The 72,089-nt window shown below is 39.0% G+C and overlaps 1 protein-coding gene across 2 annotated transcripts; it reads right to left on the reverse strand.

Annotated features, from left to right (window-relative positions):
* Nucleotides 1–6,978: 6,978 nt before the first annotated feature.
* Nucleotides 6,979–52,082, reverse strand: SLC36A4 (solute carrier family 36 member 4). Of its 2 annotated transcripts, XM_043451819.1 has the most exons (11): nt 51,924–52,082; nt 45,300–45,423; nt 43,746–43,836; nt 42,446–42,534; nt 41,346–41,441; nt 38,913–38,997; nt 33,862–34,089; nt 31,674–31,772; nt 27,323–27,492; nt 16,523–16,692; nt 6,979–11,018 (listed from the first exon to the last, which is right to left on the reverse strand). In XM_043451819.1, exons 1-11 carry the CDS (start codon nt 51,973–51,975, stop codon nt 10,711–10,713), a joined length of 1,512 nt encoding a protein of 503 aa, XP_043307754.1. In that variant the 5' UTR covers nt 51,976–52,082; the 3' UTR covers nt 6,979–10,710. The 2 variants fall into 2 exon arrangements, with proteins under 2 accessions (XP_043307754.1, XP_043307755.1); XM_043451820.1 differs by lacking the exons at nt 43,746–43,836; nt 45,300–45,423; nt 51,924–52,082 and having other exon boundaries at nt 42,475–42,534.
* Between the last annotated feature and the right edge of the window lie 20,007 nt (nt 52,083–72,089).

Here is a 72,089-nt window from a genome sequence, read left to right on the forward strand (position 1 = left end):
ATGTCCAGAATACCACACAAGATGTAAGGGAGGGAGGTGGGAGGGGGGATCGGGATGGGGAATACATGTAACTCCATGGCTGATTCATGTCAATGTATGACAAAACCCACTGCAATGTTGTGAAGTAATTAGCCTCCAACTAATAAAAATTTAAAAAATTAAAAAAAAAAAGATGTAAAGGCCTATTCTATACCGCACAGAATACCGTACAAGGGGCTAATTGGGTTGAAATTTTGGCAAATGAATCTTCTTGTCAGGAGGAAAAATTGTTCACATCATTTGGTAGATTTAAAGGGTTTCTGATCTACTGTCATTCTATCAGTGTATGTCAATTTTTATTGAAAAATGGTGACTAATGATGCAATCAGTTTACACCAATGTGATCATTTCCATCACTTGTATTTTAAGAATTTCAAAAGACTCCGTTATTCCCATATTAACTGTCTTCATCAAATGCGAATCTCAGGATTTGCACCAGTTTTCAGCTGTGCTACGCTGTACTACATGCTTCAGTTGGGTCCGGCTCTTTGGGACCCCGTGGACCACAGCCCGCCAGGCTCCTCTGTCCGTGGGATTTTCTAGGCAAGAATACTGCAGCGGGTCGCCATTTCCTGCTGCACCAGTTTTCAGCACTTATCCCCAATTTTCCATGGTCACACCCAGGACACGGCACTTAGGAGTGTACTTTCATTAGCGTCAGCTCTTGAGCAGCCTACAGAGCTCCCTCAGCCATTCGTTCCATAGCTATCTCTCACCAGCATTTCTCAGATGTTTGTTATTCCCAAACCACCCTGTGGTTTGCTCTTTGTTCTCAGGGACCATTATTTTAAGTGAATAGAAAGAAACACAATAAGTACTTAAGTTATAAAAATGGAACATAATATTAATGGCAAAAATAATTGTTTCATGTCTGTGGAAGAGACATGATCTCATTGCTAACCTTTTCACTTCTGTCTCAATAATTCAAGCATTAGGTTCTACAAGCATTATGCTTCTTTCCTGTCTCTTACTGTTACTAAATTAGAGGCTAAAATGACAGTTATAGATGGTTGGGAGTGTAAGTGCTTGATGACTCCACCTGATAAATCTGGATATTCAAGTCAAATACTGTTTGTTGTTTAGTCACTCAGTTGTGTCTGACTCTTTTGCGACCGCTAGGCTCCTCTCTCTGTGGGATTTCCCAGGCAAAAATACTGGAGTGGATTGCCATTTCCTTCTCTAGGGATCTTCCCTACCCAGGGATAGAACCCGTATCTCCTGAATTGGCAGGCGGATTCTTTACTGCTGAGCTGCTGGGGAAGCCCACTCAAGTCAAACATGGACCCGAAATTAATGGAAGGATTTAATAAGTAGTACCTTGAAAACTCTTAAGTCCACAATTAAATCGAAATGTGGCAGTTTGAATTTACTTGAGGATAGTGACAAATGAATTCTCAATCTACCCTGGTTAAATTTCATTCTGTCAAGCAATTGTTTCCATTTTATTGCTGCATCTTGATGTGGCTTTTAAGCATAGCCAAGATTTCACTGTCTTGTTTTCTCTAGTGAGAAAGAAAATCATCAAATATCGGGACTGAATCAATTTCCTAGTGACTGGAGCATTTTTACCCTAGCTTGTTTTGTTTTGTCTTGTTTTGTTTTAATTCTGACACCTTATCCTCACTGTGGAAAACTGGCAAAAGTTTATTTCTCCTGTGCTGAGTTCAGGATTGCTAAGATAACTGAAGACACTGCTGAGATGCACTGTGCATTTGAAATGATAGAAATGGTGTTATTGACATTATTAATTTCATGAAGGAATGTCACATCCCTGATTTTACAGCTCCTAGGAGCACATTTCTCTCTGCCAGCCAGCATTCCTCAGTGATGAAAAGCAGTGTTTTACAATTCACTGCCCATTTCTTGGCAGAATGTGCTCGAAAAGTGGATATTCAATAGCTGCAATTTGATGGTAGTTATAATTTTCACTATTTCCTTAAACATAAAATTGCAATCAGGAGGCTCTGTTACCACAGATTGTTAATTAACCTCTGAAAACCAAGCAGTACATGGATTTGCATTTAGGGATCAGTATTCTATTCTTGTGAGAATCTGGGCCCTTGTCAGAATTGAGCACAACACATCACCAGTCTCTATATTGGCTCCAAAATAAACTTTAAATTAAAACATCTCTTCTCCTGTGCTTTGGATTTTCTGTATTACAGCATCACTAAGTCATCAAGTACTTCCTTCATGTAAATACTCCACTGCAGTGGCTGAAAAGTGAAATGCTGAGGCATACCGTTTGATGAGATCTTCAACCACTGACACTATGCCATTTCCAGCAGTGATCTTTTTGTAAATTCTTAAATTTGTAATTTGTATTGAAGTATAGTTGATGAACAATATTGTATACTTTAAAGATATACAATATAATGATTCACAATTTTTAGAACTTATACTCCATTTACAGTTGATTACAAAATATTGGCTATATTCCCCCGTGTTGTACACTATACCCTTGTAGCGTATTTTATACCTAATAGTTAGTACCTCTTACTCCCCTATCCCTATATTGCCCCGACCCCTTCCCTCTCCCCACTGGGAACCACTAGTTTGGTCTCCAGTTGCTGCAAGTGGCAGGATTTCCTTCTTTTTTAAGGCTGAACAACATTCCATTATATATATATACACCACGTCTTTTTCCATTCATCTGTTGATGGACACTTAGGTTCATAGCAGCACTGTAAATAATGATGCTATGAACAATGTGGTACATGTGTCTTTTTGAATTAGTGTTTTCATTTTTTTCAGATATAGATCCAGGAGTGGAATTGCTGGCTCATAATGGTAGTTCAGTTTTTAGTTTTTGTGGAGAAACCTCCATACTGTTTTCCAGCAGTGTTTTTTGATATAGATTTTGACATTAACATTTGATTATTAACATTGGGTGGCCAGAGTTAGCAGTATATAGGAAAAAGATAACCCAGATCCATTTTTTTCCAAGAGGAGTATAATTTGATGTCTCTTGTATTTTTCCAGTGGCAAAATTCATATGTTTTATGCTGAAAGGTATGACTATGGTCACTCATTGCCAGAGAGCACTCTCTGCTTTATGTGCTAATAATACACTTGGGCAAAGCCTCATTAAACAAAGTGTACTGGAGCAAGTGATTTTTCAGTTAAACTAATTCCAATTTCCAGATATAATTTCTATTCTTCTTAATTTCATTTTCATTTCTAGCTATTCTTACACAATAATCATCTAGGCAGTCACTTTTCCCACGTGGATAGGTTCTCATTCTTCCCTGCACTGAGGTTCATTTCTGTCATATAGAGTGATGCACTTTGACAAGAGGTAGCTTCTCAGAAAGGACTTCCCAGGAGGTGCTAGTGGTAAAGAATCCACCTGCCAATGCAGGAGATGCAAGAGCTGTGGGTTCTATCCCTGGGTCGGGAAGATCCTCTAGAGTAGGAAGTGGCAATCCTCTCCAGTGTTCTTGCCTAAAAAATTCTATGAACAGAGGAGCCCAGCGGGCTACCATTCACGGGATCGCAAAGAGTCAGGTGTGACCGAGCACAGAGCACAGACAGAGCTGCTCAGAACAGCCAGAGAGTATTCACCCCTGCAAGAAGATTCCAAACATCTAGATGTGTGACTCTTACCAGCAGGGATCCCCTGAGCATCAAAAGTTCAGGAAAATACCCTCAGATATCACGACTAGACATTACACTTTAGACACATACTTCTTTTTAGGCAGAAACGGACATTTGCATTCTAGGTCATATATAATTTTTATATGATAAATAAAAAGTATCATCAGTTCTAATGAGATGGATGAAACTGGAGCCCATTATACAGAGTGAAGTAAGCCAGAAAGATAAAGAACATTACAGCATACTAACACATATATATGGAACTTAGAAAGATGGTAATGATAACCCTATATGCAAAACAGAAAAAGAGACACAGATGTACAGAACAGACTTTTGGACTCTGTGGGAGAAGGCGAGGGTGGGATGTTTCGAGAGAACAGCATCAAAACATGTATATTATCTATAGTGAAACAGATCACCAGCCCAGGTTGGATGCATGAGACAAGTGCTCGGGCCTGGTGCACTGGGAAGACCCAGAGGGATCGGGTAGAGAAGGAGGTAGGAGAGGGGATCGGGATGGGGAATACATGTAACTCCATGGCTGATTCATGTCAATGTATGACAAAACCCACTACAATACTGCAAAGTAATTAGCCTCCAACTAATAAAAATAAATGAAAAAAAAAGTATAACCTTTGATTTTTTTTCTACAAAACAATTTGCTTATATAAAGCATGAAAACATAAATGTTTGCAAAGGAGGGTTTTCAGTCTTTTCCTTCTTAAGGACTTTACATTAATTACCAGAATTTCCTGAATACGTGTTTAAGGCCTGACTCATTCAGAGGATGTTCTGTAAGACACCTGCTGAGCTCACATACAAAGTGAAAAAGAGAGTTGGCCACAGTCATTCAATAAATACACACGGGGCTGGAAGTCAGTACAAAAATATGACTTGGCCCCCCTGCACTCAAAGATTTTATTAAATGCTAGAACTCTAATATGGGCTTTTCCTTTTTATCCTATTAAATGAATGATTTTCCTTATCATTTATTTAACAAATTTTTTTTAGCATCTCCAGTGTGCCTGATGACAGGCTTCTAGTACTGAACACAGTTGACAAAATCGCCTACACACACACACACACACACACACACACACGGCATGCTCATAGAACTCCCAATTTAATGGAGAGACTGACCCAGAAGCTGAATTACCCCAGTGTGCAAAATGAGATAGTAAACCTAAGATCGCTTTCTAGTGTGAAGGAAAGAGTGAACAGCTCGTTCTGGGTGGAGGAGAGGATAAATGGGAAGGCTTCCTGGTAGAAGACACGCCTAAATTGAATTTTAAGAATAACCAGGTCTTGGCCAGCAAACAGTGGAGGAGGAAGTAGAAAGTATTTCAGCATGAAGGCGTGATGGTCATGTCGATGAAAACCAGCTGGTGTGTGATGTGGTGCTGGTGCATCTGGTCCTGCTGGAACCTGGAGGCTGAGATAGGGAGGGAGGCCTTGGTCCTCACACAGCTGAGGTTGGGGAAGGAGAAAAGATTTACGACAGGGGAGTCACAAGCTCAGTGTTTTGAGCACCTACTCTGTGCCCTAGAGGAGTGTTACGAGCTGCTAAAGCTATAAAAATACGTAAGGCACTGTAGGCCCGTGATCCGAAGAAGCTTGCTTCTGCACTGCTCACTTTTTCCAGCACTTTCTTGTTCTACTCAAGACCTGCTCAGCCTTGATCCACACCCAGCACACTGTTCCTCTCCACACAGTCCTGGTTGGATGGTCAGCGTCCAGTCCTCGTCCTGTAGGCCAGATCGAAATCCAGGACGGAGGATGGGGAAGTTACTCCCAAATTCCTTGGCAAGATTAATACGTTTAGGTCTCATTTGAGAAGCATTGTATTGTCTCCTACCGTGTCAACCTGTACTTCACGGCTTCAGGAAATGGTGACGACCAAAGACCTCCATACCATTGCAAACAAATCCACCACCATGGGGGAACTTTGAACCAAACCCATACTTCAAAAACCAATGTACCTCTTCCAAGAATTCTTTCCCCTTGGGTCTGAGGACCCCTTGAAATGCAAGCTCTATCCATCTGGACGTAAAATTTTGAGAGAATGTGCTTATCTGTTAAGAACAAACACTAAACTTTTTATATTTTAAAAAAAACCCTAAAGTTAATTTTACAAAGTGATCATAGCTTTTTTCCTTCAACAAGTATTCCATAGAGCTTTTCATTGAATTTACATCTCTCTTATGTACCCACTCCTATCCACATCCTGTAATTTTTGTTTGGTTCGTTTTTTTTTTTTTGGTCTTTATGTTCTGCCTGTTTTTTTTAACAAAAGCATGTACTACCACTAAAGCTTTATAAATTCCCTGTTCCTCTCAAAATCCTATTTCTCTCACTGCCTTCTTTTAACTACTCACTTAAAAGCAGTAAAATGTAAAACCCATCTCTTTCTCCGCACCATGGTTTACGTCCTGCTCATCTTCCTGTCTTGGTCCTAAAGCATGTTTTTATAGAGCTGCAGTTAAAAAATTAACTCTTTGTACTTATTCTTTACCAAATTACCAATCTTCAGTACAACATTAGTAGAATAACGTGATCTCTATTGTACTGTAGGCTAAAACATCACAATTTATGACTTCCTTAGTGTTGAATACTTAGGTTGTTTTCAGCTGTTCACTATTACACATGAGGCTCCCAATGCACCTTTGGGTATAGAGTCTTTCTCATCTGATGAACTATGAGATGCCCTTTTCTTTTTTTTTTTTTTCATTTATTTTTATTAGTTGGAGGCTAATTACTTGACAATATTATAGTGGTTTTTGTCATACATTGACTTGAATTAGCCATGGATTTACATGTATTCCCCATCCCGATCCCCCCTCCCACCTCCCTCTCTACCTGATCCCTCTGGGTCTTCCCAGTGCACCAGGCCCGAGCACTTGTCTCATGCATCCAACCTGGGCTGAGATGCCCTTTTCTTAAGTTCACAAGAGCAGAATTACTGCTGTCAAGGTGTAAATACCTTTATGGTCTTTGATTTGGGATTGGCATACTGCAAGGAAAACGTGTGACTGGTACAGTCTTGACCTTGAGAGAATGGAAATGATGGTCTGGCTGCAGCGCTGGCAGACTGCCCTCCCAGCATCTACTTTGCAGGAAGTTCAGGTCACTGTTTCGAGTATGACCTTTCATTTTCAGTCAACCTCGGTTTTTATATCTCAGAGGGGCATAACAGCAGCTCCCATTGTGGAAGGTCATATGACAAGGAATTAACCTCAAAGACTGATTAAAATGTTACAGTAGAATACACTAGTGCCCTTTGTAGTTTATGACATTTGTGTCATTTAACCTTCTAAAAGACAAATCTATTTTAAAAAGGCAATATTTTGCAAGCAAAATAATATTTTATTGAAAATTCAGAAGTTACAGTACTTTTTAAGACATTTTTTCATACTATAAAGAAAAATAAGTTAAAAGAAATAGAATTGACTCAAGTGCACTGATATGTAGTTTTCACTCAAACAAACAACATCATTTTGAGAAACAAAACTCCACAGCTTAATTTATTCACGGTACAAGCATGTGTTTTCCTATTTGTTATCAAGAAAACTCTAAAGGAATCATTTTCAGGGTGATCTTTCAACACACATCTTTCTGGATCCAATTTAAATGGCAAATTTATATTAGTATAAAACACAGACTACTGGAATGTATATATGTGGATACATCAGAACTAGGTAACCTTGATATATAATTTTAAGGATGAGAGTGATTTGTCATTTCATTTTATAATAGGGCAATAATAACACTTCTAAAGCATGTTTTCTTATCTCCTAGGTCAGAACCAGCAACTTTGAGAACGGTGTTTAGCCTAGTGAGCACCAGTTGCGTGAATAAGATTAATTATGGCTAACCATACTGCCAAAGTGTTAATTATTACAGTCAGCCATTTAACGTTAGGAAGTATCTTGTTATACCTTTTAGATCAAAGTCTCTCAAACTGTTTTATGAAGGGGAGCTAACTGAGGCAAAAAGATTAAAATACTCATTCTAAAAAACTCATTTTATAGCATTGCCTTTGTTTTTACCAAGTTATTTTCTCAACAGAAAATATTCATTAAGCCACTGGTATCAGTTAAATAATTTTATTTATTACTTCTATTAGCTCTGTCATGTATCTTCTCCCTTTCAAATGAAGAAATGAGGGGATACATATCATCAGTAAACAAATGCACTTCTCAGCTGCTGTTCTGACCTCTTTGGCATGCCAGCCCCAGAGGAGATGAACAGGTAAGCTAGAGTAAAACATGCCCACAGCTGGACCTGTCACTGATGTAGAATGCCAATTAATACCCCAATTAGTATCTGTATAGCACTTTACAGCTGGAGAGCTTTTCTACAACTACTACAAAAATACTGAATGAAATCAGGCCACGTTAGGACATTTACAACATGCATATTGCATAAAACACTTACAAAAATGTTAAGTGCATCACACAGATAAGAGGCAGAAATCATTTCAACAGAGGAGAATCCAGAGGACAGAATTAAAACATAATGTGGCATTTGCTAACATAGTACATTTTTCATTTGGTAACACTATACAAACTGGTCTTTAAGAAAAACTAGGTCTTACTTCTTCACTTGTGGAGAAACCATGCCATTCAGGGAAAAGCAGATCCTTTGATAAAAAAGAAAGAAAGGTCTGAGAGTCAGTGTTTTGATAAGCTGACTCTGAAACTGGAGAAACCCTTTTGGCTGGAAAGGAACAGAGGTTAACTCTGTTAAGAGAGACTTAGCTCTGAGGTTTTCAGAGGTGAATACAGTTTTCCTTTCTCTTCCCCATTCCAGTAGTAAAGTTCATAAGACACCTGGTTGGCTTTCCGAAGGTGTTTTACTGTGGTGGCAGATGAAACGCTGAAGTCATTTTATCCAGAATGCAATGGACCAAAGATACTGGATAAAAAATTTGATAGGTGCAATCACTCTCATTTTTCCAGGTCCCCAAATAAAATCAATTGCTGGTTTGATCAAAGTATCTTCTCTAATAACATTCAGAAAATGTTATGACTCATTAAAAATAATTTTCAAAGGAAAAATGTTGCCTGATTTTTTTTTTGCAAATGAAATAAATCATCAAAATTCCTTATATAGAGTGCATTTACATCTACATAGTGTTTCTTGTTAGGAACTAAAACTATTCTCCTGCTCTTCCTTTCTGCATTTCAACTTTACTCTGAAAATATACTCAACATTTGTTCACTGAAATTAAAATTTATATATTGCTATGATCAACCATTTGATATTTCACTAAAATTGATAAATTTTATAAAGAAAATAAAAAAGGCAAAACTACAAAAATAAAATATCACACAGACTAGAAATATTATCTGAGACAGCTGACAAAAAAAATCTAATAGTGCTTTGAATTAAATAATAGTTTTCAAGTCACTTTATACCAAGTTACGTATGTTAAAAAAAATACCTAATTTACTCTTATGTTCAAGATTATATAACATTAGCTTCAATGGCAATTACTTTTCCTACAATTTCTTCCACATTTTCCCAACATGACTAAAGGTTCAACATAACAGATTTGACATAAAAGTGTCATAAACAATTATTGGTGATTCTTGATGCAAATTGTTTTTTAAAGTTTGATGATGAATTTGTACCAAAACAAAGTTTCTGATATACCTTTAGGATTATGCTTGACTCTATGATGTAAGCAAAAAATACTTGAACTGACATTTACATACAAAAATAGAGAAAATATACACTGCAGTGGTCTTGGTGGTATCTTTCACCAACCTGACTAAAAAATTCAATGAGTTTTAAATTATGATTAAAAAAAAAATCAAGATTCTCAATTTTAAATTTAACCATTTTCATCTTCCATGACCACTGAGATTCTTTGTTTTGGTTAATAACTGGGCTTGAAAAATACGGAGGAATAGAAAAGAATGCATTTCTCTGGAGGAAGCCTGGAGCTGTCAGTATTTAAAAGCTTATCATTGTCTCGATTTTTCCTAGGCTTGACGCTTTCTTTTATTTTGCCCCTGCAGAGCAATAGAAGGCTCTGATGAGGAAGGCCACAGGGCCAGAAAGAGGGCACAGGTCCTGGATCACGCCAGGTTATCTATTTTTTTGTCATTAGGAAAGATGGTACCTACAAACCTAGGAAGGAAGAAACAATGAGGAGAGCTAAAGCCCCACTCAGGACAGCTGGGGCTGTCTACCTGCCAGAAGCTAGCCAGCAGGGGGTTTCTGCTGGTTCATTAAAGCGCTGCTTCTGCCCCACGGCTGCGCTGCAGGCTTCTCGGAGCTCCCCGACTGTCTGCGCAGGTCACATGCACTTGGCAAACAGCATACTAAACCGACTTAACACTAAAGCTGAATTGAACATAATTTATTCTTTTTCTAGGATGTGACGTGAAAGATTAAAAAATCCTGGACCAGGGATCCGAAGATCAGGTTCTCTCGATCTCAAGCTGAGTGGTCTTGACCAAGTTAACTTTAACCATCCTGAGTATCTATTTCCGCAGGTTAAAAAAACAAGCGAATTTGTACTCCACAACCTTTAAAGTCTCCTTCAAATCTGGTTGAAACACTAAGTCAGACTCTTGCACAGGCCCTCTTGATTTTTTTGTTTGGGGGGTTTTCTGATGCTTACATCATGGCTAATGAGGGTTTTCTAAACTTTAAAGGGGTAAACCTAAGTATCTGGCTCTCTAATAAAAACACAATTGAGATATTTCTATACTAACATGAAGTATACTTTGAAATTCATCAGGGTGGTCAGATTTTAGTTACCTATACCTTCTTCTTTAATTCTCTTAATGTTGAAACCCTGTTCTCTCCTCAACCAGGTGACAAGAGAGTAGCATGGAGGTAAAAGACAGAATCTTGGTTGAATCATTTCTGACTGAAAGACAAGTAATAGAGTATTCCTTTAATTCTTTAACATTTTAATTTTTTCAATTTTCAAAACTAAAACTTTTGAAATTGCTGCTAATACTTAAAACCAAGAAATATGTTGTAGCTTATCAGTACTGCCAACGTGTCCTAGTGGTTCTTAAATCATTTCCAAACTGGAGACTCATATCTCTGCTCCTACTACTTCAAACCTGATATAAAACATGTCGAATTCAAATTTAAAGAGGGGCTGTGTGGAGTGCTAGTGATAGCTTTGGGAGTAGGATAAATAATTTCTTCAACAGTTACATATGTCCCTAATAAGAAACCAACAACTCCAGTGAACACAATGGAAACGTTCTTCAGGACCATCCATATGCTGTAGTGCTCCTTAGAGAAGGTGAGAATTTCAACCAGAGGCGGCAGGATCAGGGCCAATGTGCTGCTGCTCACAGCGCCAACGAAGGAGATCACAATGTCTAAACGAGGAATGAGGATCGCACCGGCACCTAGAAAATTGAAAATACAAATTTTCCTTGTGTAAATATCTAATACTTATGTAAATACTAACTGCAGATACTTTCAATACATTAAGATTAATTGATGCAAGTAGGCACTACGAGACTATTGCTTGTGGAAGCATCTGTCATGTTTTGTTCTCAGCTAAAAATGAAAACAAAGAAAGAAGCCAAAACATTGAGTGATGTTTCTCAGACATTGACTTATCAATAGGGTTTCTTACGTAAACAACTTTTAATTTTTGCTATGAAGTTTTGGGTAAAGAATGCCTTTTCATTATTCTTCCATATAGCTCATTCTACAAAGCACAAAATCTTGGCTGGTATGGTATAAACAAATGGTTAAATCAAAGAGAAGAGATAAGTATTTCTTACATTAGAATTCCAATTAACCAAAATAGAAGAAACCATAGAAACAGAAAATTATTACGTAAACACCACAGTAATAACTGTTGCAGGAAAAGTCAATGAAGGATCCTAAAATTAATGGGCAAAAGGTTCAGACGACAAAGAATCTGCCTGCAATGCCGGAGACCTGGGTTGGATCCCTGGGTCAGAAAATCCCCTGGAGAAGGAAATGGCAACTCACTCCAGTATTCTTGCCTGGAAAATCCAATGGATGGAGGAGCCTGGCAGGCTATAGTCTATGGGGCTGCAAAGAGTTGAACACGACTGAGCGACTAACACTTTACACTTTATAACACTAACCGTATAAGAACAGGAAATACCCCTATAAAAAACTCATAAAGGGAAAAAAAAGAGTACCTTTACTGTGGAGATATCTGACAGACACCACCTTAACCAAGTGATCAAAGTTAACATCACCAGTCCTAAGCCGTAATGTGATGGACTGAGAAGGGCAAAGCATCACCTGTGGAGTTCTTGTTAAAGATGCTTGACTTCAACCTAGTCATAAGAAAGCATCACACAAATCTACACGGAAGGAAATTCTACAAAATCACTGACACTTCAAAGATGTCAAGGTAAATGAAGACAAAAAAGATAACTCAAGACTGGGGAAGACCAAGTAGACTTGACAACTAAATTCAAGTGGGACCTTGAATTGGTTCCTGGATCAGAAAAAGGGTAACAGTGGAAAAACTGTGAAATAAAAATGAGGTCTATAAATGAGTTAGTAGCATTTTATCGATGTTAATTTCCTGGCTTTAACAGTTGTATTGTGGTATGTAAGCTGTTAACATTAGAGGAAACAGTAAAGGGTTTATGGTAATTCTACTTTCTTATACAGCTTCTCTAAGCTATTTCAAAATGAAAAGTTAAAAAAAAATTATGCACCATGATTGTCAGCAGGATTTTATGCCAAGCTATTGACAAGTTTTCTGCAAGTTTTGATCCTGCACTTCTTTGATCTTATCTTTATCTTACCAAAAGGTATCAACAGAAGGTTTGCAAAAATCGAGACATAGTCATTCTCTGAATTGTCCTTAAGTAGTTCAGTGAATGATTTGTGAAGAGTTGGAGCTGCCACCAGAAATAACAGCTAAGTTTGCTGGCATGCAAGCTGTGACAACTCTATCACCACCGCCTCCAAAGACGACTACGTAACCACAGTGCCGGCTCTGAGGACTCTGATTACCCATGTGTTGGCGTTCCTTTCGTCTTCAAAAACTATCAGTCGTCTCACTAATCTTCATCATCCTTCTATTTCTGAGGTTACTTTCCTTTGCTTTTCTTTTTCCTGTGTGTTTGTTTCTTACTGAACTTTCTGTGGGGTGTGTGTGTATAAATTTAACTCACGCTCTTTGTAATTAAGTTTCGAGTTTCTGGTCTACTGGTTTCTTTACTTCTTAATTGTTAGTTTATGGTTTTTTCCCTCCATGTATTCTCTTTGTACCTCTCGATGTTTTCCAGGAGGATGTGGCATTAATTTGGAACCACCACATTTCTCAGAACCACACACTACTATTTACCACTTTTTATTTTCATTATTATGAAAACCAAAATCCTAAAAAAATTATTTTGAAATCATAAACATAGCTGCATTTCTCCAAGACTAAAGTACAATAAATCTTCCTAAGTAAAATAACTGAATGTGAAGCTGGAACTCTAAACTAGAAATACTTTATAAAGTGAATCCTTGTTTAATGGATGTGTGCTACACCATTTTAACATTTCTCTCAAGGGAAGTATAAAGCATAACTCTCAATCACAACAGAACATTTCAAAACCCACTGGCTTTTATCCATTTTGTGATAAAACACTTACAGTAGATGGCAGTATTTAAAAGGACAACCAGACCAACATGACTACCATCTTGTCATCTAAAGAGCCTTTCATTTTGGAGTCTATTTTTTGTTATTAATGTTTTCCAATAGGCCAAGTTGTTATGAGTAAATCAAGTGAAGTATTGTTGGAAAAACATCTGGAGAAGCACTATAGTATTTTAGAATGTATTCATTCAGACTAAAATTCCGTCTACCAAATGCTTTTAAATCATGAAATTTATCAATTAGATAGTCATTCTTTACATGTTATATAACCAATATATATTTGCTAGTAAAAATGGCTTGAAATGTTATTTGATGTTAGTAGAGAGGAAAGTGAAACATATATACTTTAGGCAAATCTGACATAGAAGAACTCAAAAATCACAAAAATAGTAAGTCAAAGGATAGCTTAGATAAGGATAGTTTATTCACTACAAATTACAAATATTCACTACAGGATTACTATAAATAGGCTGCCCTTTGTCATTTACAGACAGTTATTATGAATATATCTAGTAAGTACTAATTAATCTTATTCAGTATTTCCAAAAACTGTATTATAGAGGAAAAGAGTGTAGCCTTACGGTACAAAGTTGCCCCTGATGTGGAAAAAAAAGCCATGGAAAAAAGGTCCATTTTCTTGCATCTTAATGGTAAAAGATATATCAGAGAAAAAATAAAATGCTTGACATTATAACATCAACAACACTCTAGTAGGTAAATCTTTTTTAAAACTTATTTTAGTTTTGGTTCACTGGGTCTTCATTGCTGCACCCAGGCTTTCACTAGTTGCAGCACACAAATTTAAATTGCACAGTGAATGATCCTCTCCATATACCTACTGACTCTAAGACAGAATACTAGGGCACAGAATGGTACTTATTTTCAGCTACTGTGACAACTAACTTAAATGATTCTGGTATATCTTCTTAGTATTCTACAAACTACCAAAGATTTATGCTTTATGTAGTCATAGTTTACTAAAGAAGAAAGCATACTCTCAAATCCAAGGGCTTTTCCAACTAGAAACAGTAAAAGGATCAATGAACTAAACAATAACAGAAATAAGTCGTATTTAACATATTTTGCAGGTTCAATTCAAACAGGGAATCAAAATACTGGTCTGAAATCAAAATCTAGCAGCTTTTTACAGGTTTGCCGTTAAAATAAAAGGCATTTATTGCAGTCCAAGGTGGCCTCTGCCAGTTTCCAGTCACTCTTCTGTCTTACCTGTGGAATGCCTACCTAGCAGGTAAGGGTCTACAGGGAATGTGCAGGAAGAGCCTGACCCATCCTTTCAAGCTTTTGATTCCATGAAAAGATGCTGTGAAACGGCGATTCAATGCTAAATGGAGACCTGGACATAACTAATATAACCCGAGCTGATGAGCCCCATACTTTGCAGATCTGTCCTGCAGATGTGGACTCCGCACCTGGAAAGGACGATGGGGCCTGAAACGCGCAAACCCAGCTGGGCCTCCACTACCCCTGCTGGTGCCGCACAACCTGCTCTACAGACAGGACAAGGTCCCCCCAGCTCTCCACACGCCCATCAGTAGAGTCCGCCCCAGGACATTTTCCAGTGCTTTGGATAACTGACACAAAACAGGCCTGTCATGAACACCGGTTGACTCTAACTTGGAAGGACCTGCCAGAGACTTAAATGAAGGTCAGTGTCCAGCGATGTGTCTCAGTGAAGTAAAGAAGGGAATATGACAGTCTGTGTTCTCTGTGTCCAAAGCATGCTGTAAATATAGCCCTCACATATGGTTAAACAGGCTTCTCCATTTGTAACTAAAAGAAAGAAGCGACGTCCTCAGCCCTTGAAGAAAAGCCCTGGCTTCTGGGAATAAACTCCTGGTGGCAAAGGTGCAGTCTGGTCTGGACCGCAGCAGACAGAAAGCTCAACATGACAGCAGCCAATGTGCAGAAATGGGTGAAGTTATTAAAATTCAGTAGCTAACCTTAAAAGGAGATATGCATTCAGAATAGAACTGCCTTACATCTCCTGATAAAAGGACTTTGCCTGAAATAAGTCTTTTTATTTAGTACAGCTGTCAAAATGTCAATAAAAGTAATGTGTAAAGAATATTCTAAAACGTTTTAAAATAATTTTTTCCTCCTGGGTGTTTCATTAGTCATTGGAGTATGGGTTTACTGACTTCATTCTTCAATGTGATTTCCCTTATATAGTTGACATATTTCATTTAAATAATTGCTTTGAAAAGTAAGTCTTATCTACTTTATCTACTTTGCTCAGCTTTGCTGTTTCTTTGAACAAAATATAATACACCCAATTCTTTAAATCTAGGCATAAGCTCCACCCCAAGGTGCTCAATGCAATTGACAGAGTTGCCCAGAATTTCTAATTCTACCATTCTCTAACCTCAAATGGGCTAAGATAGTTACTTAAATCTTCTCTAGAATTTCCAAAGCTGCTTGTCCCCCAGTCACCAGTCATCTCGTCCTTGGTATCATCCTAGGCAATCCCATTAGATAGGTCAATGTGGCAATCATCTTTCTGTTTGCAATTATAATAAAAGTGGTGACAATAATGATAGTTATTAACAGCAACTTCTAACCACTTTGTTCATATTTTTAAATGTCTTATCTTAATTTCATAGTTGAGGAAAGAAGGACTCAAAGATGGTTTGTAACTTAACTAAAGACCCAGCAAGGAAGTGGGAGGCCTGAGTTTTGAACCGTCAGGTCACCGTGATAGTACTACACCAAACTAAAGGCCCCTCTCCATGAGTCTCCATGATTAATTCTACCTTGTGGGGGCATTTTATAATATGAAACGATAAGAAGAGATTATACACACTCCTTCAAATAATAAGTAAAATAAGCCACTGAAATTGTTAAAGACCAAAACAGAACAAAACCCATTTGCACAGGTAGTCATGGAGAGTTGAACTGTTAAACACACAAAAGTTAGCAGATATAAAAAACCTCAGGAAAACTAGAAAGCCAAAGCAAAATGTTGTCAATGATATAAAGGGTCACTTATGCATCTGATTTAAATATACTCATATTTTGATCATGAGTGATATTATTTTGATAATAAAAATTTGGTTACTTGTTTTAAGTGTGATAGGATCTGATTTATGATTTTCTTCTATATCAGTAGAATAACAGAATTTTACACCAAAATGTATCCAGTTAGGTGAACAAAATTATTTCAAAAATATAAAAAATATACTTTAAGTAGCTTCATTAGAAGAAATTCAACAATAAAAATCATTATAAGTATGCAGTGGTACTTACAAGTAATAGTAACCAAGAAGGACCTTATTACAAATTCATAGATTTGCTTCCATTTAGGATGAAATCTGGATGTGATCACAGGGATGATTATCTCTGCTGGAACATAGAACTGAATTGAATATGTCACAAAGATGCCGAAGGAATACAGAATTTTCACTGATTGATATAACCTGTTAAAAATTTTCAAAATTTAGTCAATCTTTTATTTCCAGCTTTACTGACATTTAACTAACCAGTGAAATTATAAGACATTTAAAGTCTACAACATGATGATTTGATATACACATACACTGTGAAAGAATCCCCACATATGGAACTAATTAACAAACACATCCATCACCTCATGTATTTGCCTATTTTTTCCTGTTTTGGTGAGAACACTGATTCTACTCTCTCAGCATATTTCAACCACACAATACAGTAATATCAACTACAGTTACCACATGATACATTAGATGCTTAGACCTTGTTCATCTTTTAACTGAAAGCTTGTACCCTTTTACCAAAACTCTTCTCTTTTCCCCCATCTACCAGCCCCTGGCAAACACCAATCTATTCTCTGTTTATCTAAGTCACAATAAAAATAAAAGAAATAAAATGAAAATAACCAAAATAAAAGAAAGTTAGATTTATATTACAACAACGTGCATGAGCAAAAACAAGACAGCATGCGTGAACGTGGCAGGCATTTTGCTAAGTGAGTAAGCCAGGCAGAAAAAGACAAATACTGTGACATCCTATCAGTGATATCCTATCACTGATATGTCAAGATTATAAACAGTTTTCCTAAACAGCTGCCAAGCAAGAAGGAATTCGATTAAGTCTCCTTCTATAATGTATTCATCCTAGGAGTGAAGGAGGAAGGAAGAAAGCTGAGCGGAAACGGATTTGAAAATACTACAAACAGCAAAATTAAGGAAAGAAGGAAGACCTTAGGGCTAGGAACAATACAAACTTACTATTAAAAAAGACCTCAAGATTTATTTCTCACCTTAATGTTTAAAGTTTAGACATAAATAGTCAAGCTATTTGAATGTACAAAATAACAAAAGACTCCTGCTTCATATACTTTGATACATAATTGTGGAGAATTGAATATTCTTATCAGTTTATTACTACAGTCCTTTTTCTAATTATCTTTTAACTTACATGTTTTTAAAATATGATTAACAATATATCTAAAAATATATCATTACACATATAGGTATAATAACTTTTCTAATTGGTATAAAACAAATTATATAGGTTAAGAATCTGGTTATTATTAACACCACTCAGTAATATTAATTATACGTAAGTACTATCATTTGATGCTACCCAAAGTAAAAATGGGAAATAAAATGGTCAGTATCTTTTTAGAAGCTGGTATATTTGCTAAGAATCCATCAGAGAGTAATACAGAAATCAGAGTGTTAAAGAGAAACACTACATACAGTCTTTTATTTTTTTTTAAATTTTTTTATACAGTCATCAACTATTCCATTTTTATTTTTGTTTCAAGAACCCCCTAATTTCTATGTTTCATATCTATAATTTCAAGCACTCTATTTTTCTATACTCAACTTTCCTACATGTTTATCAACTTTTGTTCTCATTTTGGTTTTATGCATGTATCTGTGGTAATTGTCCATATGTACTAATATTGGCCATATATACTAATAGTTTTAGAAATGAAAAGTAAACTGTCTCTCAAAAGGATAAAAAAACTTGCTTAAAGTGACAGGGATTTGTCTTGAGGATATACAACAACATAAACCCTTTATTTTTCATTTATTTTTTTAATTGAAGGATAATTGCTTTACATATTTTTTTTTTCTTTCTGTTAAATAGCAACATGAATTAGCCATAGGTGTACATATGTCCCCTCCCTCTTGAAGCTCCCTCCCATCTCCCTTCCCATCACACCCCTCTAGGTTAACACAGAGCCTGTTTGAGTTTCCTGAGACACAGAGCAAATTCCCATAGGCTATCTATTTTGCAGACGATAATGTAAGTTTCCATGTTACTCTCCATTCATCTTACCCTCTCCTCCCCTCTCCCCGCGTCCATAGTCTGTTCTCTATGTTTGTTTCTCCACTGCTGCCTTGCAAAAAAATTCATTGGTACCATCGTTCTAGATTCCATATAAATGTGTTAGTATACAATATTTATCTTTCTCTTTCTGACTTACTCCACTCTGTATAATAGGCTCTAGGTTCATCCACCTCATTAGAACGGACTCAAATGCGTTTCCTTTTTATGGCTGAGTAATATTCCATTGTGTATGCATACCACAACTTCTTTATCTATTCATCTGTTGATGGATATCTAGGTTGCTTCCACATTCTAACTACTGTACATAGTGCTGCAATGAACATTGGGGTACATGTGTCTCTTTCAATTTTGGTTTCCTCAGGGTTTATGCCTAGGAGTGGGATTGCTGGGTCATACGGTGGTTTTATTCCTAGTTTTTTAAGGAATCTCCATACCGTCTTCCACATTGACTGTATCAATTTACATTCCCACCAACAGTGCAACAGAGTTCCCTTTCCTCCACACCTTCTCCAGCATTTATTGTTTGTAGACTTTTTGATGAGGGCCATTCTGACTGGTGTGAGGTGATATCTCATTGTAGTTTTGATTTGCATTTCTCTAATAATGAGTGATGTTGAGCAGCTTTTCACATGTTTGTTAGCCATCTGTAAGTCTTTGGAGAAATGTCTGTTTAGGTCTTTTTCCCACTTTTTGATTGGGTTGTTTGTTTTCCTGGTATTGAGTTGTATGAGCCACTTGTATATTTTGGAAATTAATCCTTTGTCAGTTGTTTCATTTGCTATTATTTTCTCCCATTCTGAGGGCTGTCTTTTCACCTTGTTTATACTTTCCTTTGCTGTGAAAAAGCTTTTAAGTTTAATCAGCTCCCACTTGTTTACTTTTGTTTTTATTTCCATTACTCTAGGAGGTGGGTCATAGGGCATCTTGCTTTGATTTATGTCATCGAGTGTTCTGCCTATGTTTTCCTCTAAGAGTTTTATAGTTTCTGGTCTTACATTTAGATCTTTAATCCATTTTGAGTTTATCTTTGTATACGGTGCTAGGAAGTGTTCTAATTTCATTCTTTTACATGTAGCTGTCCAGTTTTCCCAGCACCATTTATTGAAGAGGCTATCTTTGCCCCATTGTATATTCTTGCCTCCTTTGTCAAAAAAATAAGGTACCCATAGGTGCATGGGTTTATTTCTGGGCTTTCTGTCTTGTTCCATTGGTCTATATTTCTGTTTTTGAGCCAGTACCATACTGTCTTGATGACTGTAGCTTTGTAGTATAATCTGAAGTCAGGAAGGCTGATTCCTCCAGCTCCATTCTTCTTTCTCAAGATGGCTTTGGCTCTTCGGGGTCTTTTGTGCTTTCATATGAATTGTGAAATTTTTTGTTCTAGTTCTGTGAAAAATGCCATTGGTAATTTGATAGGTATTGCACTGAATCTGTAGATTCTATTTGGCAGTATAGTCATTTTCACAATATTGATTCTTCCTACCCAGGAACATGAAATATCTGTTTATGCTGTCTTTGACTTTTTTCATCAGTGTCTTATAATTCTCTGTGTACAGTTCATTTGTCTTCTTAGGTAAGTTTATTCCTAGATATTTTATTCTTTTTGTTGCAATGGTGAATGAAGGGATTGACTCCTTAATTTCTCTGATTTTTCATTGGTAGTATATAGAAATTCAAGCAATTTCTGTATATTGATTTTATATCCTGAAACTTTGCTAAATTCACTGATTAGCTCTAGAAATTTTCTGATACCATCTTTAGGGTTTTCTATGTATGTATCATGTCATCTGCAACAGTGAGAGCTTTACTTCTTTTCTGATCTGGATTCCTTTTATTTCTTTTTCTTTTCCAATTGCTATAGCTAGGACTTCAGAACTATGTTGAATAACAGTGGTGAAAGTGGACACCCTTGTCTTGTTCCTGATCTTACGGGAATGATTTCAGCTTTTCACCACTGAAAATGTTTGCTGTGGGCTTATCATATATGGCCTTTACTATGTTGAGGTATGTTCCTTCCATGCCCATTTTTTAAAGACTTTTAATCATAAATGGGTGCTGAATTTTGTCAAAGGATTTTTCTGCATCTATTGAGATTATCATATGGTTTTTATCTTTCAATTTGTTAATATGGTGTATCACACTGATTGATTTGCATATATTGAAGAATCCTTGCATCCCTGAAATAAACCCAACTTATATGAGCTTTTTAATGTGTTTTCAACAACATAAAACAACTTTTAAATAACATATAGAACAACTTAAAAGGTATTTGAAACTCAGTGTCAAAGTTCTTGAAAGTCAGAACATAGGTTCTATTCTCTGTATAACCATTCATGCACTTAGGAGGGGATAGACACTTATTAAACATTAGTTAAATTAATGATCAAAAATGGGTGTGAATAGTAATTCTTTGAAACTACATTTAATCAATATCACAAATACAAATACTTCAAAAATAAGATGACTCTTGCTTGAAAACAAAGTTGGTTATACTGATAGCTAAGAAATGTAATACCTTAGTAAAGACCAGTTATATATATATTTTTTAATATCTACTTTGCAGTTAATATATAGAATCAGATGATGGGGGAGAAAAACGACTAAATGTTTCAGTGAAAATATAAGTTTTGAAAACATGAGAGTTCAAAAATTACAAGGTTTCTCTTCTCTTCCCTATATTGGCTAACAAATCAATACTTAACCTAAATTTACAGATATGAATACCTTAATTTTTTTAAGTTAATCTGGGAAATAAGAGGCTGACTCATTCTCTCAAGGTTGGAAACAGAAGCTACTCTCGGAAATAATTTAACAATTCACTTTCCCTCTTGGACTTTTCATGATCCTCAAGAATCTCGAGGGTTAAGCTCCGTCAAGAAGTCTTTTTGAGAAATAGCTACAGTCCTTACCAAGAACCTCACCTCATTCTAAACTAAAAATAAATAAATAGAACAACTAACTATTTATTTATTTAGTGATGCAACGGTTGGCTTTGGCATCACCGACTCAATGGACATGAGTTTGTGCAAGCTCCAGGAGACGGTGAGGGACCGGGAAGCCTGGCGTGCTGCAGCCCACGGTGTCACCAAGAGTCAGACACGACTGAGCAACTCAACAACAGCAACCAAGACACCTAACAAGTGTCATCTAGTGTCCATCACTACACTGACTGCTGTAAACAGCTGGGCATTTGAGGAACGTCCCCGAGAATGCAAGCATTATGAGGAAGACGTTGTTATCTGTTCACTGCTGTATCTCTCGTGCTTGGGAGTAGTTCCAAGTACATAAAACACATACAGTAAATATCCGTTAGATGACAGATGAATTTGATAGATGCCCTTCATTTTTAATTTAATAATATTTACTGTGATGAAAAAAGAAGGCAAGCAGAGGAAAGGAAAGGCAGAGGTCATTTCAGCCAGGATTCCTAGATATAGGCAACTTTAATATTGGAAGAATATCATTAAGAATTTCTGAGGGTGAGAAAGGAAGAAATAGTTCAGAATATACAAATCTTTATCCTGTTTCCTCATATTTCTCTACATCTTTATTTACTGTGCCTCGTGGTGAGTCCATTCTTGCCTAAATATTTTCATCTTAGGTAACAAACTCCTCAAAGGTCAACTCCCAGATTTCCTGGTAGGATCAATTACGACAGCTTGATTATCTGCTACTATCTGTCAGCTATATTTCCAGAATATTCAACCTCCTATGCTACAAACAGGAGCTCAGACTTAAGATTTCTTCTGTTTTGTGGGGAACATGAAGTCCCAGTTCACTTATCTAAATAAATTAAAATATCTACTCCACATCTTCCCTGCTGTTACAGGCTTCTCTCCTGTTTGAATTTTCCCCATCCAATGGGTGCTTCAAAAGGATTCCATGTGTGAGATGGAAGAAGTCACTTTACTGCTTCTCAATGTCTGTTTATCTGAAAACTTAATATACCCTTGATATCTCTTAGGACAAGAATGTCTGCTATTTGGGTTACTCTAGTGGAAATCCTGGAAAAACACTGCCAAAACATCATTCAATTAAGATTAGCAGTTACAAGGGAAATGCTTTTATACCTAGAATACTAATTAATGAACATTTACTAAGTGCTGAGTAATGTGCTATGTTATGGAGATGCATCAAAAACCCAGAGGTGCAGGGTTTCTGCCTCAAGGTGCTCATGTTCTAGCTCAGAACCGTGAATTTATTTGATTGCTTAGTTGCTCAGTCATGTCCGACTCTGTGAGGCTCCAGGGACTGTAGCCTGCCAGGCTCCAAGAACACTGGAGTCGGTTGCCATTTCCTCCTCCAAGGGATCTTGCCAACCCAAGGATCGAACCCCTGTCTCCTGTGTCTTCTGCATTGCAGGAGGTTCTTTAACCCCTGAGCCATCGGGGAAGCCCAATTTACTTTAATATCATCTTTAAAATATATCCTTTACTTCAAAAGCTAAATGCACTACATTGAACAATAGCACTCATAACTAGTTTTAAAAGATGATGCCTCACTAAGACCGAAGGTAGTAAGTAATTAATAACTTGGAGCCTCTCTAATCCACACTTGCTTTATTCTGGGGCTGCTCTCTAATTCAACCTTTTCTTGTAGGAATACCCCACATGAACTCTGAGACTTTAAGTCAACGTGGCATCAAAAGCCCTTTAGAGCTTCTCATGGCTGGTAGTTGGGTTCCCTAGGCTCCTGCGACAGTCACTGGCTTTCATATCTGAGGCAGGATTTAGGTGGGCTCCTGCTTACGTTTCTTGGGACCAAAAAAAAAAAAAAATGGGCTTCAGGCTGGACACGCTATAGCTAGCCTCCCGTTTGTATTTCCTGAGATAGGAGATGGGGGGCTCCAGATCATGTATTTACAACCAGCCTCCTCTTTGCACTCTGAAATAGAAATGACAACAGAAACAGGGAAAAGAGCCAGGCCATGTCTTCTGTGGACACCTTAAGATAACAGGAATGGCAGAAACAGAAGGGGCTACACCCTGTCTGAATAAAGGATCAAGAGGTCTCATGTTTCCCATCCTCGGGGCGAGGGAGACACTGAACATGTGCACAAAAGCTCCTGGGGTCAAAGGAGGGGGCACTCCCCACAGTATGTGATGCCAAGGCTGCCTTATAGTAATCTGGGCTGGAATCCACACTGGAAAATGGATTCCGGCCCAGGAACGGCGGGCTACAGTCCATGGTGTTGCACAAGCATATGGGGGACGGTCCTAGGGTAGGTCAGATGTGGAAAAAGAAACCAGACAATTGGCCCAAAGTATACAAAGACCCAGAAGAACTGCCCTGTATGAATGCCTTAAAGGCCTCTTTGCAGGGCTCCTCCTCGCCAAGGGGGACACCTCACCCCTTCCCTCCGGGTGTGCATCTCTGCCTCACTTCTATCTCAGCTACACAGACTTTCTCCACTGGGCTCTCACACTTGTGATTGTGCTGTGTGTCTAATAATAAACTTTGTGTCTCTTGTCACAGCTTTTGCCTCCTTGAGAAATGCACTTCAGTGGGGGCAAGAGCTTCTGGCCTCTAACCCTTGCTGATCTAGTGGCTAGTTTCATCCAGGCTACCCAGGTTCAATTTCTGGGCAGGGAACTAAGAGTCTTCGCTCACTGCTGCCTCTCCAAGATCAATATCCAGACAATAAAGAGTACATTACACATTCTCTAAACTGCTCGGCCTATTGCCTGAAGCACAAGGAGGGGAGGGAAGAAGGGACTCATATATAGCAATTCAAGAAAGTAATCTCTGAGATAACCCCATGATTATCCTAGTCTAAACTTCTCATTTTGGAAGATTATCATTATAAAAGACAAGCGTCTTCTCTCCAGTATCGCTCACAGAGAACTTGCTTCCCAATGCAGGAGATGTAAGAGACTGGAGTTTGATCACTAGGTTGGGAAGATCCCCTGGAGAAGGGTATGACAACACACTCCAGTCAGTATTCTTTCCTGGAGAATCCCACGGACAGAGAAGCCTGGTGAACTATAGTCCATGGGGTCACTAAGAGTCGGACAAGACTGAAGCAACTTAGCACGCACACACAGTTGCAGACCATAAAGAAATAGACTGTAGGCCACAAAAGGCATGTCTCCACAAGAATGTGTTACTCAACAGCAGTTCTCTAACGGGGAGTATCCTGACTTGCTTTCCTGTTTTTAACAGATTTTTATTTCCAAGGATACAAGGCTCCCCTCTTCTAAATAAAAAGCAGGTGTCTATCAAGGCTTTCCCAAATAGAAACTATGATTTTGTCGACTATAAAAATAGTCACAACCTGAAAGTGGAGAGTTGTTTTATTTGATAGCCTGTTTTTAATTAAGGCTTATAATGAGTTCCATTCTAACTGGGGAGCCATAGCAATTAGGGAACAAGGCAAAGGTGGGAAGTGGACGCAGGAAAAGGGAAGGATTGATTAGAGCTACTGCAGGGACAGTACCACCCCCTTGAGGTTTAGCTGTGAAACCCAGAAGCATTGCTTCCTGTCAGGAAGCATTTAACAGGAGGCTTCCCGTGTGCTGTTATGGATCTGTCAGAAAACCTTTGGCCCTTATTAATTCCTGAATATTCAGGAATTAAGAGGAGAGGCATGCCTTTCCCAGGGCTGAGGAATCCAGGCATTTCCTTTGTTAGTTTCTCATTATGGTGATAAGTACACTCTTCTCTCTTTAATAGGGATCGCCTTGTGTTTTGTTAAGTCTGGAATTTTAATCTTTATCTTTGCTGAGAATAACTACAGTATATATGCTCACGCCATGTTGATTAAAACACCTTTGCTCCATCAAGAGCTTTGGTCCCCGTGTCTGTCTGTCTTTTTTTTCTCTCTCTCTCTCTCTATTTCTGGCTGATTCCCTGGAGCGCGGAAGCTGGCTGCGTAACCCTGGGAATATTAGCCTCTTTACTTCTTTCACTCTCTCATCGTCGACTTCGGACCAGAAGGTTCTGGTCCATTAAAGGACCAACACCTCCACTTCCGTGTCCACTGCTACTTCACCAGGTCCCTGGCTCCCTGGGGAGAGGAGCACCTCAGCTTGACACGCAGGCACTGCCACGTTGGTATCGTCCCCCTCAAGACTTTCTTTAGATACGTTCATGAATAAGGGTAGGGGAGAATTCTGAGACTGTTTCCCCACCTACCTCTTACAGTACTTGTCAAATTTACTTATAAATTTGCTTTTAGGATTTAGTCTAACTATTACTCCAAGTGGAGAAATGTATTATTCTGTATTCTAGACACTGTACTTACTATCTTTGAAAGAGAAACTAAACTACCATAACTCTTAGCCTTGATCCTCTTATATTAAGCTGTTTGTCTATACTCCTTATTAAACTATTACAAAAAAGAAAAAAGGAGCACTTTTGAAGGAAACAAAACTATATTATCAACTATAAAATAGGTTAATGAAATAAAGGCCAAACAATCACATGTCTTGTTTGTACTCAGGTCTCCAGCTTGAAACAAATGTATATCATTGAAAGGGTTCCACCTTGGAATGCCTTCCTAAATATATCACAGCTAGAGGAAAACTGTAATTTAAAAAAAAGAAGATAAACACACTGCATATACGAGACTTGTGCAACCTGGAAACCACTCACTCCCTATCATAAGTGGTTCCCTGCACACATTTATTCTAATAGCATTCTGGACTCCATTGAGGACCCAGGATTCAAATGAATAGCAATCAAACTCTCATCAGGAAGCCAGTCAAAATATTTAAATTTAAGGTTTCACAGACTTCCATACCAACAGCTAAATACCAACAGCATGGTATTAGGTCAGCATTTATTCTTTGCATTTATCAAAACTAAGAAGTTACTTTTCCATTTCATAAATAAGGGAGCGAGTCTACATCATAATCACTGCCAATATCTTTATTAAATCTCCAAAGATGAATCTCTGGAAGAAGATAAAGACTCTATATATTGCTTCATTTAGCAGAATATGGTTCTAATAATAAAGAGAATATTAAGATGCACCACACTATTTACAGTTGACATATACAGTTATATGATTTACAGTTACTTGATCAGTGCAGGGGTTGGGGTCTGACCCTGCATATTACTTCTGATTCCCCCCAAACTTAGCTACTAATAGCCTACTACTGACTAGAAGCCTTACTGACAGTCAATTAACTCATATCTTGTATGTTACAGGTACAGCTACATATATTTTATAGATTCATGACATACCTTTTTTATATTTCTAGGCTATGTAGTTGGTGAGTTTTTTCAAATTGTCATGAATCTCAAAAATTTTTCTAACATGTTAATTGAAAAAAATCCATATAAGTGGACCCATGCAGTTCAAACCCCTGTTGTTCAACGGTCAACTGTATAATGTGTCCTGTGTTCAGAAAGGACTGAGGCACATACAGTATTAAAGCTGACCACCAAAACATTGAGGGCCATAAGTGATGGGTTATATGATTTTATCAGAAGCCCAGAATGTTAGATTTTGGGCAGCAAGGGTAAGTATTAAATTTTTTTATTAAAGTGAGTCTATATTAAAAGAGTTCCTGTTTCACCTGTTATCCAAATTTGGAACAACCTGTAATTTTTAATCTTTTAAAAATATGCCGCAAAAATCTGTAAAATCAGATGATCTCCTCTGAAGATTATGAAAAAATTTAGATTACACAAATAAAGAAACCACAGTAAAGATTTTAAATGTTTAAATCATAAAACTAAAAATATACTTTTATCATAAAACACTAGTAAATTATATTTATAAAATATACAAATTCGGTTAACAAACTCTTGTCTACCTACCACACATCTTGGGGAAGATTTAAAGTTATGCTGCCTTTGATATCATCGTGGAAACACATATATCCTAAAGTAGCTAATGTTACATACAGCGCTGTGACAATCCCCATGCCAATATTCAATGCTTGGGGGAAGCGTTTTGATTCTTTCATTTGATTCTCCAGTGGAAGGACCTAAGAAGAGAATGCAAATAAATGAAAACAATATAGCACCCCATCTGATAGGTGCCCAAATTAATATTTCTATGGTATATGCAACACATAATCCTTGATGTATTTTTCTAAATATTACATATTTTTTCACACTACAGATTTTTTAAATTCCTAAAATAAAAAGATTTGAAATCAGCTCTTAATGTGCAAAACTGTCAGGTTTTTTTAAAAATAAACTTTCTACTTTGAAATAATTTTAGATTTACAGAAAAGATGCAGAGACAAACAGAAGACTCCCATATACTCCTGACCAATTTCTCCTTTTAGTAATATTTTACACAACCAAAGTACATGTGTTACAACTAAGAACCAATATTGGGACATTACAATTAAACTTCAAACTTCTACTTGGATCTCACCAGTTTTCCCACAAATGTCCTTTTGCTGCTCCAGGGTCCTGGCCAGGACAGCGCCTTGCATTTTGCCATCGTGTGTCCTTAGTCTCCTCTGGTCTGGGGCAGTTTGCTGATCCTTCCTTATTGTTTTATCACCTTTACAGCTTTGAGGAGCCTGGTTATGTATTTGGCACACTGCCCCTCTATTAATTGTCTGATGTTTTCCTCCTGACTAGATTGGGATTATAGGTTTCATAAAAGTGCACCACGGAAGTGTGATGCCCTTCCTGTCACACACGCCATCAACATGATTTAGCGCTGGTGGAGTTCATTTTGATCACCTGGCTGAGGCAGTGTTTGCCCGGAAAGTTCTGCTTATAAAGCTCTTTCCTTCCTCCTCCTCATACTCCATTCATTGGAAGTAATCACTACAGGCAGCCCGCACTCCAGGGACTGGGGGGATTAGGTGACAGCTCCTCGAGGATAGTATCTACATAAGCTATTTGGAAATCTGCCCTATGTGCTTATCTATTTAATCGCATATTTGTATTCATAGGGATTCGTATATATTTGTTTTACAGTTTTGCGTACGAAGCAGAAACACTACTGCTTATTTTGTTACTACTATCATTCCAGCTCCAGTCGTCATGAATTCCATCAGGTAAGCTCCTTTGTCCTTTTGACGTACACCTATTCTTTTGCCTTTTGAGCACTTCCATACTTTCTGGCAGGGCTTCCAAGCTGGCACTAGTGGGTCAAGAACCTGTCTGCCAATGCAGTAGATGTAAGAGATGCAGGTTCAATCTCTGGGTCAGGAAAATCCCCTGGAGAAGGAAATGGCAACCCACTCCAATATTCTTGCCTGGAAAACTCCGTGGACACAGGAGCCTGGCAGGCTACAGTCCATGGGGTTGCAAAGAGTCAGACACAACTGAACAACTCACATACACACACACACACAAACATACTCTCTGGCAGTACAATATGCTCCAGACACACCTTGAATTTCCTTGCTTCTGTCCTGTAATCAGTCATTTCTCCAAAGAACTTTGTTTCCTTTGCTGGAAAATCAGATTTAGAACTCAAGATCTGGGCACTAAGGGCTCAGTGCTCCTGGGTGCCATTGCTTTCAGCTCTCTCCGCAGACAGAGTTAGTAGATACATGTACGCATATTGACCCAAGCACACACATGTCTACAACTGTTTCTCTATCTATCCATCTGTACCTGTTGTCTGTCAATTTAATGAGATGAACGTGTGAAGTGTGAAAGTCGCTCAGTCGCATCTGACTCTTTGCAACCCTGTGGAGTCCTCTGTCCATGGAATACTCCAGGCTAGAATACTGGAGTGGGTAGCCTTTCCCTTCTCCAGGGGATCTTCCCAAGCCAGGGATGGAACACAGATCTCCCACATTGCAGGTGGATTCCTTACCATCTGAGCCACCAGGGAAGCCCCAGTGAGATGAATAAGTACTTACATTATAGGGGTGGGAGGGGGGAACCCTTTAAAAAAAAGGCCAATTTAAAAGTTAAATCTGTAGGCAAATATTTGGAGGTTTTGGGCTTACAAATTTGACCATACAGTAAAAGACACTAAGTAATAATAACAAGTATTTACTGAGTGCTTACAATGTGCCAGGTGCTTTTTTAAAAGCTTTACATGTAGTATCTCACAATAACCTCATGAGATAATAACTAATGTTATCTCCACTTTTGAGGTGAGTTAGGTAGGTCCATGTGAAAACTGTGAGTGATTAACAGAAAAGAGAAGAGTACCCAAGTCGTGTGCTCCAGAGAAAACCCAGACTGAGAGGAGAAGCTGAAGTCAGGGAGGTGCCAGTGCAGCTAGGAAAGGAGGAAGGGAAGGAAACGGACACTACGGAGGCCCCACGTGCGTTCAGCAGCGTTGCCTGTTTCACACATAACCTCATTTACGGAGCTGACCTGGGGAAGTACAAAGAGAAGGCTCAACACAGCCTAACTGCTGACTGGAATGGGGAAACTAGGGACACAGAAAAAGAAATACTCCAGTGTTGCAAGTTTGAGCAACCAAAAGTCAAACTAAAAGAAACAGAGAAATGAGAAAATGAAATTGGTTTTATATAAAAAAGTATGTGTCAGACTTCAGAGTTGTTGAATCTGAGATATCAGAGGAACAACACTTAAGTGGAAATGTCCAATAGCTAACTACGGCTTACTAGCTAAAGCAGAAATGAAAATCTACAATTATGTCTCTAACAGGGATAAATGGAACCTCTAAGAACTAGGAAGAATTCTGTAAAGGAGAACTCAGAGAGCAGAAAGCCAACTAAAATCGCAGAAAACTGTCTCAGTTCTGTTTTGTCTGCGATTCATACAAACAGATGTTTATCAGCGGTTCTGCTCCCACACCCAACCATCAGACGATGATACACAAGCTATGGCCTTTTGCTGTTCAGTTGCTAAGTCATGTCTGACTCTTTGTGACTCCATGGGCTGTAGCATGCCAGGCTTCTCTGTCCTTCACTATCTCCCTGAGTTTGCTCAAACTCACATCCATTGAGTCAGTGATGCCATCCAACCATCTCATCCTCTGTTGCCCCCTTCTCCTCCTGCCCTCAATCTTTCCCAGCATCAGGGTCTGGGTCACTGGAGAAGGACCCAGTGGTCCAGGGAAAAGGGAATGGTAGACCACTTCAGTATTCTTGCCCTGAGAACCCCATGAACAGCATCAAAAGACAAAAAGACATGGTCTTTTGACCAAGATCAAATGTAGTATGGGGGCTTCCTAGGTGGCACAGTGTCAAAGAATCCACCTGCCAACGCAGCAAACACAAGAGATGCAGGTTTGATCTCTGGGGTTGAGAAGATCCCCTGGAGTAGGAAATGGCAACCCAGTCCAGTACTCTTGACTGAAAAATTCCATGGACAGAGGAACCTGGCAGGTTACAGTCCACGGGATCACAAAGAGTAGGACATGACTGACTGACTGAGCACACAAACAGCAATATTCTATTTTGCCCAAATCTACATATACATTCTGGGCTTTCAATGAATGGGAAGCATCTTTTGCTTAACTTTTTAGCCACACCGCACGGCATTTGGCATCTTATCTCCCCAACCAGGGACCGAATCCACACCCCCTGAACTGGAAGTTCAGCGTCTTAACCACTAGGCCACAAGCTCAGTTCCCTGAACTGGAAGCATCTTGAATGGAAATATTTAGGATCTCAGAATTTGCACAATGTTTGTATCTCTTGGTATTAGCTTCATGATAACATCATTTCACAAAACAAACATGATATGCATAAATCTAAAAAGAATTTATGTTTGACTCTTCTTATGTAATAGTAAACTTTGTAACAATTTCAATTCATTTCTAATCATCTAGTCTATAAGATATGATGTTTGGGATCTGTCTAAATATAACCCAGACTTGACAGAGTAGAGAGAATATAGATCAGACAAAATTAACCACGAGTTAATGGTTTTTGAAGCTGGGTGACGCTTACAGAGGAGTTCATCACACTATATAGGTTTGAAAATTTTCACAACAAAATATTAAAAATCATCTATTCTAATGCTCTCATTTTACACATTAAGAAAACAATCTAATATAGAACATGGATGAAACTCCTGGTTAGTAGAGGAACTAAACCATAATTCAAGATTATCATGCCAAAATGCAAATCATTTTCTAGGAATAAAAAAATAGAAACAAACAAAAATAAACAGAAACAGGAAAGAAAACCATGTATTTTTAAATGTAAGTAAGTCTCTGTGTTGACTTAAGATTTTAAAAAATAATAATAAAGAATTAAATCCTTACCACTCCAATGCCTTCAAAAGCAAATACAGCAGTACCAAAAAAGAGGGGGTATTTTTTCCAACCAGCCACTATTGGAAGGTTGTGGGGATCTGGCATATTCTGGAGAAAGAAAGAAAAAATATGATAAGTTACGTACTTGTTTGAAACAACTTAAAGCAGAAGAGTGAAATCATATACTTATGAGCTTCACACTAGCAAACGTGGATTATAAATGTGAATAATTCCTTCACTAAAAAGTTTAAGCATCCTATGTTAAATGTAGCCAAGCTGTTAGGATTTTACTGCCAGAAGCAATTGTCTCCCTCGAGCCCACATGTTCCAGCTGAGCTAAATGCTCCTGATCACCTGCTTCCACCTGTAAGTCCCAGGCTGTTCTCACTGGGCACGGCTCCTGCCACAACGGGAAACACGCAAGCATATCGACATCTGGGCTGAGAGCCATGCAGTCATTATCAACCACTGCTGACAGTGTCCAGCGGAACCCATCCCCACTCTGCTCTCACTGAGCTTCTGGCTTCTGAGATCTCCGCAGCTCTGGCTTCCCACTGCATGGCCCTGCGCGGCTCCCCAGCTCCTGCTCAGGGTTTCACTCTTCGACCTGACAATTGCCATCACCCTTACTATTCATGCACAAGCCTCGACTCTGGCTCATTCGGCCTTGTTCCAACCCTCACAATCTGCACATCTTGTTCAAGATGTCTGGGTCCAAAGTGGCTACTTCTTCCAGCTGCCCCAAGTCTCCTCACCACCCTGTGTTCTCTGCCTTATCAGACTGGAAGTGGAACCAAGGCCGATGAAAGGGACGAACAAAGACAGTGAAATGTGACAGCACAGGACTAATTGGGGAAATAAGAGAGGTCTAGAAAACCTTTATTTTCCGGGCTCCAAAGTCACTGCAGATGGTGACGGCAGCCATGAAATAAAAGATGCTTGCTCCTTGGAAGAAAAGCTATGAGCAACCTAGACAGCATATTACAAAGCAGAGACATACTTTGCCAACAAAGGTCCGCCACCTCGTCAAAGCTATGGTTTTTCCGGTAGTCATGTGTGGATGTGACAGTTGGATCATAAACAAATCTGAGTGCAGAAGAACTGACGCTTTTGAACTGTGGTGTTGGAGAAGACTCTTGAGAGTCCCTTGGACTGCAAGGAGATCATACCAGTCCATCCTAAAGGAAATTAGTCCTGAAAATTCATTGGAAGGACTGATGCTGAAGCTGAAACTCCAATACTTTGGCCATCTGATGGGAAGAGCTGACTCATCTGAAAAGACCCTAGTGCTGGGAAAGATTGAGGGCAGGAAGAGAAGGGGACGACAGAGCATAAGATGGCTTGATGGCATCACTGACGCAATGGACATGAGTTTGAGTAAACTCTGGGAGTTGGTGATGGACAGCGAGGCCTGGCGTGTTGCAGTCCATGGGGTCGCAAAGAGTCAGACATGACTGAGCAACTGAACTGAGTCAAAGATTTATGATGATTTATTCTCTACCTTTTTTGAGTCATTGGCCCCAGAGAGAGATGAAAGTTATACAGCTGCTCAGTGGAAAATGCATATATACAAACAGAAACACTAAATCTTATAATTTTAAGGGATTTGCAGATCCCCTGGATCTTCTCAACAGATTATTTTAAGGAAACTGAGTTAAGTATCTCCAGACTACTGATGATGAACTCAGTTGCAGTTACTGCAGAAAGAGATTACAGCCCAGGGTAGTGGCAGTGAGCTGAAGCGGTGGCGGCAAATAAAGCTTCAGGCGTGAAAGAAAATCATAACATCACATCTAGACTCCCATCTCCTGTGACTGGTTTAAGTCTTAAAGGAATAAACAAGACACTGTTGCATTCTTTGTTTCATTGAGGCAGTGTACTAAGGCAGGCTCCTGCATCTCACAACTCTAGCAGGGCAGGCATTACTATATTCTGAGGCAATGCCATACAGCTCAGAAGCATACTGACCAAGATTCAAAACCAGATCTGACTACAAAGCCTACGCTTTCATCCTCTATGCCATATACTTCTTCAGCTAAGCAGTACCCCCCAAAAGGAAACCTGTTTATCTCCTAGGTGACACAGATGAAGTAGGGTCTTTACTTATCATCACTTTTGCCTCTAAAGTAAAAAATAAATAAATAAATGTTTACTTGTTAAAAAACATACAACACAGTTAAAAACATGTTATACTTACCCTAACAACATACTGATAAATTATCACAAGACTGACAGCCATGGATATGTTGGCAAGGAATGAAAGCACAAACAGATTCTTGAGCTCACGAATGAAGACCAAAAGAATTAAAAATGGAAGAAAGCAAAGCATGTATATCCTTAGGTCAATACTTCTTCTCTCACATGGACTTGATGAATTGGTACTATTCAAAACAAACACTTTACTCTCCAGGAACCCTTCATGAACCTATAGAGGATTACCAGGAGGATAAGGAAGAGGGGAGACAAAAATTTCCATTAACTTATAAGCATGAAGGATAAATATAAAGAAAACAATGATCTACATACACTCTATGATAAATTCCTTTGCAATAAATAAAACAGTTTCAAGATAATCTAGCAACCTAGAAATATATATATGTGTGTGTGTGTGTGTATATATATATACATATATATATATATATATATAAAGGATAATTAAAATAGAATAGTCTTCTTTGCAAAATAACTTTATCATATTGTGAAAACAAATTCACTAGAAACTTATGAGGACAGACTTGCTAATCCATTTGGAAGCTTTGTGACCGTGATGCTTGTGCTGCCTGCAAAGGCTCAATCTGCTTCTGAGATAATCAAAAGCAGAAGTATGCTTGTCTAGAATGGCCACTGGCCATGGGGTAGTTTTGAAAAAACAGTTTTTTCAAAGCAGAAAACAATCTCCAAGTGCCTTTTAGAAATGTACAGCAGTCCAAATGAAACTCAGAAATCAAAGCCCAATTTTAAAGGTATTCTATAAAGCAACTGTTGAATTAGTATCACTGTCAATATATATTTATTAAAAATAAGTTATCTTCTGCGTGCTAGACAATAAAGTTTTGTCAGAGCAAAAAGCTTCTATAAGAGAAACCAACTTTACCTCAAAATTTATTCAGCTACTTCTATAAACCAATATTTGGCTTCCAAAAGAGATTTCATAATTTATAGGCTCCATATATTAAAAATTATCCCTGATTCAATTAATCAAATAGTCCAACTTACAAAAATAGAAGTGAAATTATAGAGGACTTTAAAAATAATCTTAAAAACTCACAGCAGAGGCAGATCATACTAAAATAAAAATATCAGTGAAAATCTATTTGTCCCAAACACTGTACCCTCCTTTGAACATAATGACATCATCATGTCTCTGGATATATAAATTAAGAACCAAAACCTATAATAATAACAGCAAGTATTTTCTGAGTACTTTCTATGTGTCAGGCACTGAACTTTACTCTCCAGGAACCCTTCATGAACCTATTACCAGGAGATTACCAGGAGAATAAGGAAGAGTGGAGGAAAAAACTTCCAAAAACTTATACTCATGAAGGAGAAATATAAAGAAAATTATGCTTTATATACACTGTGTCAAGTACTGAACTAAATATTTTATATGCAACATCTCAGTTAATCCTCAAAACAAGTCTCTGAGGTGGGTGGTAATATTAATTTCCATTTTATAGTTGAGAAACTGAGGTTTAGGGAAAGTAAGAAAGAAAAATCTATGTAATATCAAGCCAGTAAGTGGTGGTTCTAGGATTCAAACCCAGGTCTGAGACCCAAGAATCTACTGTGTGACAGGTAGACGTTCACCTCATCAAAACGCTGCAAGCCTCAAAGAGGGCCTGCCCAAGGAGCCCCTGGTCCCTTCCATGACATCGCTCTCTCTCCCCCGAAATACAGGACTAGGAGGCCAACAAGTCAGAAGTACAGAACAAAATCCTGACATGATTAATAATCCAGGGGGTTAATTTTACCCTTATCCACAGTAAGTAATGTTTAGTGTCACGACAAATGTACATATCATCTTAAATTACAGGGAATATACCTACTAGTTTTAAGTTATATTGGCAACTTACAACTCATACTGAACTAACAGACTCTCAGGTTATGCCATGTGTCATTTAAGAAATGCACAGCTCTCATTTATTTTATAATTGGCCATTAAAACTTTCTATTTTATCTTCTATAACTTGAAATAAAAGCAAAATTGATTGTTTACATCACTTGGCTTTTAAGAAGATATTTTATTTGTTGACCCGATTTTCTCTGTCATCAAATTATTTACAGCCAAATACTTCTGAAGTACAGGTATTCAAAGAAGTACTTCCCATAATCAAGATGAGGCCATGATCAGAGTTAAGCTCTATCAGGGATTCCTGGCAATAGAAAAGTAGTCATATAACCAATTTTACAAAGGGCTGCTTGAGTTGTTAGGTGCTTGGGAATTTCACATCAATTCTACCACAAACCTCTCATAATAATTTAGTATTCTTTGGCAGAAAGACTGTTATAGGAAATTTTCGAGATTGAAAAATAAAGTAAAATAAAAGTATCGATACATACCCAGAGCAAGATTCAGGTAAACATTTGAGTCCTTCGGTGCCCTCTAGAGACAGAGACTGGCTATCTAATAGGGCTTCCTACGCTCTCACAAGTTTACCAAAATGCAAAACACTGAAATAAATATTATAAGATAAAATTACTAAATTCAGTTGCTTCCATGTAGAGCTCAAATTTACTAAATTCTACAATTTATTAACTTTTCAATTCAGTGATTTAATGGTTAAAATTCCAAAGGCAGATGATGTTCTTCAGCAAAGCTAAAATGCAGAATTAAAGCTATAAAATGCTACATTTGCATACTGCATATAAAATGCATAATGCATGTATAAAGGCTTTCACAAATCTTTCATCAGCTGAGCCTCACAATAAGGTTATGAGGAACATGGGGAGATTTTGCTATTGATCCTATTTTACAAATAAGGAAATCGAGGCTTGACCAGGGATAAGAGGGTCTTACCCAAAGTGTAAGTTAAAACTGAGAGCATGCATCTGAATTCAGATCTTCTGACTCTGAAGTCCATGGTCTTTGGTTATCACAATATTTTTTTCCCCTGAATATAATAGCCCTTCCCTATTCTTCATACCCACATACACTATTTTGTCTACCTGACATTTTCTTGAGCATTTTAACGTGAGATCAGCAAGAAGCTTCTATAACCACGATGGGCCAGAATCACTGGAAGCATCACAGCACCTCACCCCGCCAACTGTCCACAGTGGCTTAACAGGACCATAGCCACGCAGCAGCTACAGAGCAAGAGACGCACAACTCCGCATGGGAACTAAACTCTTTAATTCTTTGGTTCGATGTAATACTGAACCTTCAGTTTTAGGCAGATAAAGGTGGTAATAACCTTACAGGTTTTAACTGTAAAAGTAGTAGCAATTAGTACCGTTTAATCAACCTGTGTGTCTTTTGTTGGAGACTGCTCTCAAATGTGAGGACACTTTTGCAGAGAGGGGCAATCTCTGATAATGCTGTTTCAGTGATCATCTGTCTGCGCTGCTAAGGTGAGGTGCTTAACATTGCTTTCAACTTTTCTCACATCTGTCTCAATGTCTTTTTCCATATTGCTTTTCTGGCTGCAAAAGAACTTTCATCTTTCTATCAACTGCAAGCTTCTCCTTACCTTCCAGAGAGTCACTTTTTCTACCTGGCCTTATGATATGTGCAAATGAGTTAAATTCTTCCATTCAACATTGGAGGCAACTGATAACATTTCATAGGAGAAAGTCACCAATCCTGAGCTTACAGATATGTATTTTATGTACTTATATACACACACTCACAAGTAAAGTCAATGTCCTGCCCTAGGAAGAACAGTAGTGTGGCAGTTGTATGAGGCATTTAGGTCTCTGCCTAGTTCACATGACTGGGGCACACTGCTCATGCTCTGTGAGACTCTGTATCCTCATTCATAAAATGAGCATAATACTTATATTACAGTGCAGTTGCAAAAATTAGAGGATATGTATCACAGTTGATAAATATAGGATCATAAAGCATTATGAGCATTATCTATAACTTTAAGTCAAGCTTGTTGGTAGCTCTCTTAAGGGATGATAGAAAAGATCCAATACTACCATGTTGCACAGTCCTAGAAAGGCACCATTTCCATTATATTCTATGTAAATGACTGCTAAAATGGGATATCTTATCTTGACATAAAATAGCCTCTTAACTGAGTCAGTAATCCTAAAACTATGTGACTTGAAGAATTAAATACTTGTAAAAGCAAAAGCACATCATCAATGATGAATAATGCTGATAAAAGCATCAACTCTGTTATTTATAAAAGAAAGACTCAGTGACCCTTTCCACCATTAAAAATCTAAGAGGAGGACTTTATCAAACTATGGCCCCCAGACCAAAACCTACCATCTATTTTTGCAAGTAAAATTTTATAGGAATACAGCCACATATAATGTATTATTGTCTACGGCTGAGTTGAGACAGATATCATATGGCCTGCAAAACTGAAAATACTTACTATCTAGACCTTTACAAAAAATGGTTGCCAAATCTTTGTCTAAATATAAAATGAAGTTATCTTATACTTAGAAAAGTGAGTCAAATATATACTTGAAAGTGAAAGTGAAAGTCACTCAGTCATGTCTGACTCTTTGCGACCCCAAGGACTATACAAAATTCTCCAGGCCAGAATACTGGAGTGGGTAGCCATTCCCTTCTCCAGGGGATCTTCCCAACCCAGGGATCGAACCTGGGTCTCCTGCATTGCAGACAGATTCTTTACCAGCTGAGCCACAAGGGAAGCCCAAATATATACTAGATATATACATACAGATTCTGTAGAACACATATTCACATGACTTTGCATTAAAATACCTACAAGAGAAGTACTCTAGATTACTGAGTAATGCCTACTATTGTACCATGCACATGTGGATAATTAATAAAAGTTATTGATTAAAATAACTAAATAAAAACAGAGGGTAAAGTAAGAATAATACAGGCCAACATCAGTTAAAGCACATAAAGAAATGTACTTTGGCATTGTGCTAAAAGGAGAGCTTTTTTTTTATTTCAGTGCTTTGCATGTTTGTTCAAACTGACAGTCTCTACCAAGACTGCAAACCATCTATGTTTGATGCCATATCTAAATATGATGCCATAACTATGGCATCAGAAGAAAATGATTTCAAAAACTGGAGAAAGACACTTACTTGTTTCACATTTTCAGCTAAGAAGACAATATACACACTACAGAATCCCAGCTGTGTTATCACCAGAAAAAAGTCAACCACATTCCTAAAAAAGGATACCCACAAATAAGCATTAGTAAGAGCTGAAGAAATGTCAATGTATTTTTTCCCTTTTAACTATTTTAAAACATTTCATAATGTTGCTGTTGTTCAATTGCTAAGTCACATCCAATGCTTTGAAACCCCATGGACTGCAGCACACTAGGCTCCCCTGACCTTCACTATCTTCCTGAGTTTGCTCAAATTCATGTCCACTGAGTCAGTGAGCTATCTAACCATCTCATCCTCTGCCACCCCCTTCTCCTTTTGCCTTCAATCTTTCCCAGTATCAGGGTTTTTCCCAAAGAATCGGCTCTTCACAGCAGGTGGTCAAAGTATTGGCACTTTAGCATCAGTCCTTCCAATGAACATTCAGGACTGATCTCCTTTAGGATTGACTGGTTTGATATCCCTGCAGTCCAAGGGACTCTCAAGAGTCTTCAACACCACAATTCGAAAGCATCAATTCTTTGGTGCTCAGCCTTCTTTATGATCCAGCTCTCACATCCAGACCCAACTACTAGAAAAACCACAGCTTTGACTATATGGACTTTGTCAGCAAAGTGATGTCTCTGCATTTTAATATGCTGTCTAGATTTGTCATAGCTTTTCTTCCAAGGAGCAACTATCGTTTAATTTCATGGCTGCAGTTACCATCTGCAGTGATTTTGGAGCACAAGAAAATAAAACCTGTTACTGCTTCCACTTTTTTCTATTTGCTTAAAATATTTATTTTCTGCAAAGAGCACATATTTATGATCTGCATATCACTAGACATATTATTGAGCAAAAAAAGTTCTAATAATTAAAAGTTCCCAATTTTCCCATTATTTACTTCTGAAATTCAACAGATTAATAAGAGTATCTATCTATAAAGTGATTTCATGAAAACATTTCATCAATTAGATTAAGCCCATCTCTCCTGTTTCTCAAGATCTTTTTCAGACCAACCTACTGTATTTCCCAGCAAACAGATAAGCATATTACATACCATCCAAATCACTAATAAAAATAGGAAATGGGAAAGGACTGGGGGCATGGCCCTTATCATTCTACCAGAGACTTAGCTCTGTGCAGTTTTTTAGATACTCTAAACAATTCAAGCCACATAACACAGCGGGTATGGAAGTGGGGAAGGGAAATCACTGGCCAAATTAGCGTTATTTGGGTATGATTATAATCAAGTTAAAAGTCTGCCTACATATTGTTAGTATACAGTCCACACGTCTGCCTATTGCTCTAGTAACAATGAGCTTGATCTTACTAACTCATTATAGTCTCTTGTTTGACCATTAGTGTCAAGCTATCAAGCAGTCTAGTCTAAAAGTCAACAAACCCTCCTCCTCCCGTGTGAAGCTGGAAGGGCCCTTGCCTGCTTTCATTCTTGCCATAACTCTCTTTCTTCATGGTTCTTCAGGGATCTCATGTGCAAGTAATCTTGGTACCTTGAAATGAATTCAAATTTCTTCTCTCTGGTGAATTACATTTAAGTATTTCTTTAAGATCTCTTCACTCACCTTTGATTTTAGTACCCTTTACCAACAATTATCCCAGTTGCTTCTGTCTGAAAGCTATTCTTTTAGACAGGAAAAGCAGACAAAGCTGCCTTTAGACTGGCAGGAGGAGGAGGAAGATGGGGTCCTGCAGGCAGTCCCCAGGGCACTGGGCTTGCTTCCTCCCTTCTCCCGCACAGTCTATCAGGCCGGAAACTCTGAGCAGCTCACAGACACATCTAACTTCCTGAAAATCAAACCATAAACCACTCTACTAATACCATCCTTTTCCTTCTTTTAACTTCCACCACACACATTATTTGTATCCTGGTTAGCATGCTGTAAACTGCCTATGCTTATTTTCCAGTCCTGAATTCACCTGATTTTGATTAGCCATGTCTGCCAACAATAAAGTTACATTTAAACTATACAATAATAAAAACATTATATTAAAATACATACTTCAGATGTCTTATGAGTATGGGCTAAACACTACAATTTTATTTGAAATAGAGACTGCAACATTTTTCTTGTTTTTCTTCCTTTACTTAAAAACTATCGAACATGATTATGTCATAGGTTAGCTAGGTGCTTTATAAATATCATTTTATTTCAACTATCATTATAATTCTGTGAAGTATGATTGTAAACTCCCTTGATAGTGAAAAAACTCAAATAAAATAAAAATTCTTTGACCCAGATCATAAATTTGTAAAATGATAAGAGCTGAAATTTGAACCCAAATCCATTTAACTCTAAAACTTATTTCTCCCCCAACTTTATTATTCTTCTATTAATGTACTTTATCAGACTAAAATACCTATATTGATAACTAGATATTAATAACATAAGAAGTACTTACCGTCCCCATGCTGTTTGCTTCTGCAGACAACTCCAAGGACTGACTTCCATAGCAAAACTCACAGTGTCACTATACCCTAATGTTGACTTTTTAAACCTGAAATTTAATGACATACATGCATATGAAAAAGAAAAAATTTTAATTGTTCCATAAATCCATTTCTTGAAAAGAACATCAATAAATGGACTATACACTGACAGAGAAGTTTTTGAAATTTGGAGATTTGCATATTTCTAAAGTCATCTCATGAAATTTAAAGTTTTTATATATCTTTTTAACCAATATATTAGTTTTTAACCCACTGTTAATGTTTATATATTTGTTGAATTCATATAACATAATATTTGTGTTTCCCTGATTTAAATACTTCAATTATCTAAAAACATCAACTACACTGTTCATGCCTAAATTATTCCATTCTTATAACAGCATTATTTCAAAAAACCCATAGAGGGCTTTACAATATATTGTCACATAAATTACCCTATTTAGTCATCATAATAGCCACGTTCTCTCTTCTATTTTTTCAAGTATACAGTGTTATTTAAAGATCATAAATGACCTGCCTAAAGTTTTAAGAACATTTAGCAACAACAAAAGTGAGTTAAAGTTAGAATATTAGTTTGCCAGAATAGACAATGTTTGTTTAAAAGTTGGTTCACTATCCAATAGAAACATTTTGATAAAAAAATAAAACAGAATATTATTTTACTATCTACCAACCCATATATCAGCAAAGAGCATAAAAGGTCTTACACCCAAAATGAAATTAGTAACAAAATGACCATTATTTTTTAACTAAAAGTAGCCCTGCTACCTCCTTTTGCCCCATGTATCTTCCCTGATTTTTTTCATTTACACTATATTAAAAAAAATTCGATTTCACTACTTTTAAAAGAAGTATGTTTATGCTGACCAGATTTCAATCATATGAAATGCTACCTTTTTCCATAATCATTCTCTTAGAATTGTCTATGTAACAGATTATAGGCAATACAATGTCTAGTTGCAAAGCACAACAGAAATATAAGACTATCTTATCCTTTAAAAACTATATAGCTTTAAAGTAAATTAAATAGACTTAACAAATTCACATTTACCTCTGACATAGAAAGTGACTGCAACGTACCAAAATGTGCATACAGTGAACAGAAATAATTCCTATAAACACGAGGCTGATTGGTCCAAGCTGTGGGGAAAACATAAGTTTTAAATATTTAAGTTTAATAAAAATTAAATTACCTTTATAAACAATGAAATAACAGACTATTAATTGTCCCTGACAAATTTTCAGTAACAAATATTTGTTGACAAAATGATTAAAGAGTCATTTGCATAATAGAAATTAATGGACTTGATACAGAAAGAATTCAGTAATATTTAAGACAACCATATATGATTACCTCTTATCAACTTGACTATCAAAACCTATGAATGTAGACTATAGACATGCAACACAATAGAATAGAATACAGCATGATATTTAACATCAGACGGCAAGTCTGTGACAACTGGTATCCCACCAGTAAAAGTACACAGAACCATAAAACATTATCTAAGTTACTAAAAAGCACTGTATCATCTGGGATTGTAGGCAATCTACTTCTTCTGTACATTGCTTGTTGAGAATCACACGTGAAAAACTGTGCCTAGAAAATAACTATTTGAAAAAGTGGCACATAAAAATTTCAAGTACTCATTTACTAAAATTAAAGTGATTCGTAGGTTACTGACAGACAAAACATCACCAAAGTTATTTTTATAATCAGAAATTTTTCAGTTTCTCTAAATTAGGATGGACAAAGTCCAATATGATAATTAAAACTCTTCTTAAGAAAATTCATCAGTTAAAAAATGTTAAATACAATTTCATTAGTCCATAATTGAATTCTCCCCTATCAGGATTCTCTATAATTACAATAATTGGTTCCAGCAAACTCTTTGAATATTTGTTTTCAAAAGATATTGTTATTCTTTTTTTTAACTATTATTCTTAAAACCTGAAAACTTGTATTTTATTTGGAATCTAAAAAACTATAAAATTTCACCAATACTAATACTCTATAAATACATCTGTTGCTATGACTGTATTATTTAAATTCCTGAAAATCCAAAAAACTAAAAAGATCTAACCATACCTGGAAAAATCAGATATTGATTTAGGATCTGTCAAATATTGTAAACAAGTAATTCGGTAGAAATGAAAAGAGTAATTAATTCTCGTTTTTACTTAGATATTATCATGTTCATATAATTTTAACAACAATAGCTAAACAATTATCTAGTTTTTACCTGACCAGGTTATATTTGACTAGGCTAGATGTTAACTTGCTCTAATTTTTGCTGTAAATTAAAACTGGTAACTGTATTTTAGCTAGAGATTACAAAGATGAGTCTTACCACTATGCCTGCATTTTTTATTGCCAGTGGAAGTCCTAAAAGACCAGTTCCAATATTTCCTTTAAGAAGATGAATAAGAGTTTGTACAAATCTGAAAAGTAGAAGTTGTAACAAACATTTTAGAACAAAAGCTATTAAAATTACATGACCATGGTTTTAGAATCAGAAGAGAACTAAAAATTAATCTAGGCAAGGAATCAAACTAACATTTCCATTCAACCAGAAGGTGAAGGAGCCAGAAGTTATATTTGGTTCAAGTCCTTCCTTTGTGCTTTAAAAGCAGAATACAGAGGGTTATTATGGAGATTAAATGAGTTAAATGAAAGTATTTTTGTACATATTAGAGTAATAAAGGCAATTTTCTCATAAGATTCTTTGCTGCTATGATATTCAGAACAATGCTGAATACTATATACAGCTAAGCTGGTGAGATAGCAATTTATTGCACTATGCAATCATGACATTAAACATAGTTTATCTATGATTATCAACCTCAGAGGAAGTTAATTAAAAGAAAAAAATACAATTTTTAAAACTGTGTATATCATCAAGTAAGATAAATACTAATCAGCTTTTATAATCATGAACTCCCAAGGGATTTCACCTAAGAAAGCATTCCAAGAGGCATTTGGAGAGTCTCTTGGCCAAGAAAACACAAATTAAACTAAGAAGAAGGGTACAAACTTTTAATTTTGAAAAAAAATGCTTATTAAAATTTTTATTAGTTTATACTGTTCTTCTGTGGTCAATAAAAATGTTACTTTGCTTAACTGTCAAATTATCTTAGAATAACAACTTACTCAAATCTATTAATGATAACAAAATAACAAAAAAGATTTTAAAAATATTCCACTGTTTTCCTGAGACCATGACTTTGTTTCACACCATTCACTCAACATAAAGAACTGTTTACTGCCTACTTCCCAGAGTCTAATTCCTAAACATTGCAGAAGCCCCTTCTCTGAAAATTCTATTCCTCCCAATCCAATCCCCCTTCTTTCAAGATTCATAGCATTTATATGCATTATCATGTAGTGAGGAGGCTTCTCTGGTAGCTCAGTTGGTAAAGAATCTGCCTGCAATGCAGGAGACCCCAATTTGATTCCTGGGTCAGGAAGATCCCCTGGAGAAGGGATAAGCTACCCACTGCAGTATTCTTGGGGTTCCCTTGTAGCTCAGCTGGTAAAGAATCCACCTGCAATGTGGAAGACCTGGGTTGGATCCCTGGGTTGGGAAGATCCCCTGGAGAAGGGAAAGGCTACCCACTTCAGTATTCTGGCCTGGAGAATCCCATAGACTGTATAGTCCATGGGGTCATGAAAAGCCAGACACCACTGAGAGAGTTTCACTTTCATCATGCAGTGATTCCTATACACTGCTCTATAATTTAGATGTTTTTCTTCTTTCCAAATAAACTATAAATGTCTTGTGGGTGGGGACTATGTCTTACTCATCTTTGTGACTTCTGCAGTATCCAGTGCCTGGTCTATAGAAGATGATTACAAAATATACAATGAATGAAAAGAGAAAGACATTTAAACTCTAATTACTCACGAAATACCCTCTTGATCATCAAGCTGGTGATGCTTCTGAACCGGCAGAAGCTCCTGCTCCTGTTCGTCATCTGATGTCCCATCAAAATTCTGCTCGTTTATTAAGGGCCTCATAACATCCATATCTTAAAAAAGAAAAAAAAGTACTTCACCATCATTTTAAAAACTGAGTTAAAAGTGAAAAGAGTAAGCATTCACTGCAACATGTTTTCTAGTTTGTCTCCATAAGGTTTATAGTAAATGATGATATAATTATGGTATGGAAAATGTGAAGAAATAATCCAATGAACTTTTATCTCTTGTTAGCATCAAATCATACTGAGTACATAAATGGCAATCATATTTTTATCTTTTAATTTAAAAGCTTTTAAATATTGTTATACAATATTACATAAGTTCAGTTCAGTTCAGTCCAGTCGCTCAGTCGTGTCCGACTCTTTGCAACCCCATGAATTGCAGCACGCCAGGCCTCTGTCCATCACCAACTCCCCTAGTTTACTCAAACTCATGCCCATCGAGTTGGTGATGCCATCCAGCCATCTCATCCTCTGTCGTTCCCTTCTCCTCCTGCCCCCAATCCTTCCCAACATCAGGGTCTTTTCCAATGAGTCAACTCTCCGCATGAGGTGGCCAAAGTACTGGAGCTTCAGCCTCAGCATCAGTCCTTCCAAGGAACACCCAGGACTTATCTCCTTCAGGATGGACTGGCTGGATCTCTTTGCAGTCCAAGGGACTCTCAAGAGTCTTCTCCAACACCACAGTTCAAAAGCATCAATTTTTCAGCGCTCAGCTTTCTTCACAGTCCAACTCTCACATCCATACATGACCATTGGAAAAACCATAGCCTTGACCAGACAGACCTTTGTTGGCAAAGTAATGTCTCTGCTCTTTAATATGCTGTCTAGGTTGGTCATAACTTTCCTTCCAAGGAGTAAGTGTCTTTTAATTTCATGGCTGCAGTCACCATCTGCAGTGATTTTGGAGCCCAAAAAAATAAAGTCTTACATAAGTTACAGGTATACATATAGTGGTTCACAATTTTTAGAGGTTATACTCCATTTATAGTTACTATAAAATATTGGCTATATTCCCTATGTTACATTTGTACATATAGCTTCTATATCTAATAATTTGTACCTCTTAATCCTCTGACCCTATATTGCCCCTCCCTGCTTCCCTTTCCCCACTGGTATCTACTATTTTGTCCTCTGTGAGTCAGCGTTTTTGTTATATTCACTAGTTTGGTATATTTTTTATTTTTATTTTTATTTTTGGTGTATTTTTTAGATTCCACATATATAAGTGATATCATACAGTATTTGTCTGACTTATTTCACTTAGCATAATGTCCTCCAAGTCCATACATGTTGTTCAAATGGCAGGATTTCATTCTTTTTATGGCTGAGTAGTACTCCATTATAAATATATACCACGCTTTACACTTTCCCTTTCTGAAGGAGATTTTCTTCCTTCAAGCGCCTTCCTCCAAGGCGCTTCTTCCAAGCCTCCTGCTCCCTCTCCTCTTCTCCACAGAGACCCCTCCACTCTCCATGTTTGCAGCAGCAAAAGGATCTCTGTTGGAAATTCTGTTTATTTTTCTATCTACAGATTATTTGAAGTTTGTGGTATCCTTGGTCTCCTATGCTAAAAGAATAATTTCATAAATGTGTTTTCTTGTGATCTTGTTGAATTAACAGGTTTCGGGTGAGGATAGGTGGAGAGATTAAGATTGAGGCAGCTGCCATTATCCTAGTGCTAACTGGAACTCAGTACAACAGGTCTTCACAAGAGTAAAGCTATGCTTTAAGATACTGGAAGATTCTTTAGCTTTGTTTTTATGCTCTTTTCAATCTCAATTTCCTAACCTAAAATCAACCTGAAATTTCCAGTTATCATCAGAATAAAGAACAATCACATTCATTCAGCAATATAAATTGAAATCTTTTAAAATATTTATCCTTTTCACTGAGTAATCCCACATCTGCAAATGTAGTATATGAAGAAAAGGATTTCTGCACAAAGATGTTAATCAAAACAAAATTTTTGCTGAAAATTTGGAAACAACCTAAATGTGTAACAATCAGGAAATTGATCAATTCACTAGAGTACATCCACTTTGTAAACTATGACACTGACATTAAATTATGGCTTTCAAACTCTGAACAAAACAGAGATAATATATCAACTGCTGAGGAAGAAAAAACTAGATAATCACAGCATGAGTGCAATGGTGTTTTAAAAGTTAAATAAAAATTAAAGAAAGGAAATAATACAAAATGTGAATAAGTTAACAAGGATATATACAGACAATGAAAGCGTGAGTACCTTTTTCTTTCTTTGGAAAATGTAAAAAAATAAGAAGAAAGTAATAAACTTGCCTTACTTTTATTTAATTTTTCCTCCCAGTTAAGTTGCCCTCCGAGATTCAAAAAATTCCCCCAGGCCCGCCAGTGCAAGGGTTTCCTGGTGTTTGGAAACTTTCTCTATTAAGACTCCCTTCCCAGGACGGATCTCCGTCCCTAGCTCTTTTGTCTCTCTTTTTATCTTTTATATTTTGTCCTACCTCCTTTCGAAGACAATGGGCTGCTTTTCTGGGCACCTGATGTCCTCTGCTAGCGATCAGAAGTTGTTTTGTGAAATTTGCTCAGCATTCAATTGTTCTTTCCATGAATTTGTAGGGGAGAAAGTGGTCTCCCTGTCCTATTCCTCCACCATCTTGGCTCCTCCCCTTGCCTTACTTTCATAATAGCAAAAGAAGCCACTTATATTTTGACAATAGATAAACTAAAATAAAGTAGAAAGCATCCTTTTTAAAAAATAACATAATGTTGCCACCTAAATCTATATACTACCATATATAACATAGGAACAGTTAACTATTTTATCCATTTCTGAGGCAGAGAACATATGTACAGCACAAAATCTTCCACAGGTTCCTATTTGCTCTGAAATAAAATGTGGACCTTAAGCTCAAGGAAACCTGTATCTTAACAACTCTACTAGTGCTTTTCACATAGCCACCAAATTTTTAAAATTCTTTTTTAAATCAAATAATATTTGGTCACTGTAGAAAATTAGAAAATATAAAGATAAGCAAATTTTTTTAAATTAAAATGACCTTGTTGCCTAGAAACTACCACTGGCAACATTTTAGAGTATAAACAAACATGTTAATTCACTTCAGTTTATTTTTATTCAGCCCTACGGCTTTAAATACTATCTACATGTTGATGACTTCCAAATGTTTATCTCCAGATCGGGCTTCTCACTAACTCTAGACATAAATCTCATTGCCTACTCAACATCTGCACTTTCATGTCTAACAGACATCTCAAACTTAGCAAGCCTCAAACTAAACTCCTGACCTTCACCACCAAGCCTGCTCCGCCCAGCTTTAACCATCTGTACTTGCTATCTATGTCAGGGGGCCTCGGTTCCATGAAACATGGGCCCTTTACGGCTGCTTGAGTACCCTCACAACATGGCAGCTGGCTTCCCTGCAAGGAACTGATCCAAAAGACAGAGCGCGGCACAATGCCTTTCAGGACCCAGCTTTGGGGTCACTGCCACCATTTCCATGATTCCATCATCATTTCCACCATAATCTATTCATTAGAAACAAGTCACTAAATACAGCCCACATTCAAAGGGAAGGAAATTAACTTCCTCCTCTAGAAGAGAGAAGCATCAAAGAATTTGTAGACATACTATAAAACCACCACAACATCTCAGATGATGGCAGTTCATTCTTCCAGGCACGCAGGTCCCTGGAGTTATCCTTGCCTCCTCCGTTGCACCATCACTCCACATCTAACTTGTCAGGAAATCACTCTGGTTCTGCTTTATATACCCAGAGTCTGACCATTACTCTCCATTCTCCACGCTGCTACCACACTGCTGTGAAGAACAAGTCCATCTGTTTCCTGAATTGCTGAAGTAACCTGCTTCTACTTTTGCCCCCTTAAGTCTATTCTTCACACAGCAGCCAGAGTGATCCTTTAGAATTAAAGCCAAATCATGTCTCTCCTCTCCTGAAACCTTGTGTTGGCTCCCTATTCTCTCAGAGGAAAAGCCAAAGGCTTTACATGGATGTCCACACCACTACATAATCTGGCTTTATCACCACCTTGACCATTCTGCTTCAGCTTTCAGGCCCTTCTTGCTATTTCTGTCATTACTCCAGCTGTTCTTTCTGCCTGTACTAGTCTGTCTTCAGATATCCACTTGACTAATCCCCTAACCTCTGTCAAGTCTTTGTTCAAATCCCACTGTTTCAATAAAGCCCATTTAGGCCACTTCATAAAATACTATAAACTGCCGAGCCTGACTCTCACTCCTGATTTCTCTTACTCTATTCTTTTTTTCCATAGCACTTTTAGCCTAATGTAATAATTATGGCCCAGTGGTAAAGAATCTGCCTGCCCATGCTGGAGATGCAAGAGACTCAGGTTCGATCCCCAGGTTAGGAAGATCCCCGGGATATTGGCAACCCATTCCAGGACTCTTGCCTGGAAAATTTCATGGACGGAGAAGCCTAATGGGCTGAAGTCCATGGAGTCGCAAAGAGTCCGACGCAACTGAGCATACACATACACATTAACTGATAATAGTCTTACTGTTTACTGTCTGCTTCCTCTTACTAGAATGTAAGTTCCATGAGAGCAAGAATCTTGATCTGATCTGTGCTGTTCACAGATGTATCCCAAATGCCTAAAGCAGTGCCTAGCACATGGCAGAAGCTCAATGAATATGTGCTGAATTAATGAACAGACATAACTTTAAAAAAATAATTTAGAAAATTTTTTCAGTTAGTAAAAATATATCTGGCAAATATCTTCCCATGTGACTTTAAATGGCTATTCAGCATAGGACCATATAGCTATATCACAATTTACCTAAACAACTTCCTTTAACTGAACATTTAAATAGTCACCAGCTTTTCTCTTTTATAAATGATGTAATGAACATCTGTTGATATGTTTCATGACATTTCCTGGAGACATATTTCTAGCAGTAGAAATGCTGGGTCAAACAATATGTGCATTTTTAAGGACAAATATGTTACACGGCTTTTACCAGTAATGCATGAGAACACACAACATCCTCACTGGGTTGGGTTATTAACGAACTTAGAACAGATGATAAACCTGGGTTCCTATCTGGGTACTACCATTGATGAGCTTAAAACTACTGTATCTATAAAATAGGGATAATAATTACACCTACTTCACCCATCATTGTTGAGAATTAAAGGAGAGAAAACGTAGGAAAAGCACTTACACTACTTGACACACAGTAAACATTCAATACCGCAATGTTTATTTCTACCATTACTGTGACATGAAGAAATCAACTGCAAAGTGCACAGTATTACAGGATGTCTACTTCTTACTATAATAAAGTATTCCTTTAAAGGCGCAGGCAGGATTTTAGCTCCCGGACCCAAGGTTGGAACCCGTGCCCTCTGCAATGGAAGGGAGGAGCCCTAACCACTCAACCTCCTGGGAATTCCCTCAACTTCTTTTTTTTTTTTTCTCTTTTTTTTTCTTTATTAGTTGGAGGCTAATTACTTCAACTTCTTTTTTAATCATTTAATGATTTAACAACGAATTACAAATCTTCTTAATACGATGCTTATAACTGGGAGGAACAATATTACTACTCCGATCTCTACTTTTGTTTTCCTTTTGACAGCGGGAAACCATAAACAATGTTGTGTATTCCCTGTGGCCAAAATAAGACACCAAAGGAAAGTAGGGAAACAAAAGTTTGCCAAGTCAGTCAACTGCTAGTATGCATCTGATCTGAGAGCGTTGGCCACACCCAGGGGGGCGGAGAGTAAATTAAGGATTCACTAGTGTTCCTGATCCTGGCGCCTCCTCTGAAAAGCCCATCTGTGACAACTTCCTTAAAGCATCGCTGGAAAAAAACTGCGAGTCACAGCGCAGGCTGTGGTTTGCCTTTGACACGTACACTCAGTGCACGCCACCCGACCTCACACACACACTCAACTCACACTCTCACACTGATTCAGACAAACACTCTCACACACACAGTCACACACACTGACTCACACAATCACACTCGCTGTCACACACATTCACAGTCTCACACACACACACTCACACACAGTCTCACACACGGACACACACTCTCACACGGTCACACACTCACTGTCTCACACACACACAATCACACACACACTCTCACACTGTCACTCACACAGTCACACACTGTCACACACACTCAGTCACACACACACTGAATCACTCACACACACTGTCACTCTCACACACACGCACACTGTCTCACACACACTCACTCTGACACCCTCTGCAGGCCTGGCTCCCCGCCTGAGCGCGCTCTCCTGCGCAGGTGCGGACCCCAAAGTCAGTCCCCTCGGCGGCCTCGGTCCGCCCCGGTGTCCGGGGACTTGGCTGCTCTCACGTTCGAACCCACGCCAGCCCCGCGCCCCCAGGAGCCTCGCCCCACAAGCAGCCCACTGACGACCCCGCCGAGGCTCGAGCACCGCGCACCCCGACCCGCGGGCAGCGCGGCGGGGCGCCGCACCCCCGGGCCGAGGCCGAAGGCGAGCCCCGGGCCTCCGCGCCCACGCCGCACCCACCGAGCTCCTCGCGCCCAGCCGCCTCGGCCGCCGCCGGCGCCGCCGCTTCCATCGCTCGGGGGTCTCCAGGACGCCGCCGCCCCGGGAAGCGCGCTCCCGCCGCTGCGTGGCCGGCTGCAGGCCGAGGGCGCCGGCGGAACGAGCCCGCCTCCCGCCTCCCGGCCGCCGAGCATGCGCACTGGGCAGTGGGCCGGCCGAGCCCGCGCCGAGCGCCCGGGCAGGGAGCCCGAGGGAGAGGAGCCCGAGCTGAGGACGGGCGGGGACACCGGGACGGAGCCGCTTCGGGGACAACTGGGGACCTCTCAGAGCGACCGGAGACCTGGGCCTTACGGCGCGGGGGCGGGGAAGGGAGAGGCGCTCAGTCGTGTCCGATTCTGCGACCCCCTGCACTGTACAGTCCACGGAATTCTCCAAGCCAGAATACTGGAGTGGGGAGCCCTTCCCTTCTCCAGGGGATCTTCCCAACCCAGGGATCGAACCCACGTCTCCCTCACTGCAGACGGATTCTTTACCAGTTGGGCCACCAGGCAGGGGCGGCGAGGATGCCTTTAAACATAACTACGAACTTAAATTTGAGGAGCCCCGTGTATTTGCAAGGCTTTAGCATTCTGAATTCTTGTATGGAAAATTCCACGGACAGAAGAGCCTGGCGGACTACAGTCCATGGGATCTCAGTCAGTCAGTCAGACACGACTCAGCGACTAACACACACACACACACACGCAGCATTCTGAATTCTGTGGCTCCATGGTAAACAATCCACCTGCCAAGACAGGTTTGATCCCTGCGTGGGGAAGATCCCCTGGAGGAGGAAATGGCAACCGACTCCATATTCTTGCCATGAAAATCGCATGGACAGAAGAGCCTGATGGGCCAAAGCCTATAGGGTCGCAGAGATTTCGACAGGACAGGACTGAGCAAGACCGCAAGCAATCATTCTATAAAGTACCTTAAAGAATGCGAAGTAGGAGGGCATTTGCCCCATCCGTGTTGAGGTTCTGACCACTCTTTGGCTTTTGATCTCTCTGTGCCTCTGTTTAGAGCTATAGTGTCCCCTCAAGAAGCACTTCCTTTAGTCAATCTCACTTTAAGGACTTTTATTCAGTGCCCTTCACAGATGCTTACCCTTACCACAGTGCTGAAAGGAAATTAAGGTTAAAACTAATGCTGATGTAGTGTCAAATATTCCTAAGCGGTATACATGGATCACCTTCTCTTACTCAGATGGTCGGCCTCTGCAGTAATCTAATGCGCTTGTCCATTTTCCGCAGGAACTGAGCACACAGCTAAGTGACTTGTGCCCACGATCAGTCAGTTCAGGCGCCCAGTCGTGTCCGACTCTCTGCGACCCCATGAACCGCAGCACACCAGGCTTCCCTGTCTATCACCAACTCTCGGAGTCCACCCAAACCCATGTCCATCGAGGTGATGATGCCATCTAGCCATCTCATCGTCTGTCGTCCCCTTCTCCTCCTGCCCCAATCCTTCCCAACATTAGGGTCTTTTCCAATGAGTCAGCTCTTCGCATCAGGTGGCCAAAGTATTGGAGTTTCAGCTTCAGCATCAGTCCTTCCAATGAACACCCAGGACTGATCTCCTTTAGGATGGACTGGTTGGATCTCCTTGCAGTCCAAGGGACTCTCAAGAGTCTTTTCCAACACCACAGTTCAAAACCGTCTTTTAAATTCATGGCTGCAATCACCATCTGCAGTTATACTGGAGCCCCCAAAAATAAAGTTTCTCATTACTTCCACTGTTTCCCCATCTATTTCCCATGAAGTGATGGGACCAGATGCCATAATCTTAGTTTTCTGAATGTTGAATTTTAAGACAACTTTTTCACTCTCCTCTTTCACTTTCATAAAGAGGCTCTTTAGTTCTTCTTCACTTTCTGCCATAAGGGTGGAGTTGTCTGCATATCTGAAGTTACTGATATTTCTCCTGGCAATCTTGATTCCAGCCTGTGCTTCCTCCAGCCCAACGATTCTCATGATGAACTCTGCATATAAGTTAAATAAGCACGGTGACAATATACAGCCTTGACGTACTTGTTTCCCAATTTGGAACCAGTCTGTTGTTCCATGTCCAGTTCTAACTGTTACTTCCTGACCTGCATACAGGTTTCTCAAGAGACAGGTCAGAAGCTCTGGTATTCCCATCTCTTTCAGAATTTTCCACAGTTTATTATGATCCACAAAGTCAGATGATTTGGCATGGTCAATAAAGCAGAAATAGATGTTTTTCTGGAACTCTCTTGCTTTCTTGATGATCCAGCAGATGTTAGCAATTTGATCTCTGGTTCCTCTGCCTTTTCTAAAACCAGCTTGAACATCTGGAAGTTCACAGTTAACATATTGCTGAAGCCTGGTTTGGAGAATTTTGAGCATTACTTTACTGGCGTGTGAGATGAGTGCAATTTTGCGGTAGTTTGAGCATTCTTTGACATTGCCTTTCTTTGGGATTGGAATGAAAACTGACCTTTTCCAGTCCTGTGGCCACTGCATTTGCTGGCATATTGAGTGCAGCACTTTCACAGCATCATCTTTCAGGATTTGAAATAGCTCAGCTGGAATTCCATCATCTCCACTAGCTTTGTTCGTAGTGATGCTTTCTAAAGCCCACTTGACTTCACATTCCAGAATGTCTGGCTCTAGGTGAGTGATCACACCACCATGATTATCTGGGTCGTGAAGATCTTTTTTGTATAGTTCTTCTGTGTATTCTTGCCACCTCTTCTTAATATCTTCTACTTCTGTTCGGTCCATACCATTTCTGTCCTTTATCGAGCCCATCTTTGCATGAAATGTTCCCTGGGTATCTCTCATTTTCTTGAAGAGATCTCTAGTCTTTCCCATTCTGTTATTTTCATCTATTTCTTTGCACTGATCCCTGAGGAAGGCTTTTTTATCTCTCCTTGCTATTCTTTGGAACTCTGCATTCAGATGGGAATATCTTTCCTTTTCTCCTTTGCTTTTTGCTTCTCTTCTTTTCACAGCTATTTGTAAGCCCTCCTCAGACAGCCATTATGCTTTTTTGCATTTCTTTTCCATGGGGATGGTCTTAATCCCTATCTTCTGTACAATGTCACAAACCTCCATCCATGGTTCATCAGGCACTCTATCAGATCTAGTCCCTTAAATCTATTTCTCACTTCTACTGTATAATCATAAGGGATTTGATTTAGGTCATACCTGAATAGTCTAGTGGTTTTCCTTACTTTCTTCAATTTAAGTCTGAATTTGGCAATAAGGAGTTCATGATCTGAGCCACAGTCAGCCTGTTTTTGCTGACTGTATAGAGCTTCTCCATCTTTGGCTGCAAAGAATATAATCAATCTGGTTTTGGTGTTGACCATCTGGTGATGTCCATGTGTAGAGTCTTCTCTTGTGTTGTTGGAAGAGGGTGTTTGCTATGACCAGTGCGTTCTCTTGGCAAAACTCTATTAGCCTTTGCCCTGCTTCATTCTGTACTCCAAGGCCAAATTTGCCTATTACTCCAGGTGTTTCCTGACTTCCTGCTTTTGCATTCCAGTCCCCTATAATGAAAAGGACATCTATTTGGGTGTTAGTTCTAAAAGGTCTTGTAGGTCTTCATAGAACCATTTAACTTCAGCTTCTTCAGCATTACTGGTTGGGGCTTAGGCTTGGATTACCGTGATATTGAATGGTTTCCCTTGGAAACGAACAGAGATCATTCTGTCATTTTTGAGATTGCATCCAAGTACTGCATTTCGGACTCTTTTGTTGACTATGATGGTTACTCCATTTCTTCTAAGGGATTCCTGCCCACAGTAGTATATGTAATGGTCATCTGAGTTAAATTCACCCATTCCAGTCCATCTTAGTCCACTGATTCCTAGAATGTCAACATTCACTCTTGCCATCTCCTGTTTGACCACTTCCAATATGCCTTGATTCATGGACCTAACATTCCAGGTTCCTATGCAATATTGCTCTTTAGAGCATCAGACCTTGCTTCTATCACCAGTCACATCCACGACTGGGTATTGTTTTTGCTTTGGCGCCATTCCTTCATTCTTTCTGGAGTTATTTCTGCACTGATCTCCAGTAGCATATTGGGCACCTACCAACCTGGGGAGTTCATCTTTCAGTGTCCTACCTTTTTGCTTTTCATACTGTTCATGGGATTCTCAAGGCAAGAATACTGAAGTGTTTGCCATTCCCTTCTCCAGTGGACCACATTCAGTCAGACCTCTCCACCATGAACCCTCCATCTTGGGTGGCCCCACACATCATGGCTTAGTTTCATTGAGTTAGACAAGGCTGTGGTCCGTGTGATCAGATTGGCTAGTTTTTTTTGTGATTATGGTTTCAGTGTGTCTGCTCTCTGATGCCCTCTCACAACAGCTACCATCTTACTTGGGTTTCTCTTGCCTTGGACGTGGGGTATCTCCTCACGGCTGTTCCAGCAAAGCGCAGCCGCTGGTCCTTACCTTGGCTAAGGGGTAGCTCCTCTCGGCCGCCGCCCTTGACCTTGGACGTGGGGTAGCGCGTCTATTTCAATATTCTATTGAAAACAATATTCTGCTGTTTTCCTCTATTTCTTTGCATTGATCCCAGAGGAAACAATTATATAACAATAGACTATTGTCCAAGGATAGTAAAGTAGTAAGTGGCAAATATGTATTTCTAACTGCAGCTAGAGCTAGGGCTTTCAGTATGCAAAGCTGACCCCTCTCGCTACTACATCACTCGATGGGTAAGGTTTCTGGATTAAATGAAAATAATTTTGAAGTTGTTCTCTTTGTTTTGTTTGTTTGTTTGTTTTGCATGGTTTTTTGCATGGCTTTTTCTTTTCCATTCTATTTCCCTAGGATCTTCTGAGGAAAATTGATTTGTTGTTGTTGTTTTGGTTGGTGGGGGGGAAGTGTCTAATTTCTAGGATCACTGAGCCAGTGAACTCTAAGGGCACTCAGGAAGGAGAAGAATACCTGCTATCTGGCAACCATCAGCCACCCATAGCCCGAACCCTGAGGGAAGGACACTCAGGATGTGAAAGCAAAGGAAATTGGCCCCCAGTAGGTAAGAGACATATCAAAGCAATGATTTTAGTGAGCCCAGACTCTTGTATCTTCCCTTACACAGAAAAGCACTAAAAGTACTAAATTTGGCCTTGGAGTACAGAATGAAGCAGGGCAAAGTCTAACAGAGTATTGCCAAGAGAACTCACTGATCATAGCAAACACCCTCTTCCAACAACAAAAGAAGACTCTACACATGGACATCACCAGATGGTCAACACTGAAATCAGACTGATTATATTCTTTGCAGCCAAAGATGGAGAAACTCTATAAAGTCAGCAAAAACAATACCTAGAGCTGACTGTGGCTCAGATTGTGAACTCCTTATTGCCAAATTCAGATTTAAATTGAAGAAAGTAAGGAAAACCACTAGACCACTCAGGTATGACCTAAATTAAATTCCTTGAGACTATATAGTGGAAGTAAGCGTCTTTTAATTTCATGGCTGCAGTCACCATCTGCAATGATTTTGGAGCCCAAAAAAATAAAGTCTGACAATGCTTTCACTGTTTCCCCATCTATTTCCCATGAAGTGATGGGACCAGATGCCATGATCTTAGTTTTCTGAATGTTGAGCTTTAAGCCAACTTTTTCACTCTCCTCTTTCACTTTCATCAATAGGCTTTTTAGTTCCTCTTCACTTTCAGCCAAAAGGGTGGTGTCATCTGCATATCTGAGGTTATTGGTATTTCTCCCAGCAATCTTGATTCCAGCTTGTGCTTCTTCCAGCCCTGCATTTCTCATGATGCACTCTGCATATAAGTTAAATAAGCAGGATGACAATATACAGCCTTGACGTACTCCTTTTCCTATTTGGAACCGGTGTGCTGCGATTCATAGGGTCGCAAAGAGTCGGACACGACTGAGCGACTGAACTGAACTGAACGGATATAGTGGAAGTGACAAATAGATTGAAGAGATTAGATATTATAGACAGAGTGCCTGAAGAACTATGGACAGAGGTTCCTGACATTGTACAGGAGGCAGTGATCAAGACCATCCCCAAGAAAAAAGAAATGCAATAAGGCAAAATGGTTGTCTGAGGAGGCCTTACAAACAGCTATGAAAAGAAGGGAAAGGCAAAGGAGAAATGGAGCAGTATATCCATTTGAATGCAGAGTTCCAAAGAATAGCAAGGAGAGTTAAGAAAGCTTTCCTCCAGGATCAATGCAAAGAAATAGAGGAAAGCAATAGATTGGGAAAGAATAGAGATCTCATCAAGAAAATGAAAGATACCAAGGGAATATTTCATGCAAAGATGGACACAATAAAGGACAGGAATGGTGTGGACCTAACAGAAGCAGAAGATATTAAGAAGAGATTCTCAAGAATACACAGAAGAACTATAAAGAAAGGATCTTCACAACACAGACAATCACAATGGTGTGTGATCACTCACCTAGAGTCAGACATCTTGGAATGTGAAGTCAAGTGGGGCTTAGGAAGCATCACTACAAACAAAGCTAGTGGAGGTGATGGAATGTCAGTTGAACTATTTCAAATCCTGAAAGATGATGCTGTGAAAGTGCTGCACTCAATATGCCAGCACATTTGGAAAACTCAGCAGTGGCCATAGAACTGGAAAAGGTCAGTTTTCATCCAATCCCAAAGAAAGGCAATACCAAAGAATGCTCAAACTACCTCACAATTGCATTCATCTCACATGCTAGCAAAGTAATATTTAAAATTCTCCAAGTCAGGCTTCAAATGAACCATGAACTTCCAGATGTTCAAACTGGATTTAGAAATGACAGAGGAACCAGAGATCAAAGTGCCAACATCCATAGGATCATTGAAAAAGGAAGAGAGTTCCAGAAAAATATCTATATCTGCTTTATTGACTATGTCAAAGCCTTTGACTGTGTGGATCACAACAAACTGAGAAATTTCTTCAAGAGATGGGAATACCAGACCACCTGACCTGCCTCCTGAGAAATCTGTATGCAGGTCAAGAAGCAACAGTTAGAACTGGACATGGAACAACAGACTGGCTCCAAATCAGGAAAGGAGTACGTCAAGGCTGTATATTGTTACCCTGCTTATTTAACTTATATGCAGAGTGCATCATGAGAAGTGCTGGACTGAATGAAGCAGAAGCTGGAATCGAGATTGCCTGGGGAAATATCAATAACCTCAGATATATAGATGACACCACCCTTATGTCAGAAAGTGAAGCAAAACTAAAGAGCCTCTTGATGAAAGTGAAAGAGGAGAGTGAAAAAGTTGGCTTAAAACTCAGCATTCAGAAAACTAAGATCATGGCATCAGGTCCCATCATTTCATGGCAAATAGATGAGGAAACAATGGAAACAGTGAGAAACTTTATTTTGGGGGGCTCCAGAATCACTGCAGATGGTGACTGCAGCCATGAAACTAAAAGATGCTTGCAGATTGGAAGAATAGTTATGTCCAAACCAGACAGACTATTAAAAAGCAGAGACATTACTTTGCCAACAAAGGTCCATTTACATTACTTTGCCAACAAAGGTCTGTCTAGTCAAAGCTATGGTTTTTCCAGTAGTCATGTATGGATGTGAGAGTTGGACTATAAAGAAAGCTGAGTGCTAAAAAAATTGATGCTTTTGAACTGTGATGTTGGAGAAGACTGTTGAGAATCCCTTGGACTGCAAGGAGATCCAGCCAGTCCATCCTAAAGGAAATCAGTCCTGAGTGTTCTTTGGAAGGACTGATGTTGAAGCTGAAACTCCAATGCTTTGGCCACCTCATGCAAAGAGCTGACTCATTGGAAATACCCCTGGATGCTGGAAAAGATTGAAAGCAGGAGGAGAAGGGGAGGACAGAGGATGAGATGGATGGATGGCATCAGTGACTTGATGGACATGAGTTTGAGTAAACTCCAGGAGTTGTTGAATAATGGGAAGGCCTGGCATGCGGTTGTCCATGGGGTCGCAAAGCATTGGAGTGAACTGAACTGAACAACCATCAGTCACTCCCTACCCTGAGCCCTGAGGGAAGGAAAGTCAGGGTGTGAAAGCAAAGGAAACCGGCCTCAGTAGGCGAGGGGAGTATCAAAGGAATGATTTTAGTGAGCCCAGACTCTTGCATCTTCCCTTACACAGAAAAGCACTAAAAGTACTAAACTCCTAAACTTGGATTATCTGCTTTTCTTTAATTAACAATAACCATCTGATGCTCATACTACCTGCCCTTTGTTGCCAACACCTGGCTCCCCACCACCACCGCCATCGCCTCTTGGAGCAGCTCTCTCAGGGTTACTTGAGATGCTGTCTGCAGGACTTGAAGGCTTAAAAATTTCTGCTGATTAAAACATGAATCTCAACTTTTAGGTTGTGAATATTTTTTAAATCAACAGTGACAAGTACTTTAAATGCTAATATTTTAAGTGTACACAGTTAAGTAATACCTGTGTTTCCTCCTGTTTTATCCTTTTGTGAGTTTTACTGTGGTTTGCCAACATCATTTTTTTTCCTTCAGATCGACCCCAATCACTCTGAAACATACACATGCAAACACCAAAGAAAGGTTTTCTGTGAAATGTTCTAGACACATAACAAAGACATAGGGAAGATAGAGAATAAAGAGCTCTATCATGGATCATAAGCTGTGTTGTGGTGGGGTACCTATTACAGATCAGTGGGAGAGAAGACACACATCAGACAGATAATTGTCCAAGAAACCACCCACTGTAATGAGAACACTTGGGACAATGTCTTTGAAAGAGCAACATTATACTTTGAGAGTTGTTGTTCAGTCACTCAGTCCTGTCCCACTCTGTGACCCCACGGACTGCAGCACGCCAGGCTACCTTGTCCTTCACCATCTCCCAGAGCTTGCTGAAACTCATGCCCATCGAGTCGGTGATGCCATCCAGCCATCTCATCCTCTGTCGTCCCCTTCTCCTCCTGCCCCCAATCCCTCCCAGCATCAGAGTCTTTTCCAATGTGTCAACTCTTCGCATCAGGTGGCCAAAGTATTGGAGCTTCAGCTTCAGCATCAGTCCTTCCAATGAACACCCAGGACTTATCTCCTTTAGGATGAACTGGTTGGATCTCCTTGCAGCCCAAGGGACTCTCAAGAGTCTTCTCCAACACCACAGTTCAAAAGCATCAATTCTTCAGTGCTCAGCTTTCTTTATGGTCCAACTCTCACATCCATACATGACCAATGGAAAAAACATAAGTGACTATACAGACCTTTGTTGGCAAAGTAATGTCTCTGCTTTTTAATATGCTGACAAATTTTCTCATAGCTTTTCTTCCAAGGTGCAAGCGTCTTTTAATTTCATGGCTACAGTCACCATCTGCAGTGATTTTGGAGCACAAGAAAGTAAAATTTGTCACTGTTTCCATTGCGTCCCCATTTATTTGCCATGAAGTGATGGAACCAGATGTCATGAACTCAGTTTTTTTGAATGTTGAATTTTAAGCCAACATTTTCACTCTCTTCTTTCACCTTTATCAAGAGACTCTTTAGTTCTTCTTTGCTTTCTGCAAAGAGGGTGGTGTCATCAGCATATCTGAGATTATTGGTCTTTCTCCTGGTAATCGTGATTCCAGCTGGTGCTTCATCCAACCCAGCATTTCGCTTGATGTCCTCTGCATATAAATTAAATAAGCAGGGTGACAGTATACAGCCTTGACATACTCCTTCCCCAATTTGGAACCAGTCCATTGTTTCAAGTCCAATTCTAACTGTTGCTTCTTGACCTACATACGGATTTGCAGGAGGCAGGTCAGGTGGTCTGGTATTCCCATCTTGAAGAATTTTCCAGTTTGTTGTGATCCACACAGTCAAAGGCTTTAGCGTAGTCAATGAAGCAGAAGTAAATGTTTTTCTGGAATTCTCTTGCTTTTTCTATGATCCAGCGGAATTGGGCAACTTGATCTCTGGTTCCTCTGCCTTTTCTAAATCCCACTTGAACATCTGGAAGCGCTTGGTTCACATACTGTTGAGGTCTGACTTGGAGAATTTTGAGCATTACTTTGCTAGCCTGTGAAATGACTGCAAGTGTGCAGTAGTTTGAATATTCTTTGGCATTGCCCTTCTTGGGGACTGGAATGAAAACTGACCTTTTCCAATCCTGTGGCCACTGCTGAGTTTTCCATATTTGCTGGTATATTGAGTGCAGCACTTTCACAGCATCATCTTTTAGGATTTGGGATAGCTCAGCTGGAATTCCATCACCTGCACTCGCTTTGTTCATAGTGATGCTTCTTAAGGCCCACTTGACTTCGCATTCCAGGATGTCTGGTTCTAGGTGAGTGATCACACCATCATGGTTATCTGGGTCATGAAGACCTTTTTTGTACAGTTCTTCTGTGTATTCTTGCCCCCTCTTCTTAATCTCTTCTGCTTCTGTTAGGTCCATACTATTTCTGTCCTTTATTGTGCCCATCTTTGCATGAAATGTTCCCATTTTATTGTTTTCCTCTATTTCTTTCCACTGTTCACTTAGGAAGGCTTTCTTTGAGTGTTAAATGGGATCAGCAGCCATTGTCCTCAATCTCAGCATCAGGATAAGCAGATCTGGCAGTGTGAGAGGAAAAAACTTGATCTGTAATGGAGGTCTGGACTGAAGCAAGCAGCCTGTCTCAATATCTTTAGAGATTGACGTGGAGATAAGAGATAAGGGTGATCATAAAATTCAAGACAATATACGGTTTCATATTTCACTACTTGAGAAATTACTGTGACTTCTGCTCCAGATCTTGTAAACTGGAAGAAGAGGTAGGGAAAAGTTGTATTAGAATAATGATATTATAAAGAATCTGACTGAACCCTAGCAATTCCTTTCTTTCTTTTCCTGACTTTAACGCCTTGGATCATATCTCAATTGCTTCTTCGTTTGTAACAACCACACTTTGTTCATATCTCTGTTATAACACCTCACTCCTTATAAATATTTCCCTGTCTGAGTCTTATGCTTGTTGACTTAAAAAAATATTCACAACCTAAAAGTTAAGAGTTATGTTTTTCTTTGTGGGAATTCTAAAAGAACCTCAAGCCCGGGAGACAGCGTCTCGAGTATCCCTGATAGAACTGCTCTGAGGAGGTGAGTGGGAGAGCCAGGTTATATATACAAGTTTTGCAACAAAGGGCAGGTAGTCTGAACATCAAAAGATTATTGTTAACTAAAGAAAACCAAATTAAGGGACTTAGCACTTTTCTGTATATGGGAGGATGCGGGAGTCTCTGCTCCCTGAAACCCTTCCTTCCACATGCACCTCAGCTGTCCCGCCAGTGTCCTGTTTTCACTTCCTAAGCTCTCAGGGAGTGGCTGCAGCCTGATGGTGGCAGATGGCAGGTCTTCTTCTCCTTTCTGAGTACCCTTGGGCTCACCAGCTTGTTTTTGAGGGCTGCAATCCCTGATGACTGCGACATCCTTATTTACTGATATGGCAGGAAATATATCATTCCTCATATACTGTGACTGCACAGAGAAGCTGTATCTTTGTTTCTGTCTTTGTCTCAATAAGGCCTTACAGAGTGCCCTGCATGTATCAGTGGTTCAATAAATAGGTGTTGAAAGTCATTGAATATGGCCTTATTTAAAAAGCTATAATTTAGCCAAACACATTTATGAAGCACCTTCCCTGTGCCAGGGACTGTGCTAGATGTAGGGTCTGTAATGGCAAAGAACACTGGTATGAACTGGAGTTCAAATTACAATACAGGAACTTGCAAAAGAAAAGAACTAAGCAAAATATTTACTACATGATTACAATGTTAGTGAAGAAAATACTAATAGGTTGCTACTGGAGAACCTACTTTAGATTGAGTAGGTGACATTCTTAGATGACATTTAAACTGACAGCTCTGGGTTAGAAGAAATTGGTTCAATTCAGTCACTCAGTCATGTCCAATACTTTGTGACCCCATGGACGGCAGCATGCCGGGCCTCCCTGTCCATCACCAACTCTCAGAGCTTGCTCAGACTCATGCCCATTGAGTCAGTGATGCCATCCAACCATCTCATCCTCTGTCATCGGCTTCTCCTCCTGCCTTCAATCTTTTCCAGCATCAGGGTCTTCTCCAAGGAGTCAGTTCCTTGCATCAGGTGACCAAAGCACTGGAGCTTCAGCTCCAGCATCAGTCCTTCCAATGAACACCCAGGACTGATCTCCTTTAGGATGGACTGGTTGGATCTCCTTGCTGTCCAAGGGACTCTCTTGAGTCTTCTCCAACACCATAGTTCAAAAGCATCAATTCTTTGGTGCTCAGCTTTCTTTTGATCCAAATCTCACATCCACACATGACTACTGGAAAAACATAACTGACTATATAGACCTTTGTTGGCAAAGTAATGTCTCTGCTTTTTAATATGCTGACTAAGTTTCTCATAGTTTTTCTTCCAAGGAGCAAACATCTTTTAATTTCATGGCTGCAGTCACCATCTGCAGTGATTTTGGAGCCCAAGAAAATAAAGTCTCTCACTGTTTCCATTGTTTCCCCATCTGTTTGCCATGAAGTGGTGGGACCTGATGCCATGATCTCAGTTTTCTGAATGTTGACTTTTAAGCCAGCATTTTCACTCTCTTCTTTCACTTTCATCAAGACGCTCTTCAGTCTTCAGTTTTTGCCATAAGCATGGTGTCATCTGCATATCTGAGGTTATTGGTATTTCTCCTGGGTATTTCTCTTGATAATCTTGATTCCAGCTTGTGCTTCATCCAGCCTGACATTTCACTTGATGTCCTTTGCATATAAGTTAAATAAGCAGGGTGAAAATATACAGCCTTGATGTACTCCTTCCCCAATTTGGAATCAGTCCATTGGTCCATATCTGGTTCTAACTGTTTCTTCTTCTTGACTTGCATACAGGATTCACAGGAGGCAGGGCAGGTGGTCTGGTATTCCCATCTCTTGAAGAATTTTCCAGTTTGTCGTGATCAAAGGCTTTAGCATAGTCAATGAAGCAGAAGTAAACATTTTTCTGGAATTTTCTTGCATTTTCTATGATCCAGTGGAATTGGGCAATCTTATCTCTGGTATCTCTGCCTTTTCTAAATCCAACTTGAACATCTAGAAGTTCTCAGTTCATGTACTACTGAAACCTAGCTTGGAGAATTTTGAGCATTACTTTGCCAGCATGTGAGATGAGTGCAATTGTGTGACAGTTTGAACATTCTTTGGCATTGCCTTTCTTTGGGATTAGAATGAAAACTGACCTTTTTCAGTTGAGCTATTTCAAATACTAAAAGATGATGTTATTAAAGTGCTGCACTCAATATGCCAGCAAATTTGGAAAACTCATCAGTGGCCACAGGACTAGAAAATGTTAGAAGGAATTGGTTAAATGTATGTAAGGAGAAGACCAGCCAAGGCTGTGAGAATAGCCTTCCCCATTTTACAGATGGAAAAAGGGTTGTGTTTTATATATGTTGATTTGAGACACCCATGGAACATTTGAATAGCATTATCTTTTATACAGTACTTAGATCTCAAAACTTTCTTCATGTGTGAAATAGCATTACCAACCTCACAGGTTGTTGTGACAATTTAATGAGGTAAAGTATTTAGAGCATTAGCCCAGTACCAAGTTCACAGTGTCAACTAAAAAATACAGTCACAACTGAAAGTTGAGAATTATATTTATTTGATGGGCATTTTAAAGACTTTAAGCCCCAGAGGCAGCATCCCAAGTAGCCCTGAGAAACTGCTCCAACGAGGTGGGGGAAGGAGTCACATTATCATTATTTTTTTTTCTAGAAGATTGCCTTTTTTTATTTTAGGAGTCAGATTATATAGACGTTTGCAACACAAAGGGCAGGTCATCTGAACATCGAGGATTATTGTTAATTAAGGAAAACCAGACATCTCAAGTTAAGGAATTTAGTGCTCTTCTATGTATGGAAAGAGGCAGGCATCTGGGCTCACTGAATTCATTTGTTTCCTAGGCATCTTAGCTAGCTGGGGCCAAATCCTGCTTCCGGATTGTTGGCATCCCTAGTCCCTGGTTCTGCACAGGGAGCGGTGGACGGGACTGATGGCGTGTGCCTTCTTACATCCTCCCAGCTCCTCAGGGCTCACTCTTGCTGCTTACAAGGAAGTGACTGTGCCTGTCCAGTAGCCAGCACTGTTCCTAGGCTCAGGGATTCACATTTGGAAGGCTGGAAGCCCTGATGGTGTAATATCCTTGCTTACCTCTGTGGCAGGAAACCAAGCATATTAGTTAGAAGTGTTTTTTTAATAGCACTAGAGAGAGAGGCCTAGACTTTAATGAGAATATTGAGAGCCCCAGAACAGAGATGTGCCTAGATTTGGGACAAGCTGATTTTGATGTCTCTGAGACTCCATCTCCTTCTCTGGCCATTGCTCTTGTATCTGTGCAGATTTTTGCTAAATGCATCTGCTTCTCAGGTTTGCCCAGCAGGAAACATGGTTCCTAGAACTTGCAGTGTCTGTGTTCAGGTGTCCAGAAAGATACTAGTGCCTTTTTTTTTTAATTTCCCAGGAAAAATATGTGATTAGATTAGGTTCTAATTGGACTAGATCAAGGTCTCACCCAAGACTAGTCAAATGAGGGGTGAACAAAGTCATATATATTGTAGGTACCGATGAAATTGGGCTTGGTGGATCAGATAGTAAAGATTCTGCCTGGAATGCAGGAGGTTAAGGTTCAATCCATAACTCAGGAAGATCCCCTGGAGAAGGAAATGGCAACCACCCGGGTATTCTTGCTGGGAGAATTCCATGGACAGAGGATCCTGGTGGACTACAGTCCATGGGGTTGCAAAGAGTTAGCCATGACCAAGCAACTAACATACACACACTGACGAAATTATGTATATGACAGTGTGGCGGAGAGAATAGTGTCCAAAAACAGAAATTTAACAGACCAAACCTTAGGTGTTCACTTTACTTTGAGTCTCCTCTGTGTGAAATATTACCTTATTATATGTCTCAGGCTCCACTGTGTCCAACTCTTTGTGACCCCATGGACTGTAGCCCACCAAGCTTCTCTGTCCATGGAGTTCTCCAGGCAAGAATACTAGAGGGGTTGCCATTTCCTCCTCCAGGAGATCTTCCTGACCCAGGGATCAAACCCGGGTCTCTCCATTGCAGGTAGATTCTTTACCATCTGAGCCACTAGGGAAGCCCAATTATATATTTTAAGTACATTTCATCCTCTTATGTTTTCAATGAATATAGAGATAATTTTTTACCATCTTCTAACTAATATCCACCTTAATGACTTCTGTATTCTGTTGAGAATTTAGGAAACATGCTAACTAACACTGATTCTCTTAAGAGTTTCTTTGAAGTAATTGTTACTGATAATCTTACTTTTATCACCAATAAGTTTGCTTTATTTAACTCTTTGTTTCTGATTTAGTGATTAAAATTAACTGAAAACTGTGATTAGAAGTAAAAGAATGCTAGTAGAAAAAGGTAACTAAAATACTGATATTCTCAAATAACTTTTTAAAAGATAGTGCATCCATAAAATAAGAATATAATGCCATAGGAAAAAGAATGCTCAGAGAACAAAAAGTAGAACAGAAAGACAAAAAGAAAGAAAATAGAAAAAATAATTTAATGGTTCATCTATCAGGTTCAAAGTGAAGGAAAAATCAAAACAATAATACAACAGAATTTTTCATAATTGCAGGGTATTTGTTTCCAAATTAGAAGGATTGTCCAATACAATACTGAATGTCTAATACCACAGATGAAAACAGGCTTAAGCCAAGATAAAATTTTATAATTTTAAAACATTTTATTACTAGAAAATAATAGAGAGATTCTAACAGCTTCTTGAGATTAAAAAAAAAAAAAAAAGATGAAGAGGGAATCATATTCATTTACAGTTGCATCTAACTGCCCATTAGCAACATCAAAAGCTAGAGGACAGGATATGTTCCAGTGTCTCCTCATTTATAGTCTATGAGAACTTGAATAGAATTTGTATCATACTGTTATGTGAAAAATTATATAAATCTCAATGATGTTGAGTTGGTTCATAATGCTTTTCAGGTCTACTATATCCTTCTACTTCTCTATATTTTCATTCTATTAATTTTTGAGAGTTTGATATTGAAACTCCAACTAGAATCTTAATTTATCTACTTAAAGAAATAATTATAATATATAGTGGAACTGTGTGTAACCTTGTGCTGTATTTTCCAAGTCACTTATAAATGTGTTATATTTTCATAATTTAAAAAATAAAAAATTATAAACTGATAATAACAGCATAGTATGTAGCTTATAGTAAGTATTTAATACACACCACTGAACATCTTATTTTCCTCAAAATAAATATCACAAGAAAAGAAAATTAGAGGACAATGGAGAATTGAATTGCAACTTCTGAAGTAAAATACATCCAACTTAGAATCTGATACCTAGCCAAATTATCAATAAAATGACAGCATAAAATACACATATTTTAAGATATATGAATTCAAAAAAATATATCTCCTATATTCCTTTTCTTAGAAAGCATAGGAGGAATGCTCCATCAAAGTCAAGTGTTCATGCTCAGTCTTGTCCAGCTCTATGAACTATTGCCCACCAGGCTCCTCTGTCCATGGGATTTCCCAGGCTAGAATACTGGAGTGGGTTGCCATTTCCTTCTCCAGGGGATCTTCCCAACCCAGGGATCGAACCTGCATCTTCTGCATGGGCAGGCAGATTCTTTACCACTAAGCCACCAGGGAAGCTCCATCATAATTGAAGAGTACACCTAGGAAGAAGTAGACATGAGATTCAGGAAAGCAGGACTTCAACACGGGAGAGGTAAAGCCCAGGAGGATACCAAAGGCGAGTTGCAGGATCCCAGTTGTGCAGCAGGCCTAGAGAGCAGCAAGTTCCAGTTAGGGCAGGAGAGCAGAAGGTACCCAGAAGGGATGCCTTCAGGAATAAAACATTGATAAAAGAAATATAAGTATAATGTGCCACTTTGCTTGGCAGTGAATAATAAATGGAAAGTGATAATAATAAAAACACAAAATATAACTTTAACAAGAGAATATATTACAATTCTGTTTGAAGATGTGGGTGGGATGGGGAGAAATGTGCTCAGTGAAGACTGTGGGAAATAGCTAAATTCTCCCTTTTCATAGTTGTGAGAATATAGAGAATATCTAAAGTTGAAACATTAATACTACTGTAGGTGTGTTATTTAGAATTATGGAAGTAAAAGTATCAAATAAACTATCAAGAGTTCACAGTGGTTACCTCTTGAGAAAGGGAGTTGTATGAAGAGTGAAACAAGAACTTGCTTTTCATCATGTCTTATCTGATTCTTTGAGTACATGATAAAAAACAAGCACCAAATTTACAAAGAGAGAAAGTCATGGTCCCTGCCAATTACCAATTTTTGTTAAGAGAAATATTCAAGAAAGTCATGTGAAGCTTATTATTTTTAAAAATTTACATGTTCTCCTGTTCAGTAGTTGTTTTCAAATACTCTGTTTTTGTCAGTTATCTCTGTGGGGACACAGCAGTTTCAGAATTTACACTTGAATGACTAGCGAAGACTGAAGAGAGTAGATTTTCTGAAAAGCCCTTTGATATTTTATAGTCAAAATGAGAGGAAATCTTCTTGTGAAAGACTGCTGACCTACAAGAAGTAAAGTTTTTAAATATCAATTTACCCAACTACTGCTACATCCCATTCTTAAGTTGTTTATATGCAAAACTGTATAACCAGTTATAAATTATATATTTTTGTCATTTGGATTGGGAAAAGGTGAATTCTCCACACACTGTAGCATTCATTGAAAACTTGTACTTGTTTCATCAACAGACCTAAGATGGACTCCCTAGAAAACATGGCAGTTCAAAGGACAAAGGAACCCATGTAGAAAAAGAGGCTAACAGTGGGATTACCATTTATTTCCAGACTGACCACACTGAGTGTCTTTTCCCAGGAAACTGGAGCAATACAGCTAAACTTGCACTTGAAACATGTACCACTAAGCGTGTAAGACCATATTATTGGAAAAATCCTCTTGACAATGAGCAGATGACTGAAACACAGCTCTGAAAATGTTCAGAAAGTCTGTATTTATAAAGCTTTGAACATTTCTGAAAATTTCTGGAATAATTTGCCACTCACCCCCAAAACGTGGAGCTAGAATCTGAAACCTGGTCTTTGCCATAATAATTATAAGTACAGACCATCTATGTACCACAGGCAAAATACCACATGACTGATGGTAATCTCCACTCGCCTTCATTTCCTCCTCAGATCCTCTCTCCTTCCCTTCCATCCCTGATCAGGGCCCTGCTTGGACAGGAAGGGCTGTCCTGTAGAGAACGCTTCAGTGACTGGCTTCCAATTAGGTTAGATGTTTGGAGGTGTTGGAAGGAGATGGACTGCAGGACAGACGTGCAATCAGTGGGCAGTTCATTCCTCTGGTTCCTAAGTGCTGCAAGTTGACCGCATCCCTCTAAGAAAGTCACAGCTTGTGTTGGGCAGCCCTCTCCAGGGTCTCTGTAAGCAGCCCTTCCTGTCTCCCGTCCAAGCCTAAAGGCGGGAATGCTCCTCCTTACTACCCGTCCTCGGATACTACATCACTCGCTGCTGCTGTTCTGAAAACCCACCCGTATCGTCGTAAACAGTTCCTCCCCTCAGCTCTCCTCATTAGCAGTTCGTATGAGTGTGTATGAATCTGTTTCCTGGTGAAACCTTTATAAATGCACACACACAGTCTCATTTATTTCCCTAGGAAGACTTCGCATATTATATCCCTTCTACAATGAAGAAACCAAGAGTAAGAGAAGTTAAACAATTTTTCAAAATCTAGTAACAGTGTCAAGATTCAACTACACTGCCTCTAGAGACATTTATTCAGGCGATGAGAAATCATGTCTGCACCCCAGAAAGTTCTTTTTTCTTTTTGAATTTGGCTGCCTGAGGTCTTCATTGTGACGCAGGGTCTTCCTTGCATCATGCGGGATCTTTCTTTGTGGAACATGAACTCTGGTTGCAGCCCACGGGCTTCTGCAGTTGCGGCGCATGACAGGATCTTGGGTCCCCAACCAAGGACTGAGCCCACCTTCCCTGCATGGCAAGGCAGATTCTTTACCACTGGACCGCCAGGTCATGTCCCCTAGAAAGTTCTTAAAATTTGGAATCCTGTGGACTTTGATTAACATCTCAAAAACTTTGCTAAGGATGCTTAGTGATTCAACTCAATAATTGTCAGGGAGGAAGTCAGCAGTTACTGGAGAAACAGTTACTTTGATTTTGGCCAAACACTCAGGCTTCTGACCAAAAAATAAAATAAAATAAAGCATGCTGGATAGAGTGGTACACGGTACCCAGCAAAGGCCCCTGTTGCCTGTCATTCACTCTGCTTATTCATCTGTTATCTCCAGCCTCTCCTCCCCTTTCTTCAAGCTGTTAAATTGAGAACACAACTTTCTGCAGTCCCTTCCTCTTATCTTCCCGCCCCCCTGTCCAGTTTGTGGAGGTCCTTACTGGGATTTTACTGTTCTAGAGCTGAGCCATCAGACTGTAAATCATCCTGGAAAAACCGTCCATCTAGGTTCCATTTTTCTGCCATTTGGCAGTGGGGCAAACATGAGGTTAACGAGAGAAGGTAAAATGATAAGAGCTGGCTTAGTTTAGCTCTGTTTCGTCCCTTTACCTTTTCTTCTGAGTCATAAAGGTAAGAAAATAAGAGTTCTCGTATCACAATGGTCTAGTTAAAAGTAGTAACAGTAATAAATCTAACAACAAGAGAATCGACTGCCATAGAGGCAGACCCAGTGCTAAGTGAGTCTCACTCAGACATGACCTCATTTATCCTGTATAACAACCCGATGAGGCAGGTATTGTATCACTCCATTTTTTAGCCAAAAAAACCCCCCTGAGGCTTAGGCAGATTAAGCAGTTTGCCCTAGTTTCACAGCTGAAAACTAAGTTCAATTGCAACATTAGAACGTGTGCTCCAAGCCACTGGGCCTCCAAGTCACTGGAGGAAGGCCTGACTCCTGAGCTGGTGGGTCATGGGTGCAGTTTTACATTGCAGGCCACTGGTTGGGTGGTGTGATTGAGTCACTAGAGCCTTGTATGTGTCCATCTGTCCATTCTCAGAGAGCTAATGAAGTGTTGGGTAAATCATCAGGAAATCAGGTAAATGAGCTTCACTATTGGAGCTTAACTCTGACATAAATATCACCACTGA

Source organism: Cervus canadensis, chromosome 29 (assembly GCF_019320065.1).
Source record: "Cervus canadensis isolate Bull #8, Minnesota chromosome 29, ASM1932006v1, whole genome shotgun sequence".
In the NCBI taxonomy this organism is placed as follows: domain Eukaryota; kingdom Metazoa; phylum Chordata; class Mammalia; order Artiodactyla; family Cervidae; genus Cervus; species Cervus canadensis.

Excerpts from the sequence above, each read along its gene's own strand:
- SLC36A4 (XM_043451819.1), bottom strand. The coding sequence starts at position 51,975 with ATGGAAGCGGCGGCGCCGGCGGCGGCCGAGGCGGCTGGGCGCGAGGAG. Across the intron at positions 38,998-41,345 it reads AAGCAAACAGCATGGGGACG|GAATGTGGTTGACTTTTTTC; the intron begins GTAAGTACTTCT and ends ATCCTTTTTTAG. Across the intron at positions 34,090-38,912 it reads TAGCTGAAAATGTGAAACAA|GTTCATGAAGGGTTCCTGGA; the intron begins GTAAGTGTCTTT and ends AATCCTCTATAG.